The sequence below is a fragment of the Castanea sativa genome, chromosome 10 (genome assembly GCF_040712315.1).
Source record: "Castanea sativa cultivar Marrone di Chiusa Pesio chromosome 10, ASM4071231v1".
Classification (NCBI taxonomy): domain Eukaryota; kingdom Viridiplantae; phylum Streptophyta; class Magnoliopsida; order Fagales; family Fagaceae; genus Castanea; species Castanea sativa.
Genome location: NC_134022.1, coordinates 20,115,921 through 20,188,009, shown reverse-complemented (window position 1 = coordinate 20,188,009; position 72,089 = coordinate 20,115,921). Strand labels below are relative to the sequence as shown.

At 38.3% G+C, this 72,089-nt stretch overlaps 5 protein-coding genes across 7 annotated transcripts; 3 read left to right on the top strand and 2 right to left on the bottom strand.

Moving 5' to 3' along the window:
* The first annotated feature begins 4,867 nt into the window (after positions 1–4,867).
* On the top strand, positions 4,868–8,199 carry LOC142613895 (cyclin-P3-1). 2 transcript variants are annotated; one of them, XM_075786415.1, is made up of 4 exons: positions 4,943–5,163; positions 6,746–6,767; positions 6,866–7,273; positions 7,626–8,199. In XM_075786415.1, exons 3-4 carry the CDS (start codon positions 6,873–6,875, stop codon positions 7,885–7,887), a joined length of 663 nt encoding a protein of 220 aa, XP_075642530.1. In that variant the 5' UTR covers positions 4,943–5,163; positions 6,746–6,767; positions 6,866–6,872; the 3' UTR covers positions 7,888–8,199. The 2 variants fall into 2 exon arrangements, with proteins under 2 accessions (XP_075642529.1, XP_075642530.1); XM_075786414.1 differs by lacking the exon at positions 6,746–6,767 and having other exon boundaries at positions 4,868–5,163.
* A 25,397-nt stretch (positions 8,200–33,596) lies between these two features.
* Positions 33,597–38,846, bottom strand: LOC142611677 (DAR GTPase 3, chloroplastic). Its single transcript, XM_075783778.1, has 9 exons — positions 38,579–38,846; positions 37,888–38,031; positions 37,651–37,767; positions 37,127–37,270; positions 36,957–37,043; positions 36,298–36,413; positions 35,586–35,767; positions 34,455–34,512; positions 33,597–34,140 (listed from the first exon to the last, which is right to left on the bottom strand). Exons 1-9 carry the CDS (start codon positions 38,720–38,722, stop codon positions 34,017–34,019), a joined length of 1,116 nt encoding a protein of 371 aa, XP_075639893.1. The 5' UTR covers positions 38,723–38,846; the 3' UTR covers positions 33,597–34,016.
* Positions 38,847–40,218: 1,372 nt separating this feature from the next.
* Positions 40,219–46,938, bottom strand: LOC142612730 (ARM REPEAT PROTEIN INTERACTING WITH ABF2-like). Of its 2 annotated transcripts, XM_075784872.1 has the most exons (19): positions 46,613–46,938; positions 45,759–45,919; positions 44,899–45,071; positions 44,699–44,819; positions 44,544–44,618; positions 44,353–44,447; positions 44,001–44,076; positions 43,775–43,882; positions 43,528–43,656; positions 43,350–43,418; positions 43,127–43,186; positions 42,857–42,980; positions 42,595–42,734; positions 42,148–42,211; positions 41,932–42,011; positions 41,539–41,603; positions 41,216–41,333; positions 41,008–41,132; positions 40,219–40,745 (listed from the first exon to the last, which is right to left on the bottom strand). In XM_075784872.1, exons 1-19 carry the CDS (start codon positions 46,857–46,859, stop codon positions 40,649–40,651), a joined length of 2,127 nt encoding a protein of 708 aa, XP_075640987.1. In that variant the 5' UTR covers positions 46,860–46,938; the 3' UTR covers positions 40,219–40,648. The 2 variants fall into 2 exon arrangements, 1 of the variants encoding a protein (XP_075640987.1); XR_012840180.1 differs by lacking the exon at positions 41,539–41,603.
* A 759-nt stretch (positions 46,939–47,697) lies between these two features.
* Positions 47,698–48,324, top strand: LOC142612185 (uncharacterized). Its single transcript, XM_075784301.1, has one exon. It carries the CDS (start codon positions 47,698–47,700, stop codon positions 48,322–48,324), a length of 627 nt encoding a protein of 208 aa, XP_075640416.1.
* Positions 48,325–59,983: 11,659 nt separating this feature from the next.
* On the top strand, positions 59,984–60,442 carry LOC142612184 (putative mitochondrial protein AtMg00310). The gene has a single exon (XM_075784300.1). It carries the CDS (start codon positions 59,984–59,986, stop codon positions 60,440–60,442), a length of 459 nt encoding a protein of 152 aa, XP_075640415.1.
* Positions 60,443–72,089: the final 11,647 nt, after the last annotated feature.

The following is a 72,089-nucleotide window of genomic DNA, read 5'->3' as shown; positions in this document are numbered from 1 at the left end:
GTGCGACGGGACTCGGCAATTAAAAAATTATTAAAAATATTTTTATTTTTATTTTTATTTTCTATATATTTTTACTATTAAAATATTCTTAAAAAACATATTACTAATTTACTATGCCTTGATTCACAAAACAAAGAAAGAAAAAAGCAAGAAACACAAAACACAACACAAAACCAAAAAGAAAACACAAAAGAAGCAACAAATATTCAAAATAAAATTAAGGAATGATAGATTTAGGGTTTTTGGGTCTCATTTAGAGCCAATTTCGGCTGTTGCAGCCTGTTTCAAGGCCTGTTTCGGCCGTTTCGGGCCTGTTTCGGCCGTTTCGGCCGTTTCGGTCGCCGGCCGATACGGCCGAAACAGCCCGATTCTGGCCGATTCTGGCCGAATCGGCCCGAATCTGCTCGAATCGGCGCCGCGTCGGCGCGATTCAAGCCGCGTCGGCGCGAGTCGGCGGGAAAAATAAGATGCCACGTGGCCGACTCGGCCGGACGCCGCACCGACGCGCGAGCAGCGGCGTCCCTCGCGCGTCGGCGAGTCCCGCCGCGTCGGACACGGGTGCGGCACCTCTGGTGCCGCGTCCGTGCATCCCAGCTCGAAGGTTGGTTGATGAATTTTGGAACGTGAATTCTCAGGAGCATGGTAAGTCTATCCCTCGTCCTGTGGTTCGCTAGTCCCCTCCGCCTGATGATTGCTTCAAAGTAAATTTTGATGCCGCTTATTTTGAGGAATCAGCTTTAGCAGGTATTGGTGTGGTTTGTCAAGATCATGCCAGGCAAGCTATTGCGACACTATGTCAGAATCTAGGTAAGGTGTAGTCAGCTGAGATGGTTGAAGCTTTGGCGGCTCGAAGGGCTATGGTCTTTGCAAGGGAGATGAGTTTGTTTAACATTATTGTTGAAGGCAACTGTCTCTCTGTTGTTCAAGCCTTGCTGCGTAATAGTCCCAGTTCTCTGTTGTTTGGCCATATTATTGATGAGACTAAAAGACTTGGAAATGTATTAATAAATTGTATGTTCCAACATGTTAGGCGGGATGGGAATAGATTGTGTGCAGATCTTGAGATTTGGGTAGAAGATTTACCTGAGGATGTGGATGCTGTTTTCCAGTCAGATCTTCCTTGAGTTTGGTTGTTGTTTTGGTTTGTAGTTTGTTTTTTTTTTTTTTTTTCTTAAATAAAATATGGCTTACCTTTTTCTCAACAAAAAAAAAAAGCAAAGTATTTTGGATTCTTAAAAAAATAATAATAATAATAATAATAATAAAAACTAATGAGTGTAGTTCTAAAAACTTAAGGGATGTTTGATACTAATGTTTAAACAATAATTTTTAATATTTAAACAATAATAACATTTTTGACACATATTTCTATAACACTCAAATACGTATTTTTACAATACTGAAAACTGAACAAAAATACTATAAATCTCCAACCAAATGAGTCATTATACATTTTTATACAATAGATAAGACAGTAAATAATATTTTCTTAAAAAGTTAAAATTTTAAAATAGAACATACAAGTTGGAACAAAAGAAGTATATATAAGTGATAATTGGTATATTTTAATCTAATAATAATAATAATATAAGGTTTCCATATCACCGTCACATATTGTTTTGATTTTAGAACCATTTAAAAATCGTACAAGGCCCTTCTTTTCATTTATTAATTTAAACTTGCAATATAATTAGGTAGGCTAGCTTGTTGGTTTCAAGTTGATAATTAACCTTCTCAAAAAAACAAAAAACAAAAAGTTGATAATTAAATTTCGTAACATTAATATTATAATTGGGATATGTTAATATCAGTTTATAGCCTAAATTGACTTTGTCAGAACCGACACTTTGCCAACTGTATCTTCGAGGACACAGTGTAACATGCCAAGAATTATATTAAACTCGTGGGTTCACTTGGCCCCTCCTCAGTTCAATTCACTTAGAATTTTTTTTTTTTTTTTTTTTTTTTTTGTTTAAGAGAGTTTCAACCTTTCAGCCTACGGGATCCGCTCTAATAGTTCTTTATTATCAGACGAAGACACTAATCAATTTTTTGTGTAGACAGAAATTGAAGCTCAGATCTCTTATACAACTATCAGAAACTTTACCGGTTGAGCTAACTGAAACTCACCACTTAGAATGTTTTTACATAATTATACATGATAAATTGTAAGGTAATACAGCTCTCTTCCATAAAATAAAATAATACAGCAAGAATCAAGCATTTAATTATGCCACATGCCATTTTGTTTTTTAGCAAATAAAATTAAGTTCAATTCAAAATTGATAATGCACTCCTTAATGATTTTTTTTTTTTTTGAAAGGATAATGTTAATTCCTAAGATTCTCCTTGAAATGGCAGGATATATAGAAGTGGGTACTGTAATATTAATTTTTTATTATTCATAATCTATTGTTTATTCCTATATTTTCGGTTCCAAATTATATCTAGTGAAATGTTGATAAAAATTATAGCATTAAATGATTTTACTACAAACTAACATTATCTCAACCCAACCAATAGAAATTTTTCTAAGTTTATAATGTATATTCAATTTGAAAACTATACTTGTTGTAAAATGTTGTGAAATTTGTTTGGGCTTATAAAATTACTTTTTCTTTTTTTTATGGGATAAAACTGCTCTATTTTTTAAAACTATAACCAGCTTAATTAGTTTTTATATTTTTGTTTATAAATGATAATTAATTTTTTCTTATCAGTGGTCTCCTGCTCACAGTAATTAGCAAACACGTTACATTGTCGCTATCATTTTAGTTGAGTGGACTGCACTGCACATTTTTAGTCCCTTATTTTTTTTGTGGTGGCCGGTAGCAAAGATGAGACATGGGATCTAACTCGTGAGCAAAATTTGGATAGGAGGCTTGATATTATTTGTTGAATTAGTGTCATTTTTATTTTTATTTTTATTTTTTAACTTACATCTTACAGTTCTACTTTACAGGCGTATAATTCTCGTACCTCATATCAAAAAATTAATAAATTCTTATACCAAATCTTGCCTCAATTTTACGAAAAAAAGAAGAAGAAAAAATCGACGTGTAAAGCAACTTTCACTATTTTCCAATCTAGCCACCTGTAAGTTGAGAGATCTTAACCCGAGAATGAAAAAGTTTCAATTGATATGATAATTTTAGTGTTAAGCTTTAATGAAATCACATGTAAACTGTGGAACATGACTGTATATCTTATTTCTTCTATTAAAAAAAATTCTTTTTATGGGGAGCCATTTTTTATTTATGTGAAGTAGCCATTTAATATAGGTGTGGTGGTTAAAGAATTTTTTTTTTAAGGAAAATACTAACAAATGCTTTTAGGATAATTATTAATAATTCATTTTTAAAAAGTTTTTATAGAAAAAAAAAAACAATTAATGTTTTAACAGCTCTTTTCATTTCTCATAAAAGTGGTATCAAAACTTTATTCAAATGGATTGTTATCCATTGCCCTGAAAGCACCCATTAGTATAACTTTTTTTTTTCATATTGCCTCTTTTAATCTTCTCAACAAAAAAAAAAATTGCCTCTTTTAACTTGTTATTTTAAAGCACTCATATCTTGAGTGAGAAAAGTAAGTTATAAAGACTTTAATCTTAAAAATAAAAATAAAACTAAAAATTTTGAGAATAGTTGGTGAATAGTGAGATCCAATTAAACTGTAGTGGTGAAAGCAAAGGAGTCACCACACTTATAATTATCTAGCATAAAAATAAGGCAATTGGAGACTAATCTTAATTGGGATTACACAATAGATCCACCAAAAGGGAGTGAGAACCATTAATCATAGTCAGGTTCTCAATCATTGTTATCACTATTAATGACATCCTCTAATGGTGGCCTACCTTGCGGCATAATTAATTGGTTATAATTGGAGAAGCCTTTACATGCACCAAAATGCTCAAAGCCCCATGGACATTTAAATAAGTTGTCGTGCTGGAAGCTCTTTATTTTGCACGCGTTTGGGTTAGCCTTTTCAACAAATTTTTATTTATTTATTTGCTAAAAATTGACCAAAGTCACCAAACTATAATTATACTATTATATTTATAAAATCCGAAAAAAGACTATACATAATTAAATAAACTAATGTTTCTCAACCAAAAAAAAAAAACTAGTAATTTGTGGGTTTTATGGTCTATTTTTTTTAAATAAAATTTCTAATTACAATAAAGGAGAAGAAAATTTAAACTCTAAACATTTTTGTTAAAAATACTAAAAAGTGTTAGATAAACTACAAGCTCTTGTTGATAAATTATAATTAGTAATTAAATTAATGAATAAAACTTCATCTCTTAAAATTACTATAACTTTGAATTGCACCTATACGGAAAAAAAAAATCATTGATATGCTAATTTGATAATATTTTAACTTGAAGATAAAGAAAAATTATTTATCATTATCATGAATTAAATCCTAACATTTATTATTAAAAAAAATATAATAATCTATAAAGTATAAATCCCCTTCCAAAAAAAATAATAATGGCACATCTTCCAAAAAAAATATAATCACATGTAGGTTTTCGTTAGTTTAACTGATAAAGTTTTTTATTATTGTACAAAAGATCTAGGTTCAATCACCATCTATAACAAAAATTAATTAGTATCTTAATTTAATAATAAAAAATAATTATCAAAAATAAACGCCATAAGTTGAAACTTTCTTGACAAATTACAATAACCTTAATATCATTTTGTGCATGTCAATATGCAAATGCAAATGCAAATGCAAAGAAGAAGCGGAAAAAAAGGAGAGAGAGAGTTATCAGTGGATCCCACTTCACCGCATAGAAGACAAGAATATTTTTGCGTTCCCTACTCAACAAAACAGCGGTGGAGTGCACTGCCGACACAATCTTTCATCTAAAGTTTCTGTTTATGAGGTGTGAGAGAAGAGAGAGAGAGTTGCAAAAAAAGATAACACAATTAACAATTTAGCTTCCATGTGAGAGAGAGGTCCTTGTTGGAATAAATAAAGAAGCAACCTTTGCTCTTCTTTATATTATTTCTGAGGCAAAAGTGAGCAGAAAAGAGACATGGCAGAGAGAAGGAATTGTAAACTCCATGAGACAAGCTGATCCCTCTATGTTCAGTGTATCTTCTTCGTACCACACGCTTAGGTAGAAGAAGGTGCCACATAGTACAGGTCTGTTGAGACTCTTCCTTTGGATCTGTAAGCTTTATTTATATAGGCATCATTTCCTTCCCAGATTTGGGCTTGACATTGTGTTTACTGAATTGGGATTTGATGGAACAATGTTTGTTGTTCCTGTTGTTTTGATTGAGAATGGTGGGCTTTGCTTATTTTCTTGATTTGCTTTGTTTCTCATCTGGGTTTTGCCTGTTTTGTACTTTGTGTGTTTGTGTGTGTTATGACTTGGAATTATTAGAAATGCTTGCTGGATACACTTATTTGGGAGAGCTATTGATTAGTAGAGTCAATTTTCGGTACTTGGTCAGTTTATTTAGTTGAAAGTTGACATCTTTATTAGGATGTTTGTTGTTAATCTTTCATGGTTTGGATAGAAGTGAAGTAGGTCATTCAGATCTGGGTTTGAATGCTAGGGAGAGGTTAATGTGGTGTGAAACAGTAAAACTAGGCTTGGTTTCCATATGGAAATTGGTTCTGTGAAAGTTTTTGTAAAGAGGGGGTTTGTTCCATGGCTTTCCTCCTAACAAGCTGGTGAGAGTTGATTTATAGATTATAATTAGATTGAAGTACAATGAATTAATTGACTAGAAATTTCATAGATATGATAAAAACTTAGAATCAGTTTGCTATAGAATGACATTAATAGAAAGGCGACCCTGAATAGGAGAGAATTAGATAAAATGTTTGAGCCATAAACATGGAACCAAGTCTAAGATTTGAATGTTTCTCAGTAGCTGATTTACTTTCATTGAGGGAGAAAAGTAGTTGTTGAAACTTGAAATCAAGGAACAATGATAGAAAGGACCTTGAGAAAGACAAAGAATTTGAGTGAAAGCAATGCATATCAGGACAAGTGGAACGTGAAGCGGTAGGATGAATGTTATTCTGGATTAGTTTTGAAAATTTGTGTACATTTTGGGACTATATGATGTTTGATATGCATTGTCCTATTATTGATGACAATAATATCGAGCTCTTTCCTAAAATAATGCATTTTGAGAAACATGTTTTCCACAATGATGTTGGTTGAAACTAATGCAGTCTGTGCCCTGTAGAACCACTCTCCATCTCATCCAATTGATGTTTTGATCACCCTCTTTGTACATGTTGGTTGCCTATTGTCTTTAAGCATATTGTTTTCAGAGCTTTAAAAGCAATACTTTTTATGATGAGTTTACAAAATTTTTTAAGCATTCAAAGTAAACTTCGTTCATAAGAGTGTCAATAGCGTTATTTAAAACAGCACCTTGGGTCTGTTTAGAATTTTTAAATGAAATGAATGAAATTTCTTGGAATATTAGAGCCAACATTCATCAAATTATCCATCGGTGCCTTGGAACCTGGACAGGACTGGGCATTTATATGGTTTGAAATGGTTGTGGCCCTTCTCTACTGAGTTGATGGCCAGTCTTGGGACCAAAACTGGCTTATATATAACATATTAACATCACAATTTATTTCATTCCTTTATAGCATCATGATAGAGCTAATTAGTTTTTGCTGATATTATTACGACAATATACTGAATTACATTGCTTTATGATAACTTTTTTTTTTTTTTCAATATGTTCTACAGGACAAATCTTATCACTGCTCAGGATAGTTCTTTTTTAGTCTTACATTTTCCAGCAAGATGGTTGCATTGAGTGCTTTTTGGCTATGATTTGGCTTATTGATATCCATCTTTGCTGTGCAGTTTGGAGATGGGAACGTTGGCACTTAATGCTGAGAATGTAGACTCAGATATTTACCTCTCGCTGGGGCTTAAAGAGTTGAGAAAAGGAGTTCCAACAATTCCTCGGGTTTTGTCACTTCTCTCATCACTACTTGAGAGATCTGTTCAGAAGAATGAGGTGCTTTTGGAGGAAACACAAATTAAAGATGTTATCACAATATTCCATGGTTTGAGAGAACCCACTCTCAGTATTCGGCAGTATATTGATCGAATCTTCAAGTACTCTGGCTGCAGCCCATCCTGCTTTGTTGTTGCACACATTTATGTGGATAGATTCCTTCAGAGTACGGAGGTTCATTTAACTTCACTTAATGTTCACCGGCTTCTGATAACAAGTATAATGCTTGCAGCAAAATTTATTGATGATGCGTAAGTACTGACCCATATAGATGGTTGTACATTTGATTTGACTCGCATGTCTTAAGTCGGTGATAAAATCATCAAGACTGAATGTTTGAGTAGAAGTTCATCAACTAGGGAAGTAATTATTATAGGCTGGCAAAAAGATGGTGTTCATGCTTCCCATTAAGGGAATCCAAGTATAATGAATCTTTGTCAGAAATATAAGCCATATAAGTCAGAAATAGCTCAATAAGTCAATCAGAAAATGAACTAGAGGAAGATTTTGTGCCTTTATATTGTGTTTATTTTTTCTCTGCATCCTCTGTCAGCTTACTTTTGGTTCAAACTTATGAAATAAATCTTTTACATTATTCTGCAGATTCTTCAATAATGCATATTATGCAAAAGTGGGAGGAGTAAGCACGGCAGAGTTGAATAGGTTGGAGATGAAGTTTTTGTTTAGTATAGACTTCAGACTTCAGGTAAGTGTAGAAATGTTTGGAAAGTATTGTTCACAATTGGAAAAGGAAAGCTCAGAAGGGCTCCAGATTGAGCGGCCATTCAAAGCCTGTGGTATTAAAGAGGGTTGGTCAAAAACAAACAAAGATGATTCAACTTGTGCTCCCACAGTTGCAAGATGAAAATGTGGAATCATCAATCATCTTAATGTATCATTACAAACCCACGAATTGCTGAAGTACAACCATCTTAGAAAACATTGATTGTTGAATATGAACAATTGAGTCAGTGACAGCATTGCTTGTTTGCTTACTTCTTTCAAATGTTTTAGTTGGGTAGAGATTTGCAATAGGTTTTTACCTTGTTTCTATTCATTCCGTGCTTATTCTCAAAGCACCCAATATCCTAGCAGTTTTACTACCGGTTTGTTGTGAAGTGTAAACACAGGTTAAGCAATTTTATGGTGAAGAGAAGAGATTGCATGAGTTTCACAATTTCAGCTGCTAGCAACTATGGGTCATATCACCAAAAATATGATGCGCTCTTCAATTCTTTTATTGATACTTAGTTACAATAATGGAGTGTGGGGATCTGTACCACGAATGCCTCCATTGAAAACACCATGAGTTGTCACGAGTTATAATTCTTGTAATTGGTTCAAAGCTACAGAAAATATTTTTGCCAATAAACAGAATATCCAAATGAACCGAGTATAGGTGCACTGCAATGACATTTAAGATTATATTTTATTGTTGATTCTTGGTAAGACCTCCTATTCAACGATAGAAGCATCTTGGTCCCAGTAGTACGTTTCTTACATCACTTATTTGACAAATCGTAAGTACTTTTTCTTTTTATGGGTCTAAATATCTCTTAAGCACTGAGCGTTGAAAAATCTGGTTTAAACATGAATTTACTTTATTCATGATTGATAACATGTATTATGTAAATTTCAGAATTCGCTCGGTTTGTTTCTCTGAAAAACTTTTTATAAAGATAGTTTTTCACATTTTTCTGTGTTTGGTAGCACAAAAAAAAACTAGTCAACGGAAAACTGTCTTTAGTCAATAGAAAATCCTAATAAAAATAATGCTTGTTTTCTATAGATTGTTTTTCAAAAAAAAAATTTTGGAAAACAATCTCTCTCACAATACACTCTCTTACTCTTTCTCTCTTCCCTTTTTTTTTTTTTCTTTCCTCACACCCTCACTATCACTAACTCTGGTCTCCCCTCTTCTATAGATCTCTCTCTCTCTCTCTCTCTCTCTCTCTCTCTCTCTCCATGTTTCTATTCCTCTTTATAACACAATTCTCTGATTAGATTTTTTTTTCCCCTCATTACTCAGTAATTATTTCATTCCTCTCTACCAACTTGCAAAGGAGAACATATTTACAGCGGTAATTATTTTATTCCTCTCTACCAAAATCTCAATTCTTTATTTGGATTTCAAACTTGATTTTATTTTTTTCTCTAAGAAATTTTTGGTTTGATGGATTTTAGGTAGTTCTTTTTTGCACATAAAAGTGCTAAAAAATATATAAAATAAAATAAAATAAAAAAGAGAAGAATGAATGAATGAAGTAAAAGACGAAAACCAAATTCATTCTTGGTTACTTTATTTTATTTTATTTATATTGATTACATTAGTTGGTTTCCATAATACACATGTTTTAAATTACATAAAAAATAAAAATAAAAATTTGCATACCAAACACCAGAAAACATTCTCAAGTTCATTTTCGAGATCGTTACCAAACACTGAAAAATGATACAGTTTTCTAGAAAATGTTCTTTGAAAAATAAACCATTTTCTAAAAAATATTTATGCTGAAACAAACATAGCGTTAAGAACAAGATAGCATATCTTGGTGTAGTGAAATTCAAAACAAAATATTAGAAGTACTTGGGAACACTTTTAGAGAACACTTTTAATCTTCACTCTAATTTCACTTTACGCCCAAAAAGTGTGGTGTCTCAGTCAGTTTTCAAGAGAAAATAATCGACTGGCTTCACTCACACATACACACCATTTCACAATGATATTTTTTCTTCTTTTTTTTTCTTATAAAAAATTATGTATGTTTCTCCTTTTATAACTAACTGATTATCTAATTGAGCTGACCTATTGGGCCTTTCCAATTGGGCTTTATTGTGTGGCTTGGAGTGGGACCAAAAGAGACTAATAAGACATAAGCTCCAATGGGTCTTAGGTTTTTCTGTCAACTCTTGACTAATCCAAAGTTACCATTAATTATATTTAATACCACTATATAAATATAATTACACTCTAGGGCTTATTAATAAATTATATCCAAAGACTTTATTATACATGCAACTTCTTCATAAAATATTTGTATTAATACAAAGTCGTGAATGTAGACTGCTACTTTGAAGATTACTACATCTTAATCCTTGAGTACCCAGTTTAATCCTTTAAGTTATTCATCATATATTTATAAAATCCAATTTCATAAATATATACTTTAGTATCTCCTTACTAAAGCGGTTAGGCCTAACACTCTGAATAACCAAACCTATTAAACTTATCTCAAGAGAATATTTTATGTCTCCGTTGAGAGATTATGAATTCCATCTTGAGAATATATATTCCATCAATACTAAATATGGCTACCCCAACATACTGAGGTTTTGATCGTGACTTTAGATCTCACTCCTAATATATCAAAGCAACTTATACATCATGATCAGGTCAATTATTCTCTCAAGATATAGAGTTCATGCAAATAGAAGTCGTGAAATTTATTATTTATTTGACAGTTGTTAGGAAAATAATAAATCTCACATCGGTCCAGTTCAATATGTCTTAACTCTTAAAACATATCAACTAGAAGTCTACACTTCCATGATCAAGACAAATCATCTTAGTTGATACGTTATAGTCTTCGCAGATGAAATTCCCAATTTCATCACCGACTACGAACGATAATTCTGAGTTTACAAAGAACTTGTAATTTATATCTTATGTGATTTTTCACATAAATCACATACTATGCATCTTATGGACTATATAATAATGTCCAAATATTCATGTTACCATTATTTTAAATAATAATAAAACAATTTTATTTATTATAACATTAAGTCATACATAATGTCATACATAGCATCATACAATAAGATTTAACATCACGCATCCTATCACTAAGTAGACCCTCTTTGGAGATCAGTGCAATAAGTATTTGTCCCCATCCATGATCCACCACAAAACCATATGTATGCTATAGGACTCAAATCATTAAAGTAAAACATGATCCTTTTAGCTTCAACCACCATTCTACATAACCCCTTTTTAGACTATCTGTGACATTCATCTATTTAATATTTAAAAGCTAAAACATCGTATTTATTATTGTTACTCTCTGGTTGAGCTATATTAACATAGCATTTCAGTCCTCTTCAGTCCATTTTGGTCCACTCAGTCCATTCAGTCCACCTCAGGCCATTTCAATCTATTTCAATCCATTTCAATCCACTTTAATCCATTTCGGTGCATTTACTTAATAATGTGAAATAATAGATTTGGGTTGAAAGTACCTATTCTAAATCCAAATTCATTAAAAAAAATATAGATCTCAAACTCGCTCTAAATTCTATTAAAATTTAGCAATTTAATCTCAAATTTGTTCCATATATATTTAATGAATCCAAACTCATTTTAAACCCATCTATTTATTTTTCTTAAAAAGAGACAGCTTAACCTTATTTATTGTTTAGTTCTAAAACACAATTGGATCACATTTAAACCTTAGAGCCACTATATTTAGTCTTTGAGTCTAGCACTTATTAAGTAATATTAATCTATAAATATTTGTTGAACATTATGTTATTATGTTTAGAAATTACTATTACCATTTGTAATATTTAAACTATATGATAATATTAATAATCCAAAAAAAATACATTCAGATTATACCGAAAGACCGAAAGAGATAAAGAAGTATTAAATGAAGTTTATCCTAAAGAAATTATGATAAAGTGAAATGACTAATAAGATGTTATAATCAACCCTTAAATAATTGAATACATACAATAAAATAAAATAAAAATTTGCAATACTTGTACGTATTTGCTAAGTATTAGTCAAAACTAAGATCATTTTACAAGCTTGATGTATATGGCGTTTCAATTTTTCACCAAATTAATAGTTTGTCCTAAGATTATCAATGTAAAATCAATGAAAACACAATGTTTTTAAAAATCAAATTCCATAATTTTATTGGCATGATATATTTGAACTTAAGAATAATAATATGAGCAGTTTTGACTTGGTAGGCACTTTAATTATTCAAGTAAAATAATTTTTACTAATTGAGCTAATTGGAACAATAATCCAAATTTAAGATGTAAAAATAAGATTATTTTTTCCCTCCCTTTTGGTCCACTAAAAGCTGATTTTATTATTGTTATTATTATTATTATTATTATTATAAAACCAAAGCCTCTAATTTTTGGTTGACCTCTCCACAATTTTACACATCAGCATTAGTTAAATAAATATTATAATTACAAAATAACCAAATCAATATAAACATTCCGCTCCTCTTTCTATAATAAAAAAAAAATAAAAAAATAAAAAAAATCGCTCCTCCTCTACCAGCTCCCCTAAACCACACAAAATCCGATCTTCGCCTCCTTCCTCAGATCCACAATCAAACCTTCTTTGTTGTCCAAAACACACCCCACGGCCAAACCTCTTCCCCATCGTCTCCAACAAAATTCAATTCCATTCCCCTTCTCCGTCGCACCACCGATCTCCACCTCCTTCCTCAGACCCACAACTAAAGCCGCTCCCCAAACTACCGCTCACCATAAATTCAATGTTCAGTTTCTCGCCAAATGACAACCTAGGCCTACAAATTCTTCTTCATCACTTAAATGGAAACCATTTTTTCCAATGGTTTCAGGCCAAACCTTCTTTGTCGTCCAAAACACACCCCACAGCCAAACCCCTTCTCCATCATCTCCAACAAACAATATCCCGTTGTAGACACCGCATTTTGTACCCCTTACAACTCAAGCCCCCGTTCCTTAATGATGCTCAAACTCTAAGGCCAAGCCCAACCAGATGTTAAATTGACTTTAGAAGTGCTAAAATGGAAAATATAACCTTTTAAATAAGCAAAAATCTATTTTTAGAAATAAAATGACCAAAGTGGCCATCAACTTGCATACGTGGGTCACAGCCTACGTACATGGGCCCAAGCATGCATACGCAAGCACATTCCTGCGTACGCAGCTAGGATTTCAAAAGCATAAGAAATGCAAGTTTTCTGCAATAATGGTTGAGGTTTGAAATGAATCTCACATCGTCTAGAAGTCATTCCAAACCCCATTTTTTCAACTATAAAAAGCCTTACATGGTACATTTTCAAAACACGCAAAAATCTCACGGGAAAAACCTAAAATTCACTAGAAAATAGTGAATCAAAAGTAAGTTTATCACAAAGCACCCTCAAGTCATTTTTATTTGATTAGGACCTTTTCTGGTCCCAATCCTTTGAGTTTAAAGCTTTTAATCAATGTTTTATTGAATTGTGATAGATTTGACTGAGGGGGACGGTCAAGAATCAAGCCTAGGAGCTTTTGTTTTAAAGTATTCTTTCTTTCTTCCTTTTTTTCATTTTCTATCTTTCTTTTTAGTTTTAATCTTGCTTCTTGGTGTAGTTTAGGTTTTTATATGTTTGCTTAGGTTAGTTTTATATTTTTGTTGTGTTCTGAGCATGCTATATAGTTAGAATTAGGTTTTTCGTTTATGCTATGCTTTCTATATCAAGTTTCTGGGTTAGGGTTCTTGAACAAGTCCCACACACGCATGTCATGAGCATGCGTACATAGGTTAAATCTTGTGTATGCGAGCCTCTGGTTGCGTATGCAAGCACTTGTCTGGAAATCCTAATCCAAATTCCTCATGTTGTTTGCTTGGGTTGTTTGTATGATAGGTTTTTCACATGTTAAATGAATCCTAGGGTTTCTTTTGTATGTTTGGCTCTCTTTTGTTTGGTGGATAGATAAGTAGACTTGTTTGGACGAAAGATGCCACGTTGTATGTTAGATGCATACTAGTGCGTGTGTAAGTTTAGGATACAAGTGTTAAGATTGTTTTTAATAAGGTTAAGGTATAAGACACAATGATGGGAGACCAATTTTAGGGTTGGGCGATCTTGGGTGCCTAACACCTTTCCAAGAGCGTACCTAAACTTTGAACGTATACTCTGGTAGTAAAATCAAAGTTCCTTACTCGAAGGGACGCTATATATATGGTTCCTAAACCATTGCAAAAACTAGGTGGAGACTCCAAAACAACCCCTTGTGTCCACACCTATTCCCCTTCTCTGTCATCCAAAATGCCTCCGAAGTCACTCATTCCAATCGTAGATATAGGTCAACCAAACCCCTTCTTCGTCATCTAAAACCTAAACCCATCCAAACCAGCACACATATAGAGCCCAAACCCCATATGGAGCCCAATCCAACCCATCAAAACTAGCCCATCATACTCCTACTATTTTCAAGTATGTCGATTAGCCAAGGTAACCAAATTTGATTAGGAATCCATAATCCTAACCAAATTTGATTAGGAATCCATAACCCTATATTATATTATAAATAGTTTTTTTGGGGACTATTTATTACAATTTCAACTCGGCTTTTAATTCCTCTCTTTAGAAATTTTTATTCCTCTATTTTCTGTCTTCACCACTAAACGTGAGTAATATTAATAAAAAGGGTAATTCTGAATTTGTTTACTCTGTTTTTTATTCTAGAGTTGATTGTATTGTAGTTTTATAATTCTGAATTTGGTTGATTGTATATGTAATTGAGTTTGTGCAGTTGATTGTATTGTAGCTTTATAATCCTGAATTTGGTTGATTGTATCTGTGTAATTTTGAAATATATAATTAATAATTATGTACTCTCTTTATAATTCTGATTTTCTATTCAATTTTTTCTAATGCAATCTCTTAATTTTGTGAATTGTGGTTTAAAATATGTTTTGAAACCCATATGGGGATTGCTTCTTGGTATGTCTGAGTTTCTTTTTGGATTGAATTGTTGATTCTTTCTTCTTATGTTGGTGGTTCATATGGGTGTTTATATTTTGTTTGGAAATAGTCAGCTAGATGAGTAAAATGTTGCCAAGTCAATGTTTTGATGTATTTGTGCTAATATTGAAAGCAATCCCATACGGGAATTGTTCTTGGTGTGACTAAGTTCTTATTTATTTTTCATTTTCAATTTTTTGTCCAAATCTCTTTAATTAGCTCATTTGAATCTCTCTATTTCTCTTGTGGTGCCTAGGGGTGTCCAAGCAAAACCGGAGCCCGACCCACCCGAAGAATCCATCCGACCTGACAAGAAAACCATCCAACCCGACGTCGATGATGGTCTGCGGCGAGTCTTCATCCCCAAAACCTGATACCAGCAAGTCGAATGACAAGTTTGACCATAAAAACCGAATATCAACCAATCCAACCATATGTACACCAGAAAATTAGTTTTTCTCCTCCGATGGGTGTGTTTCGCCAGTCATTTTGTCAGATTAGTCGAGTTCCAGCCTTATCTCTTCTAGATCCACCAAGATCTCATTGAGATCCGGTGAGATCTCATCGAGATCCAGCCTATTCCCTTCGAGATCCACCAAGATCTCGCTGAGATCCGGTGAGTTCTCGTCGAGATTCGGCCAAATCTCTTCGAGATCCGCCGAGATCTCTTCAAGATCCGGCTAGATCTTGGCGATTCGGCCCAATCTCAACCAAATTTGGTTGTTTCCGGTGAAATTTGGCATAGTTTCGAAATTTTCAAATCCGACCAAGGACCGACTAGTATTCGAGGAGGTCCGACCACTCGATCCAATTCCATTCACCGGTCGGCGACGGGTCCAGAAATTAGAGACCGAACTTATCAGGTCGGTTTCGGGTTAGGCACACACCTGACCTGGACCGACCCGTGGACAGGCCTAGTGGTGCCTATGGATTTAGCGCGTGTGTTAGTACTTAGTACTCATATTGAACTTTGAGATTTGTATTTATGTGTTTTAGGGAGAGTAAGAGAGAGGTTCTGTAATAGATTCTTGAGTATAAATGCACATAAATAGAAGTTTCGTATATTTTCTCTGTCTCACTTTTTCTTTTCTAGCCAAGAGGTGCTTCTTTGTCAGTTTCATTTTGCTTGAATTGTATGTAAGTAGCCCCTAGATACATATAACAGAAATATGATTACACGTTTGAATTGGAATTACATTCACATATGGGATAACTATTATCAATTGGACTCGATGAAGTGACTTTTTGCTTTTGTCCACTGATTTAGCACTCCATTTTTTACCCCAAGAATAAAGAATTTTTTGAACCCCGTTCCGCAAAAATCTTAAATGATCACATATGTAATGGCATTGCCTGATTGAGCATCAATGCACTATTTCTCTTCTATAAATGATTCTTGAATGTTGGATGAAAATTGGTTTCTTATCGCCTAAAATTCATGCAGATTGTCAAATTGCTCACTAATCAATTGCGCGGTTTAGTCCGCCCCTTCAATCTTTGCCTTTTATCAACGCCACCACCAAGGTTTGCTACTTTCCTCTAATTTTTTATTTTTCTAGCCTAGTTATGAATAAAAAATATGATAGTTCACCATCACAAACCCTTCTTGAAGGTTGTCCATAGTCAATACCATGAACAATATAACTATATTTAATTTCTATTTTACCAACCAATCAAAAGGAAATAATAATAATAATAGTAATAATAATAATAATAGTATTGAAGTATACCTTCTCTATTGAAATTTTTTGAATTGTAGTTTTAGCTGTGTTTCTCTTTGTATCTGTAATTGAGTTTAGATGATTTTGAAATTTTTGATGATGGACAAGAATCTCATAAACAATTTTACACCTTTGGGACATTCAATTGATTTGAACTATTTTGAAGTTGATAATTAGACTAGGTGAGCCAATGATTTAATCAATTGCGATTGCTTAAGTTGTATGTAAAAAAAATGAGATTAGTTGCTGATTTTTATCTTGAAATATATAATTAATAATTATGTACTCATAAGAATTGGACCTTAACATTCCCTGATTGAGAATCAATGCACTATTTCTCTTCTATTAATGATTCTTGAATGTTGGATGAAAATTGGATTCTTATTGTTAGATTACTTAATAAATATATTGCTTGAAATTCATATAAAGTTACTGAAGCAAGCCATAGATCTCCATATTGGCTGAAAATTGGATTCTTACTGTTTAGGTAGGGATTTGGCATTTCATTATCTAGGTTATTTGGTAATACAATTATAAGATGAGGACAGTCAGGTATTTACCAATCATTCCTTTATTCTATATTGTTTCTTGCATATTTATTGGTAATATGTTTCTAGAAAGAATTTGAAATTAGAATGTGATTGCATATTTAAGTTTTTTGGTTATCTCAAACTTGATTTTACGATTGGTTCAATTGTTTCACCTCAATATTTCCATTGTTTAATTATGAAGAGGATAAAAATAGAAGACGGATCCAATAAAGTAAACATGACGGTATAGTATTGACGGATGGACGTTCGACGGGTTGATATTACACGGACGCATAGTGGACGGATGTATGTGACGAGGCATCCATCTGTTTTGATTAGGTTCCACGTATTCCTAAATAGAATCAACTTGCGCCTCACGATAATCTTCGATGAAACCCAATATAAGAAGAATTCTGATTAGCAACAGATTCGATAAAATACTTTCATCGAGGAGGATCTTCCTTAGAAGGAAACATCTTGATGCGCAAGAAACGGAGACCAACTGTACTATAACCCAAAACCCCCAACCAAAGCTACGCATTATCCACTCAACTCTGGCACTCTAGGGTTGCGATAAAAGGTTCTAACTTGACCTTCAGAGGGTTTTTAGCCGGCACCACACCGATGCTCTCTGTTAGGTTTTTTCTTTTGTTATGTAGGTGTCGTTTCGGCTTGGTGAGTAAAGTGTGGCTTACTGGTGGTTTTTCGGCATCATCAGTTGGCGCCGTCTGTGGGAAATCGAGTAATCAGTTGTTGCTTTATCCCTAGAGATAAAAAGTTGCATGGTACTCACTCATTCGATGGCAACAACCAACAATCAGGGCAACGAACCACGCACTACGGCCTTAGAGAGACAAGTCCAGACACTCGCAGTAGCGGTCGAACGTCTAACCAAGCAGAATCATGATTTGGAGGAGCAGTTGCGGCAAAAGAATGCACACCTTGGCACACAGGAGGAAGACCAAGAAGGGACAAGCGCTGAGAGGAGGAATCGGGAAGGACCTGAGGGTAGCAATGCTCAGAGTAGACCGGAGAGGCAGGACACCAACCGGCCATTAATCTCAGACACCCTACCGCCTCACGTAGCCGCTGAGATGCAAATGATGAGGAACGGATGGATGTAAGGATGAACACCCTCAAAGGTAAGGTATCCAACGACCTCGACGACTTGGTCCAACGAACCGACTCGACTTTCACAGCGCCTGTCAATTCATGCCCCCTTCCCCCAAAGTTTCGCATGCCTTAGGTGGAGAGTTATGACGGGTCCAAGGACCCCTTAGACCACTTAGAATCTTTCATGACCATCATGCACCTTCAGGGTGTGCCGGATGAGATCATGTGTAGAGCTTTCCCCACTACGCTGAAAGGACCCGCGAGGATATGGTATAGCAGACTGACACCCAACTCCATTAGCACTTTCAAGAAGTTAGGCACTCAATTCGTGTCGCACTTTATCGGGGGACATTGATACAAGAAATCCATCGCGTGTTTGATGAGCATTAAGAAAAGGGAGGACAAGATGCTAAGGTTGTACATTGCTCGCTTTAACAAAGAAGCTCTCTCAATCGATGAAGCAGAAGACAAGATACTCGTAGCAGCGTTCACAAATGGGCTGCAGAAGGGTAAGTTCTTATTCTCCCTATATAAGAATGACCCGAAGACAATGTCAGATGTGCTTTACAGGGCGACGAAGTACATGAACGCAGAAGATGCACTGCTGACCTGAGAAGAAAAGCCCAGAAAAAGGGAAAGGCAGGAAGACGCACGATTGGATAGAAGGCAGAAGATGGCTAGAACTGGAGAGCAACGGGAGGATCGACGATTCAAAACACCCACAGGAAGATTCACAAACTTCACCCCTCTTACTGCCCCAATGGACCAAGTATTGATGTAGATTAAAGATGAAGGAGCCCTGACGTTTCCCGGCAAGCTGAAGGGAGATCCTAACAAGAGGCCAAGGGACAAATACTGCCGTTTTCATCGTGATCATGGCCATGATACAGCGGATTGATATGACTTAAAACAGCAAATCGAAGCTCTTATTAGGCAAGGAAGGTTGCAGAGGTTCATAAAGAAGGAAAGAACGGATCAACCCTAGGAACAAACCCCCCGACAGGAGAACGAACGTCCCAGACCACCGGTAGGAGACATAAAGATGATTGGAAGGGGCACCGCTTCTGCAAGGTCGTCTAAAAAGGCCCGTAAAATGTATTTACGGAGGGTTCAAAGCATCTAGTTAACGGGTTCCTTACCAAAAATGACACGAATTGATAACCCCAGCATTGGGTTTTCGGAAGAGGATGCAAGATGCCTTCACCACCCATATGACGACGTGATTGTTGTCAGCATACGGGCAGGAGACTACAACATACATCGAGTTTTGGTTGATAACGGAAGCTCGGCTGATATCCTCTACTACCCTGCATTCCAGCAAATGGGGATTGGTAGAGAGCAACTGGTCCCAACAAATGCACCACTCGTTGGCTTCGGAAGGACAAGGGTCTACCCTTTAGGCGTCGTCACGTTGTCTGTGACGGTGGGAGATTACCCCTAGCAAATTACTAAGGATGTGGTCTTTCTTGTGGTCGACTACTCATCTGCCTACAACGCCATCCTCGGACGGCCCACTCTCAATGCGTGGAAGGCTGTAACCTCAACCTACCATTTGATGGTTAAGTTCCCTACCGAATATGGAGTTGGAGAGTTGCACGAAAATTAGGTGGCTGCACGAGAATGCTACGTGGCCATGATGGAAATGGATGACCACCTGCAAGCAATGAACATCGAGGAACAGTAAACGGTAGCAGAACCGGTGGAAGAGTTAGAAGAAATATCCCTCGATGACTCAAGGCCCGAACGGACCACGAGGATTGGAACTCTCGCTAGCTAGTTAACACGGCAAGCACTCACAACATTCCTGAGAAAAAATAAGGACGTGTTTGCATGGAGTCATGAAGACATGCCGGGGATCGATCCGTCGGTAATTGTCCACAGGTTAAATGTGTCACCTTCACTCTCTCCCATCCGACAAAAGAAGCGAGTGTTTGCCCCCGAACGAGACAGAGCTATAGCCGAGGAAGTCCAGAAGTTATAGGAAGCAGACTTCATACGTGAAGTATACTACCCAGATTGGTTGGCAACCATGGTAATGGTCAAGAAGGCCAATGGGAAGTGGAGAATGTGTGTCGATTTCATGGATCTGAATAGGGCTTGCCCTAAGGATAGTTACCCACTCCCGCGTATTGATACCTTGGTGGATTCCACCGCAAGACATGAACTCTTGAGTTTCATGGATGCCTTCTCCGGCTACAACCAAATCAAATTGGATGAAGTTGATCAAGAGAAAACCTCGTTCATAACGAGTCAAGGGCATTTCTGCTACAAATTAATGCCCTTCGGGCTTAAGAATGCAGGAGCCACATATCAAAGATTGATGAACAAGATGTTCACGCACCAGATTGGGAGAAACGTGCAGGTTTACGTAGATGATATGCTAGTGAAAAGCATTTGGGAGTCCAATCACATGAACGACCTCCAAGAGACTTTCGACACTCTTTGGTCATACCAAATGAAGTTGAATCTGAGCAAGTGCGCGTTCGGGGTAACCGCAGAAAAATTCTTGGGATTTTTGGTATCCCAAAAGGGCATCGAGGTCAACCCAGAGAAGGTGAAGGCGATAATGGAACTGGCTCCTCCAAGGAAGGTAAAGGAAGTACAAAGTTTGAACGACAAGATAGTAGCCTTGAATAGATTCGTATCAAGGGCAATAGACAAATGTCTCCCTTTCTTTCGCACGCTGAGAAGATCATTTGAATGGACGGATGAGTGCCAAAAGGCATTTGAAGATTTAAAGATGTATCTCTCCGCTCTGCCGTTACTCAGCCCATCTATGCCGGGGGAAGAATTGTTCCTATACTTTGTCGTCTCCTCAGCAGCCGTCAGTGCGGCTCTTATTAGAGAAGAAGATAAGGTACAAAGGCCCATGTATTTCATAAGCCGGGCACTAAGAGGAGTAGAAGAGAGGTACCCTCAGATGGAAAAGCTTGCCTTCGCATTAGTGACCACGACACGGAAACTCAAACCATACTTTCAAGCACATACCATAAATGTCCTGACAGATAAACCCTTATGAAGAGCAATGAGTAGCCCCGAAGCTGCCGGACGGATGGCATTGTGGGTGGTCAAGCTGAGTGAGTTCGATATTCAGTACCAACCACAAGCGGCTGTGAAGGGACAGATATTAGCGGACTTCGTCGTTGAGTTCACTATCATAAAAGACTAGGGGCAGAGGAGACTCCCGTATGGAGAATCCATACAGATGGATCTTCCTATAGACATGCTGGAGGGGCCGGAGTTGTACTCCACACCCCGAAAGGAGATAAGATCGAATGCATGATCTGTCTGGACTTCTCTACCACCAATAACGAAGCTGAATACAAAGCCTTAATAGCAGGACTGGACCTCGCAATAGCTGCAGGAGCTAAGAGTATGGTCGTATTCTCCGATTCTCAAGTCGTGACCAGTCAGGTTAATGGAAGCTACGAGTGCAAGAATGAAAGGATGAAGAGGTATCTCGAGGAAGTGAAGGGTCAAACAAGTAACCTCCAGATCAAGTTAGTTCAAATCCCAAGGGAAGAGAACCAAGATGCCGACCAATTAGCAAAAGTAGCTTTCGCAGAACCAATGATCGTCCCCGACCAGGTATTGTCCTTCGTTCAACTCTCATCTTTGATAGATGGTACGGGCGTAAAAGAGGTAAGTAGTAAGCACTGTTGGATGACTCCAATAGTCGCATATCTTAAAGACGGAAAACTGCCAGATGGCAAAGAGGCCGCAAGAAAATTGAAGGTTAAAACTACCCGATTCATTTTCATTAAAGATGTCCTATACAAAAGAGGATTCTCCTGACCTTACCTGAGATGCCTCGACCACGAAGAAGCGGACTACGTCATGAGGGAGGTCCATGAAGGAGTTTGCGGTAACCATTTTGGATCTAGGTCTTTGGTGCACAAACTACTCCGTACAGGATACTACTAGCCAACAATGCAGAAGGATGTCGACACATATGTCAGAGCCTGCGACAAGTGCCAACAATTTGGCAATTTCATAAGGCAACCAACGGAAGAGCTGACCCCTATGACGGCCCCATGGCCATTCGCATAATGGGGATTAGACATCATGGGCCCGTTCTCAACAGCCGTAAGGCAGTTAAAGTTCTTAGTTGTTGGCATAGACTACTTCACTAAATGGGTGGAAGCAAAGGCTTTGGCCACTATCACGTAAAAGAATATCCGAAGTTTTGTGTGGAGGAATATTGTTTGCAGGTATGGTATTCCGAGGGTGCTAGTTTCAGACAACGGAAAACAATTCGACAACGACGCATTCAAAGATTTTTGTTCCCAACTAGGGATCAAGAACCACTACTCGTCACCAACCCACCCGCAGGCCAATGGACAGGTTGAAGTCACGAACCGGTCCTTGCTGAAGATTATCAAGACCCAGCTCGAGGGGACAAAGGGCATATGTCCGGATGAATTGTCAAGTGTTTTATGGGCGTACAGGACAACGATAAGAACACCGACAGGAGAAACACCGTTCCAATTGGCGTATGGTAGTGAGGCTGTCATACCAATAGAAGTGGGGCTAACAAGCTACCGAGTTGGGAACTACGACGAGAGCAAAAATGACGAAGCCATGCGTTTGCAGCTTGACCTTATGGACCAAGTCAGGGCGATAGCAGAGCAAAGACTAGTGCGATACCAGGACCTGATGGCGAAGCATTACAACTCTAAGGTCAAGCGCAGGGACTTCCAGGTTGGAGACCTTGTCTTGAGGAGAGTACTCGACGCTATGAAAGATGCCTCCTAGGGGAAGCTAGGACCTAACTAGGAAGAACCATACAGGATCACTTCATGGCATAGGAAGGGAACGTACTACCTAGAGACGCTGGACAGGAAAAAGTTGAGTCGTCCATGAAACACGGAGCACCTAAAGAAGTACTACCAATAGATGAAGAACGAATACGACAACGACATCACCCTCCTCATTTGCAGTTTACCTTTTTCAGCAGATAGTTATAGTCTTTATTTTCTACAAGTACTTTTAAGAGCCTAAAAGGCAATTTTCTTATTTTCTATGAACAATATTCTACTTATTCATTATAATAAGAGGAGTTTATTCAGAGCATATGGAATGTATTTTGCTCAAGTTCCACAAAGTGGACAGATCATCCCAAGTAGGATGAAATTTATTTTAAGCCCACAAAGTGGACGGACCATCCAATGAAGGATGAAATTCATTTAAAGTCCACAAAGTGGACGGATCATCTCAAATAAGATGAGAATCTATCAAGTCCACAAAGTGGACGGATCATCCTATGAAGGATGAAATTCATTTAAAGTCCATAAAGTGAACGGATCATCTCAAATATGATGAAAATCTATCAAGCCCACAAAGTGGATGGACCATCCTATGAAGGATGAAATTCATTTAAAGTCCACGGAGGGGACGACGGATCATCTCAAATAAGATGAAAATCTATCAAGTCCACAAAGTGGATGGATCATCCTATAAAGGATGAAATTCATTTAAAGTCCACAAAGTGGACAGATCATCTTAAATAAGATGAAAATCTATCAAGTCCTCAAAGTGGATGGACCATCCTATGAAGGATGAAATTCATTTAAAGTCCACGGAGTGGACGGATTGTTCTATAAAAGATGAATTTTATTTAAAGTCCAATAAGTAGACGGTCATCCTACAAAGAATGAAATTTTCATAGTGCATAAAGTGGACAGATTATCCTATTCAGGTTAAACTTTACCCGTCCAAAAAGTGAACAGGTCATCCGCAAGGACGAAATTTATTTCGTTCGAAAAGTAGACGGCGGTTCAGAACCGTGTGTGGACGAGCCACATAACCTAATCAGAATATCTATGCGACGGGCTTTAGATTATGGATTCCATGTCGAACAAAAGCATAAAAGAAGCAAACGACAAGTAGACAGTTAAAAAACCAACAACTGAAATACTTGAGCCCGTTAAAAGGGGACATGTCCATATACAAAAAACACGACGGCTAAAAAAAAAAAGAATAATAAACTACTACGGTTGGGGAGTACTTTTGAGAATCTCTTCATTTTCTGGATGATGGGCATCACCTTCTACAAGCTTCACTTGACTGTCGATGGGAATCTGGCCTTCATTCAGAGGAACATTGACGGCAAACAAGTCTTCGGTGTTCTCTAATTGGACGGATTGGGATAATTTCTACCCCTGACCGTCAATAGAGACATGGGACACGTCCAGGTCAGGATAGGAAGCTTTGACCAAACGGAGGGCATCATCGAAACCGTCAGAGTCACGATACTCCCGTATTGCCTCCTCTTTGGCTTGACGAAGCTGGTCCTTGGCATCCGTGACCTCTTTTTCTTTATCTTTTAAGATAAGCGTTAACTGCTCCGTCTGCTTCTCTAGCTCTCCCCTGACCTGCTCGGAGCAGGAAAATTTTTTCTCCATGTTCACTTTCCAAGCCTTCAAATCGTGTAGCTCGTCTTCCATCAACTTAGATTCTTTCCTAAGACGGTCCAAGGTCGTCTCATGGTTCAGGCAACGACCCATCAACCCCTTCATCATCAACATGGCCTGAAAGCAAAATTCGTTATAAGTACAATAAAAATCATAAATAAGGAAAGACAGGAATATAAGATACCTGAGCATTAGTAAAAAGACCCGTCTCTCCCATCGTCTCGATAGCGTGGTTGCTAAGATCCTCATAGTCATCAACAGTGATGATGGACGAAAGCCGCTCCAATGCATACTCAAAATCTTCTCACAGAAGGACGGGTGGCTTCTCACCGACGAAAGCAGGACCCTTCGTCAAGCCTTTACCCTTTCCTGACCCTGCCAGAGTGACAGTCCTCTTGGTCTTAGCTTCCAGCGCTACGACGGGCTCGGGGGTGGTTTCTGGCTTCTTGAGGTGACGATTAGGTTTCTCCGGCTGCTTCCGCTTAGGTGGAACGGACAAGCCCGTCCCCTTGGTGGGTTGATTAGCCTCCTGTTTCTTTTTAGCCTCTTGTTGTTTGATGAAGGCTCTCCTTTTAGCATCGTCCATTTCTATGAGAAATAGACATATGTGTGGCGTTAGAAAATATGAAACAGAAAGTTAAATTAAAAAGCATTATGTGACGGGCTTTCGTTTGCGAACTCTAATGTTGTAACGACGGGCGGCTAAACTTGGCTCAGGACCTTCACAATACCAGTAGAGTGTGTCAAGGGTAACCAATTTAGCCCACGTCCTCTCTTCAAGCTTGATCTTGTTAAAAAAAATTTCCAAGAAGCTCAACTACTCCAGTGATACTTGTGGACGGTCTCAAGCTGCAAAAGGAGACGGTTGGGGTAACTTTGCAAAAATAAAGTAAGGTTTTAGCTTATACAGGAAAACTACGCTAGTGCATACCCGGCGGAGGCATTATGCCCCATGTTGTATCGACGGGCATATATTCGTTATCACCTGGACGACACATCCACTCATCCCCCTCCATGAAAAAATACCTACTCTTCCAGTCCCTATTAAAGTCAGGTGTATCGTGCACGAGCCTCAACAACGGGCTCCTGGCCACAAAGATATACATGCCCTTTGACTTTAAAATTTCAGTTGGACAGTAACAATGAATGAATTCTTCCAATGTCAGCCTTCGTGCACCGTTGGACATGGCTTCGTACAGGACCTCCACGCCTATAAATACCTTCCAGGCGTTTGGGGAGATTTATGAGACGGAAAATCCGAGATATTGAAGGAGGTGACAATGGAGAGAACGTAGGGGAAATCTGAGCCCTGCCTTTAGCATTTGCTCGTAAATCCCAACGCCTTCGACACCCTTATAATAACATTTCTCAGATTTGTGGGGCAGACGGAGATGGATGCTGTCAGGAAGTTGGTATTTGGCTCTAATAGTTTTGAAATGAGACTCTTTGACCGAGGACCTAAAGTCATTAACCGTCCACAGTGGAAGAAGTACGAACTCCCTAAAGCCGTCGGGACCAATTACAAATTGGATTGGAGGATCAACACCGTCTAGGCTGTCACTAGAGACCTCTAGCTCATCCAACTCCAAGCCTTCGTCATCTGAGGAAGGGGAAGTAGCGGACGGATTCCTTTCTTCACTTGAAGCGTCAGGGTCTTTTTGACCTGATGGGAATCCTTCATCGTAGCCCGCACCATCGCAGACAAACGAATGATTACTCGACGCACTAGACATTACCTACATGTGACGATAAATCCTAAGACACTGACGGATCTACAAAAGTACAGAGGTTCAAAAGAAAAAGTTCGGTGAGAGTACATACCGGTTAAAATCGAGCAATATAAGACGACGGAGAGATTGGTTGGACGGAATAGCTCCCTTCAAACAACGACGGTGACGCTCCAATTGCAAGATTTCTATAAGAAGTCATAAATGAAAGAAGGGAAGGCAGGTTTATATAGAGCAAACGGCACGGAATACGAAGGGGCACTTCATTTAGGGCGACCAGCTAATAAATAAAGGCCACGTTTCCCTTGTCATAAATAACCCTACCAGGCTGTCACGATAAATTTTCAATGAAGAAGAAGACCGTCACTCCATGAGTCCATCCAATGAAGGACTCATGGCGTGAAGGGGTAGCTAAAGAGGATAAAAATAGAAGACAGATCCAATAAAGTAAACATGACAGTATAGTATTGACGGATGGACGTTCGACGGGTTGATATTGCACGAACGCATAGTGGACGGATGTATGTGACGTGGCATCCATCTGTTTTGATTAGGTTCCACGTATTCCTAAATAGAATCAACTTGTGCCTCACGATAATCTTCGATGAAACCCAATACAAGAAGAATTCTGATTAGCAACAGATTTGGTAATATAAGTTCATCGAGGAGGATCTTTCTTAGAAGGAAACATCTTGATGCGCAAGAAACGGAGACCGACTCTACTATAAATACCCTAAAATCCCTAGCCAAAGGTACGCATTATTCACTCAACTCTGGCACTCTAGGGTTGCGATAAAAGGTTCTAACTTGACCTTCGGAGGGTTTTTGGTCGGCACCACACCGGTGCTCTCTGTTAGGTTTTTTCTTTTGTTGTGTAGGTGTCGTTTCGGCTTGGTGAGTAACGTGTGGCTTACTAGTGGTTTTTCAGCATCATCAAATTACTTCTATGTACAATACGTATTTTATCAAAGCATCATGTTTTTATGTTTTTTTATTCTGAAGTTAGTACACGAATGCTATATTTTTCTTCTATTTTTTTCCCCTTTCTATAACATATAAATGTTAATTTGTAATATATGTTTTTGCTATATAGTTTTATTTATTAGTTAAATTTTTGTGAATGTTTTGCTTTTAGTTTATTCCCGAAGCATGGAGTCTGCTTTCTATGCAAGATTGTGACGAAGATTAATTTTATCACAAAAGAGAAACAGAGGTTGAAGCGTGGAGTCTGCTCTAGATAATTCTGGTTGGTACTTTATCTCTTGCGAAGTATGTCATAAAAAGGTAAAGTCAAGAGATGAATTTTTATGGTACGACAATTGCAACAAAAAGGCATGCTTCCCTATCCCAAGGTACACAAAATTAAAATGTTTACTTTAATATTAAAATACACAATAATTAATATGATATTAACATTATATATGTCATTTCTCTTATCAGGTACAAAATTTAATTAAAGGTTGAAGATAGCTCAGGAATGGCCATGTCCATTTTATTTGATTCAAAAGCAGAAAAATTACTCAACATATCAGCGAAAGACCTTTTGAACAAATGTTTAGAGGTGAGAATACGGAGGATAAAATTAGTGTTTTGTATTTACTAAACTTTACTTGAATGTACAATTTGCAAAATATTACTTTTGTTAGGTGCCCAAAGAAGTCGTCCTTCCTGTGTGTAGACACTCGATTTTGCACCCATGATTTAATCAAGGAAGATGACTAGAATGACCATCCATGTACCCAAAAAAAATTATTTTTGCATTACATGTATCATTTTGTTCTTGCACTATATGCATCAATTTATTCTTGCATTGCATGCATCTATGTATTCATTGCATATCATAACAATGATCTTGAGATTCTAACGGTCGCAACGATGTGTCCGGTTCCTAAATCGAACCATCAAATCGAAAGATATCACATGATCAAGTTTGCATGATCCATATGCATTGTGTCTAGGAAGAGTCAACCACACACGATTAATTTAAATTAATTCTGATTGGCTGAACAATTAAAATTAATTAAATAATTTTGTGATTGATTTATATATAGTGTTTAAAGTAGGGTTGTTTGCTTGCATAGGAATAAAAGGGATGATTGGATAACAATAAAATTGTGGATAATCTGAACTTTATCAAAATTTATTTTAAGGGATTTATCCACAAGATAATTATTCAAGATAATTGTTCTTAAAAAGCCTGAATTATCTAGAAAAGAGATTAAAAAAAAATCATGGACGGAGGATGAAAACACATCTAGATATAAGGACCAGTCAAAAAACCCTAGAAGGAGAGTCCAATGGCACCCAAACATAAAAGTACATTCGGCATCCAAGAGCCAATTCGGCACTTTTGGAGTGCCGAACGGCACTTTGAAAGTGCTGACTTGCCCCCTTGTTGGGCTTCGGCCCAACGGCCTTCGGGTGACGATAAGACACACCATTTTCGACCTTTTCGCAAAAGGATGAGTCCGGATTCACATCCTAATCGTCCGTGCCTACTTTTTAGAGATTTATGGCCTCTATAAATAGAGTTTGGGTCTCATAATTCAGCACCTTTTTTTTTTACGCTCCGAGAGGAATACGTTTTGAGACTCACAAATTGCTGATCCTCTCAAAGATTTGCTGCTTAAATTAGGGTTTTTAGGCTTCAAAGATAGCTGAATAAGTTTCTTTGAACCCTAAAACATACTCTCAAGAACAAAGAGTGCTCATGCAAGAGGTTGTTTCTATCACCCTATCCTTGTTATGCTTCTTTTATTGATGAATGTTTTTATCCATAGTATGAATGATTCACCATTGTTTGGTTCAAAGCATGATTAATTTTCTATGTGATTGTTATAATCTCTTTCTTGAATGTCAATAATCGGCATATGAACAACTCTTTTTCTTAAAAGAAAACGGATCTACATCTTCATTAGATGTAGATCTGAATTTTTCTTTGAAATAAAACAGATCTACATCTTCCTTAGATGTAGATCTGAATTTTTCTTTAAAATAAAACGGATCTACATCTTCCTGAGATGTAGATCTGAATTTTTCTTTAAACAAAGATGGATCTGTATCTTCATTATATGTAGATCTAGACTTTTCTTAAAACAAAAACGGATTTGTATCTTCTTTAGATACCGATCTGATTTTTTTTAATGTATGCAAATTTTTGAAATAAAGAAAGAGATCATGTATCGTTGTTTTTGTTGTTTGTTTTGTTTGAGTCATATACCATGAAATTATTTTTTGAATGAGATCATGTCCATAAAAAAAAATCTTTTTCAAATAAAAAAACAGATCTGAATTATTTAAAACAACCAAAAGACTTTGTTTTATAAAAACAAATCTAAATTTTCATCTCCAAAAACCACTTTTCTTACATACTACAAAATAGATTTGATATTTTTCAAATCAAAATCCTTTTTTTTACCAACTAAAACAGATCTGATTCTTTTCAAAAGGAGAGATTTCATTCATAAAATAGACTCATGTAATTATTTTTTTCACATGTTCAACATATCATTCATGACATGCATAAAAATGGTACATTGGTCACTAGAGTTTAGAAGACTAGATTCTGTCTGAGCGGAATGGGTGCCTAACACCTTCCCATTCCATAACCTAGCCTTTGAATTTAGGTCTTTGGTTAAGTAGTTCTAGCTTTATCTTTGTTTTTATTTTGGGTAGATTGTAACTAGGATAAAAAGCCATGTATATTTGGTAGATTGTAACTAGGACCCAAAGCCATATAATGTTCATATTTTCAAGCATGTATCTTTTGTATTCAATCAATGAAATGAAGCAATTTAGTCATGTATTTGTATATTAGTTTTTCTTATTTTTTGTACATAAAAAAATAAGTGGCGACTCCACACCACTTACCCAAAAAGAAAGGTGCCTTAAAAAGCACGCCACAAAATCTCTCTTTTTTGAGGAGCACTTTGGCGAGGTCTCTCACACTGTGCAAATAGAAAATCTAAATTGAAAAGAATTTGTTTACCAAGTACAACTAAATGACTAGAATCTCAAGTATGGATGGGAATTCTAAACTGTCAAGAAAGTTTTTGAATCTTTTGAAGAAATTGACAAAGCAATTCAGCTTGATAAAATGACAAAAGTACATATTCTTTAAGATAGCAAAATTACAAATATGATATTTAACTTGTATAGGTTGTGATACATTCTCCAACCTATTTTATTGTCAGGCTTACATCAGTGATGCTTCAAATGAATGTAGCAACAACTTATCAAATGAACAATGTGGTGATTCTACAAAATTTCAAAAAGTTGATGTTCAAAGCAATGCACAACTCACACCAATCTATACTAAAGGAAAACAAAAGGACACATTCAATGACTACTATGAAGTAACAAAGAAAGAAGATACAAAAAACACTTTAAAGTTGTCTTTCAATTTATTTGAAATATTGATTAATTAGTTCTTTAAATTTGTGTTTCATACATTTTATGGATAATTGAAGATGTTAAAGATTGTAGATGCTCATTTTTTTTTGGAATCCCAGCAAGAGGAAGAAGCCCAACAACGTGAGCAGGAGAAAGTTGGATAGAAAAACCATTAAGCCCAAGCGGCAGGAATAATGGATCATGGGTCCATAAAGTAAACAAATGGACCTTGAAGAAGTAAATGGGCCTTAAAAGGCCCAGAAAGAGAGAAATAGCAAACCCATGGGCAGTATGGATGTAGAAAAGTGAGAATGGGTCACAGCTGCCACAGCAGGCCCAAAGCAATGTAAGTAAAGAAAGCAAGGGGCAATGGAGAATCCATAAGCCCCAAGGATGAAGTATAAAATACTTGGGCCAAAGAAGCCCAAGGAGTTAGTAAAAGCCCATGGGAAGCACAGAATTAGAAAGGGCCAAAAATGCCCCAAGAAAGTAAACGGGCCAAGCATGCTCAAAAGGAAGTAAGCAGGACGCGGGAGAACGCAAGTGATGTAGTAAAAGGCCCAATGAGTTTATTAGGCCATCAGTAAAGGGATGAACAACAAGCCTAAAGTGGCCTAGCAGTCTTGGGTCAAGTAAATATCACGGCAGGCATGACAGAATGATGTGGCAGGAACTAATAGCAAGGCTAAGAATAGAACACGAAGAATGGCACGAAGGAGGGGAAGCCCACAATCGGGCAAAGCCCAGCAAGCCATAAAGAATGAGAAATCAATAAAGCAGCCCACGCCGTAAGAAATCAAGAATAAACGGCCAAACAGGCAGACGGACCTTTAGACCGCGACAAGCACATGAGCAGCAGGCAAATTTTGGACGAGCATGGAAGTAAGGCACGCGCAAAGCCCAGACACCACCAGCCTGTACCCAGCCAATACAAGAAGTGGTGGGTCATGGGTCAGAGGTAAGAGGGCATGGTCTGGCGGTGGGGAGGGGGGAAAACCTATTTTTGTGTTTCCGGCTCAGGCTCTTTTCGAGGCAGTGTCTTGCTTGGATGACATACCGCCCAAAAGAAGCAAAACTGAGTTAGAACCACTAGGTGCATGCCATGAGGGACGGAGAGGAAGATAGTACTTACACCGTGGCGGGTAAGAATGCCACTGCAAGCAAACAAACAAAATAGTTTTCTTTGTCGGGTGAGGTGGAGTGGCGCGGCCAGCACAGTTAAGTGGCGCTGGCTGGGCGACTTACCAATCAATAATGGTCGGCAAGGACACCCACACCAGACAAAGACGGTTAAGAGCTAAAATGGTACAAGCCAACCGCAGCAGGCATTATATAAGGAACCCCTACTGTGCACAAGGGGGGGCGGCAACAATAATCTAAAAAAAGAGAACCACAACGACTAAGTAAAACAGGAAGAGATAAAAAAAAAAAAGAAAGGGAAAAGAAAGAAAGAATCGGAGAGAAAAGGAAAAATAAGAAAGGAGAAAATAGCACAACAAGCATGCACCGAATAGGATGATTTCCCCCTCTCCCTCTTAAACCACGCTCTCTGCTAAAAGCAAGATGCTCATCTGGGCACAAGTCATTTAGGGCCCGTTCCCTCAAAGCAGTTAATTTCTTCACCGAAGAGATTATCCGCATTGAGAAAATGGTTTTTCCCTTCTCTACTTAGACTCGCTACATAACTCTGCACGGCAGACTAATATTTCTTTGTGATTCAATAAGCTTATTATCACCTGTTCCAATTTATTTGTATTGCCCTCTCATAAAACATGTGTTTCTTGTAATGACCCACTATTTGTTTTGTCCAAGTGGTGAATGAATCTTTGCTATTATCTTTATTGTATCTGTCTGTCGTAATTGTCATAACAGCTTTACCTGCTAGAGATATGTGATCAAAAACCTGGGCTAAACCAGGCATAGTTTGCGCACAAGCCGAACCAAGGTGGGTTGCAATTGGACCGGTCCCAACTCCCTGATCCAAAACACCTTGGGCCTAGTACGGCAAGAACCAGTCCAGCCCAATACCACACAAAAGGCCTACTACAAAGATCTAATTCTTCATTTTATTTTAAACTTATGTTTGATTTCTATTTTTCATTACATAAATTAATGTTTCATATCAAGGTTAATATTTCATATCAAGGATAGGAAACTATAAGATTGAAATACTAATGTACAATAAAAGAGGAAAAGAAAGAAAAAAAATAGTTTACAACTTTATATACAATAGCTTTCCTGTGCACTGCACAGATTAGCAACTAGTTATTATTATTATTATTATTAAGAGAGAGGGAGGATTTGAACCCTAAATTTTTCCATTAAAACCGCTAAGAAATACCGACCAGTGAATCTAATTATCAAGACATTCATGAATCTGGACAGTCGTTGGAAACCTGAAATTCAATTCAAAAATCACTTTCATAAAAGCAGCCCTCCCTAAAATGTGTGCTTTTTGACCTGAGAGAGCAATTCTTTTCCCTATGAAACACCTCAATCAGCGTTTTCTTAAAGCCAAAAATTATTAATAAAATAACAACACTTTTAGCAATTAGTTTGTTTTTCCAAAAAAAAAAAATCCGACCAAGCAGACAATGTTAATGGAATTGATTAGAAAAAAAAGTTCAAACCACGCTTGTTAATCAAGTTTAGCGTATTTGGATATAGTTGCTGATTACTTACTTACCAAAAGTATTGTTGAAGAAACAAAACAAAAAAGCTAGATTTATTTGGGCTTGCCAAACACACATTTAAGTTATAATCTATAAAATTGCCTATAGCAATGATTGAGAAAATTCTCACAGTATTTTGCAAAATTCTGGGATACCTGTTGCCAAAGGAATTCTTTTCAAAATACCATTTAATCGTAAATGAAAGCCAGTTTTCTTTACAGAAAAACTCAGTTCAATTGACAAGAAAAGGAAAGAAAATAGACAACAAAATTGCTTTGCTGCATTTTAGAGATTGAAGTATATACAAAGACCTATAGGTTTATTTCTACCAACATTAGCTATACATAATTCATACAAAAAGTATGTACTGCCAGAGGCTGTAACATTAAGGTCACTGATTACAAGACCAGCTGAAAAATAGGTAACTAACTATATTGCCTACATTAACTTCTGAAATTCCAATTGCTCTTTCTTTCCTGACTTCTATTGTAATATGATGGAACATTTTTCTTCCATTTTTCCCTGTACAAACCAAGATTTATGTTCTCTTACCTTCATGACATCTCTAAGTAGTGTTCCTGATGGCAAGAAGAATGTTCACCTACCCGGCCTTGCCATCATGGCTTTCCCTGAGTTTTCAATAAGGGGCATGTTAGAAGTCATCATCGTCAAAGGAAATTACATGGGAGGCCTCTCCAATGCAATCCAACCAAACTTCCCTTTCCGAAAATCACTCAGAATACGGAATGCTGCTTGATGAATGTCACCATTGAACAAGTGAATTGCAAGCTTCTGAACAAATCTGCATTCAAAAGAATTTGTAGGAATGGATTTAATTTGTAATTTTGTTGGAATCTAAGGGTGATTATACATCCTGAAATAAGGTTCTCAAATATCTACTGTACACCAACCAAAGCTCATATTTCATTTTTGGCATACTTGGTTTTCCTTTGTAGGCTGTCTGTATAAGCATATCATTTGCAAAGTTCTTATCCCCACCTCCCAACCCCAATCTTCCCCCACCTCACCTCTTAAAGTATTTTTAAGGGAAAAATGAACACACACACACACATTGCAAGTCCAAGTGAGAAAAGAAATCACCAAGCTGAGACATACATTTTACCGCATTGACCATCCACATCAATCTTGTAGCGGCTCTGAAGAGCTTTGATACCTGAAATAAGCAGAATACTGAGAATTACAACAGGCTATTTGCAATAAGAAAAATAAATCTTGAATTGGATTCATCATGTCACTACAAGCATTGAATAAACACCAATTGAAGTTTGAACATAAGCTGTAACGTCTAGAAGGATATGCAAAATGGAGATTTAGACCAGGCTATTACTAAGAATGATGCAATTTCTTGTTATGTGTCTCTCCAGTCTTCACCTACCAATGACTACAAGATGTCAAGTCATGGTATCAAGGACACTACTTGTCAATCATCTTCATATCAAGCTCCTAAACTTGGACATTATATGAAAGCAGCATCAGGCTATGGAATACACACACAAAAGTTCAGGCTATGAAAATTTAAAAACAACATGAACCCATTGTATCTCAACCACAACCCCCCCCCCCCCCTTTCCCCCCAACCCAACAAAAAAAAAATGAAGAGAAAACAGCATACAGGTTAATAGGAGCACATTCTTACACAGTTTTAAAAGCTTTGTATCCTTTTATCATGTGATTACTAAAGCAACTCGACAGCATTTTGTACCAATTATCTGTTTACTGTCTCTCCATCTTCCTACAGTTCTCGAAATTTCATACAGTGAATAAATTGATCCAGTCCAAAAGACAGGATCACAAGTCAAAACTACTGAAGTAATCAAATCCCAAGAGCCCCACACCCCAACCCTGCCCCAACCATGATTGAGATCTTCCTTCTTAGATTAATACACAATTCGTTGCTCAATAACTCAAAAGAATTAGTGATTTGAAAAGTCTCTAGACTTATAACAGAGTCCACTTTGCTCATCTGCAATATTGTTCCCTTTGAGCCAGGATAACACCAGAGCCAAACTTGAACTTTTAGAAATTATATTTCCTAAAAAGCTTAGATAGTTTCTTTAGATCCCAACAAAAGGCAACACAAGGAATTGAATGGCATCCACTAGTTAAGCAATGTTTTGCTGATTGCAACTTATTGACATGTGCAACCAGAAACCTAACCTTATTCAACAAGTATCCTTAACAATCCAGAGAGAGCAGATACAGTCAATGGATAGACACAATGCTTACCAACCGATGGAATCCTCGTCAACATCTGTACAAGAATTGCAGCAACATCAGCAACATCATAGGATCTCTCTCCAATGTCATCACATATAGCAAGCTTTATAGCTGCTGTCTGATCACTAATCCGCATTGGAATTATTCCAGGAGAATCTAGTAACTCAAGGTCACTCCCAAAACGAACCCACCTTTTGATATGAACACAAAGTATAAGTTCTAAATGAAAGGACATAGTGAAAGAGAAAGAGCCAGAATTTCTGCTCCACATTGATGTCATGGATGACAAACAGAACATGATACTCTTTGTAAACATTTTTAGAGAGTGCAGTATTTCCAGAAGTCTTTGGTTTTGAAATTTGACTATTTAGGTTAATTGGCTTCAAGCTTTGGTGTTTTTCATAATTTTAAGTCTCCATTATATTAACAAGCCAATCTAAACTCTTAAGATTCTCTCTCTTATTTTCTTTCTTTCTTTCTCCTTTTTTTTGGGGGGGGGGGGGGGGGGAGGATTGTTTGACATCCTTGGCATTTTAATGTTTCACCAAATTCCAAGCTTATCCTTTATTTCAATACATTTGAATCTCTTGATCCTTCTAGGAGTGCAATCAATGCAAGAATTATGAATTTGAACCTAGCACTGAAAGCTTCTTCCATTTCTCCTGTACCACCAATCTCATATCTACCAACATACAAAAAGGAAAAAGATGAAAATATATACTTCAATACTCTTGTAACACCCGGTCTAGGAGCTGCTGGACACATTCGCCGCTTCAGCAAACGGTTGATTAAAGAAGATTTTCCAACATTTGGATATCCAACTATACCAGCTCGAACCTGTTCAATGATAACGAACTTAAGAATCACTTTTTTGAGCATAATATGTGAAAATTTATCATTTTTATGAAGAAAAGGACAATTCAATTTGCATTAATACTCATTTGTTTCTTATCCAAAGATTAGACAGAGAAAGAGAGATAGATTAGCAAGAGAAAAGAATATCTTAGAAAAATAACCATCTGCAACCATCTTAAAAGTTCTCTTCAAAGTACATACATGAACCAACAACTTTCTAAAAACTTCAAACACTACTTAAAAATTGTTCAAAAGTTTAATTTCAGCAACTTCTAAAGATTATCTCAAGGACTAATTGGAAAATAATATTCTGCTCCAAAAATCAACTAAGTTTGGTTGTTCTTATGGAGAATAAACTGTCTAGTAAGTAGGCAGATAAAAATTTATCAATGCAAAAATGCGCTTAAAATTTTTCAACAGGACAAGACAAATGTATGACAATAAAGTCGCAGGTAAGTAGGAGACTGAAAAGAAAGTAAATAAACAAGGTTTCACATTGGTTTTCACTTGATGTGAGGAACCCACCGGACGTGAAAGTAGCCCTTTAGCTCTGCGTTTGACATTTACATCTGCCGCTAATACCTTTGCTAACCGCCCTAACTTCATAGTGCCCTGTACTTGTCACATAAGAATAATTATACTCTGTTTGATGTCCAGACTAAGAAAATTTGAAAGAGGATCCCTTGTTTAGGTACCATTCCAAGTTGTCCATTGGAAAAGACAACCTTTGTTCCCTGCCTTGCAAAATAAGTCGCCCAAGCATTCCGGTCTGTCGTGGATATCATGTCTTCTCTATTCAAAACCAAAATTCTTTTCTTATTGCCAAGCCATGAATCCATCTGCTCAAGAACAAGTAATAGACAGGATGAGACCTATGATTTTTGTTTCAACTCTTCCGTCCAAAGAGAGTTTTTCCATTGCAGCTAGGAAGCATAAAACTTTTAACAGTTGTAGGTAACAATAAACATTAATGCACAAATGAAAGAAGTAATCAACCTCCTTTAAATTATGCATACACATGAATATCTTGTTCCAACCAGGCAACATTTAGAAAAAAGAAAAGTCTTAGATCTCAAGTACAAAGAGAAAAGAGAAGACATTATGAACAACTACAACTACAACAATTTTCAGATGAAGTAGTACACATTATACATACATAACATGTTATAAATGATTCACATTACATTTAAGGAGCGAAAATCCATTACAAAACTCTAACCTGAGGATGACTTGTGGACAAGGGAATTCTTGCATCCCTTATCTCTATCACGACATCCATTAACTTCAGCTGCTCTTTAAGCTCCTTTTCTGTTTTTGCAATATGACCAGGATACCACTGTCCAGTTGCCAGCACCCAATAAGCATATTGAACTAGAAAGCCTCAATCCCAATTATTGTAATCTAATCCAAAACCACCTTGAATATTCAATTGGGATAGACCTCCCCTAATTCATACCTGAACAGGACGCAGTGCCTTCGTCCAGTAATAAAGATCGGCATCAAGATCAACCCAATCGCTCTCGATTTGGGAGCCATCTAATGTGCTATTGGGATTGCCATTCCCATTCTCATACCAACTGGGAGTTTTCCCACCAACAATCTGAAATATTCTCATCCACAATTATGTTAACCCATTCAATCTACATGTAGAGGATATACAGGTATGCCAGACTAAAAAATCTCAGCCTACAATTCATAGTATACTATATCATGAATTCAACATGTCCTTCCTCAAAAAAAAAAAAAAATCAACATGCATTTACTTAAGCTCCATATGAAAATATTTAAATGGGGAAAAAATCAAGATGCAGCAGCAAATTTAAACCCACCACCCGTTTGCAGAAAGCAACTCAATTCTAACAAAAACTAAATAAAACCCACACAAAAATCAAAACTTTGAAAGGATGCTATGAAAACGCAATGAACAACAGAAAAAGAATCATTTTCTACATTATCAGCTAAAAAGAAATTGTGAATACCGAACACCCTCCACTCAAATATTTGTAATTCCCATACCCCAAACCCCACATAAAAGAAAAGACTAAAGTTCTATTTTCCTACATATTCTTCAGTTTTCTAAGCAATTAAAAAAGAACAGCAATGAAAATTGTTTTCATATAACAAGAGGGGTTTGGTAATTGACATGCCTGGATGGTGGGTGGTGGGGATGAGAGAGAAGCTGTAGCAGTGAGAGCCGTTGAAGATAACTTGGGTTTGGTTCTTGGGCATTGAAGAAAGTTTCCTGGGAGTTGAGAGTTTGGCAGCCATAGACCTGAGAGCTGAACTGCCATTAGCTACTGCAGTGGTAGTAGCACCTAGTCTGTGCGAGTCTTTGTGGTTCAGATAAACCCAATAAAAGTTGTGAATTGAAATCAAGGATTTTTAGTTTTTTGCCCCCCATAGGCCATAAATGAATGTATGATACTAAATAGACATTTATCAGCAATTTAAAAATAAAAACAATTGGACTTTTTTTTCTTGTTTTTTCTGGCATGGATACACTCACGACTCGTACACTTGGAAGGGATGTATGGGTTATGTTAATTTTTATTTTAGTTTTTAGTTTTTAAGTGGTATTTTTACCGAACTAAATAAAAAGTTACCGGATGCCCTAAATCCATTGTTTTAGAAAATGTTTTTAAAATTTTTTAATGAAAAGAGAGGCAATTTTTTTTATGCAGTTTTTTATATTTCTTCTAAAAGTAATATTAAAAATTTCTTAAAAAAATAAATTAGCAAATATTCTAAGAGGATCTGTTATCATAACTAAAAAAAACCAACAAAGGAACAACATAAAATGTAAAATAATTGGAAAATGGTATGGTTACAATTTTTTTTTTTTTAAATGTGGTGAGTTATGAACTAAGATGAGAATGAGTCAAACTTTACCATAAAAATATTATAAAATAATTTGTAACAGTAATATCACTCAAAATAAATAAAAAAGACTCCACGGTAAATAATAATATTTCTATTTTCTCAATAACAAAAAAATAACAATGTTCCTGTGTATGAGTTTAGGCCACACATTCAAGTGTTTGGCCCTTTTAACTATATACCGTATTGTAACTCTTTCAAAAATCCTCTTCCCTCTCTGCCATGTGTGTGTGACCGTGTGAGTTAAAATAACAATGTTTCTACAGATCTACATCTACTTCATGCCCAAAACCAAAAGAAAACTAAAACGTACCAATATGCCTTTTTGTGTAAAACACAAATCTACCGTGACAATATTTTGTAAAAATATTATAAAATAATTTGTAATGATAATATCACTCAAAATAAATAAATAAAAACTCCACGGTAAATAACAATGTCTATTTTCTCAACAACAAAAAAAATAACAATGTTCCTGTGTGAGTTTAGGCCACACATTCAAGCGTTTGGCCCTTTTAACTATATACTGTATTGTAACTCTTTCAAAAATCCTCTTCCCTCTCTGCCATGTGTGTGTGACCGTGTGAGTTAATATACCATTGTTTCTACAGATCTACATCTACTTCATGCCCAAAACCAAAAGAAAACTAAAACGTAACAATGCCTTTGTGTAAAACAAAAATCCACGAAGCTTTTCCATGGGCTGATCCGGGCTTTTTGGGTTTGGTTTGAGATGACAATGGACTGGTTTTTTATGGCAGTGCGTCGCAGGGTTTAAGAAATAACGGTGCTCATTGGCACGAAACTGACACTGTTTGGGCTGAGTTGGATAAATTGGCCATGTGTAGCGCCTAAAATACTGTACCCCAAATGAAATGAACAAAACTAAATAGTAAATACAAAAACAAACTTGAACCATTATTAACTAATCAACCCTGCTTTTCATAAGATGAAGTATGATCAATTCAACAGCTAAAATGATCAGAATTGAGTGAAATTTATCAGGACATATTATGAGACAAAACATGGTACATTCTAGTTCTACAAAACGAAAAGACAGCCTGTGCCTACAATTTTACAATACTACTGTTGATCTCCTGCTCTTCAGTTACTGCCTACCATGCTCTTCCATGAATCTAATGGAGTATAAGCCTAACAATGTGGCAAACAAGAAAGTGACTACTTCAAGATGAGTGGCTTCCAAAAAAATGACAAAATACATGAGATATTACACTACAAAAAATTTACTCCTGCTTGCTCAATTTCCAAAGATCTTTCTATACATCCGTTGTCTTCCACCTTGATTGTTAGTCAAAAGATTAAAACTTGGGCTGAACCATTTATAATTGCTGCAAGTCAGCTTGAATAGGCTTTGTAAGTATATTAGTGAAGAATTTGCGTATCTCTGGTACAATGCACTTGATCAGGTGAGAGTACCTGCATATTTGCATCAAAAGATTTAAAACATTTTAATAATTTAATTTGAAATATGCAGACTTATAAAGGTAAACCTAGTCATTTAACTCCAGTCAAAAACTCAAAATTCTACTTATTTTGAGAAACAAATTTTAACCTCATATACATTCATCTCCCTGGTCCAAGCCCAAAGATAAAAATATAAACCAAACAGCCTTACTTCATAATAGAAGCACTACTCAAAAGTATAGAGAGAAAGAAAATTCAGCCAAATATAGCATACCATGGTTTGGCACTCAACTTGTCAAACTGCTCCAAAATAAACAGTATGCATGCTTTCCTTAATGACATAGCATTAAAGGCTTCTGATAACTCGTACATTAGGGAAACATTTTCCACACAAATATCCTTCAAAAGATAATGAGAATCCATCAGATGAACTGGTAATACAGAAATGAAAAGTCAGTTATTGAACTAATTCCATAACCAACCTGAGCAATAGCATACTCGCAGAGATTCTTAAGACCATCCAAAAGGTACTGATCAGCAGCTCTGAGGAGATCCTGTGCAATATCCAGACTGACTTCTACTGATCCTGTGTATATGAATCTAAAAGCACAAGAAAGATTAGAAAGTATCAGCACATAGTAGGGTCCATTTACTTCCATTCATAGCAATGTGGAGGTAACTATTGCAACAAGAGGGAACAAGCCAAGCAATAACAGGGTAACATTGCAGCCTTTACCATAAATGGTAATAATTACAGGAAACAAGTAGAATATAAAAATAGGTAAAATAGAACCCAAACTCGCACCTCATCATCAACTCAAACACGTCCCATCTAATATTTGGAATCTCTATGTCCTTAGCATCCCTCTCCTGCAAGACATAGCTTTAAGATTTTATGACACAATAAAATAACCCCCAGGGCCATTTAATCCTTTCTGCTACAGAAAAACAACTTTAACTGGACTATATTTGATAGGCAAAAATGTAAGACACAAATCAGATGGGCCAGCTTGACATACTAATTGATGAGCTAGCTTATCAGCATTAAGCTTTTGTCATTGCTTCTAATGAAAGTTTGAACTCTTAAGTTCTCTAAAGTCATGTTTAAGAGAAAAGCTAGTGACTGAACAAAGAGGTAATGATATCATCAAATTATAATGAACACAAACAGAGAGCTTTAATTTAAACCGGCACTCACTCTGTAACCACCATCAAACATTGCACGGAAAGCATCCGAAGAAGCAAGCAGACAAATTCTGTGAGCATAGAACCGTTTACCTGATAAAAGAAAGGAGTATACACAAGTATAGCATGTTATGCTAATTGAAATTCATAACTCACCAGCTGGCATAAACATAACCAAATCATTGTTCTCAATAAACTAGTAGAAACATATGCAAGAAAATTTTCCAACCTTCAACTAAGAAGGTCACATCAGAAAGCGTAGGATTGTTCACATATTGCTCACCCAGATACACCTGCAACAAGAAATTATAAAAGACAAGAACCAAAAAGAAAATATTAAATGTAGTTATTCTGAATGTTAGTGAAGAAAACTATTTACACTCAAACACCAAAAATCATAACTTTCAATACAGTTATTATTCAAATGGCCTTCGATTTTTAAGACAAACAAATGATATTCATCGTAAGAATAGATCCACCCTACACAACCTTCCCTTTCTTTTTCTTTGTTACCGGGGGGGAAGAAAGTGGTGGAGGAAGTGGGGTGTAGTAAATTAATGAGATCGTTCAAGCACATGACAAACCCTACTTTGTCACACCCCTAAGTCCTAACAGATTCAAACTAAAGATGATGCAACAATAGGCATGTTAACCAATAAGTTATCAATGAAATAACCTGTGGATTCGGTGATGGAGGAGCAGCATCCACAGGAGAGAGTGAAGTTGCCTTGGTAGCCAACTTGTACAGGGCCCCTGAACCATCTTGTTTCTGCTTCAGGCTTGTAGACTGTAAAAGCTCAAGCATCAACTCTAAACCTGCAGAAAAATTGTACGTGCGGCAAGAAGTTAGCACTTGAAAATCCCATAAGAATAGGACCAGTGAAGTAAACCTAAATGCCAAAAATAACACTGCTTGAAAATATGTGAAACATTATTACCATTGCTATCAATAAAAATAGCTTTTCGATCATCAGGTGCACAAAGATGAGCAAGAGCCAAGGCAACCTGAATTTGAACTGCCTTTTCTGAAACCCGCATCAGATATAGCAAATGGTTTAGTACCTGTAAAGAGAAAGCATAATAGGAATTGGTACCCAGGTCACACAAAATATGTCTATACAAATAATATTGAGCAAGACCTTAACTAGATAAACATAATGGCTAAAATGATTCAAGCCAAAAAGACAGTATTATAAAAGAGAACTCACACGTCCATGAATCTTCTCCTCTAATCTTTTGAATGTCTTTGCCACACAATCTTTAGTTGGCTGCAAGCATCAAATATCAATTATAAGACAGGAACAAGACAATCAAGAGGATATGAGAGAGAGAAATCAGAGTCTTAGTATAAGACAAAGCCACAAAGAAAAAAAGTAATTCTAGAAATAGTTGCTACAAATTAAATTTAGAATTCTTTAAAAGAAAGCATACTTGAACAGTAAATTCTCCTTCTTGAAGTTTCTGGACACCACCAACCTTGATAAGATCTACAACATTATCCTTCAGAAGAAGCTTAAAATTAGTTATAGTATTTACCAGCATCGGATGATTGACAAGGGACAGATTGTTCAAGAAAATTTAAATTAAACAATAAACAAATAAGCTCTACCTCATTATCTGCAAGACCATATATAGCAAATGCAGAATTATGCTGCAAAGCTCCATTTCTTGAGTCAATAAGTTTGAGTAGAGGCACTATACCTCCACTATGAGCAATGCCAGCTTGGTTGTGCTTGTCCTAAAATCAAAATTATTTTATCAGGCCAGGGAAATATACATCCCTTGCATAATATGCAACCAAGTATCAATAAATAATAATATTGATAATTGCACAAGTGAAAAGGAAAGACACTAACCTGTGCCAACCTCCCTAGTGCAAAAGCTGACATCTCTCTAAGCTGTGCATCTGGGGACTTAAGCATCTCAATTAAAGGCTGGACAGCACCCCTCTGAACAATGTGCACCTGCATGTACACCATCCGTATAACAGTCAATAACCAAATAATAAAATATAACTCCAGAAGAGGATTCAGAATACAGAAGCAGTAGATTCTAAACAAAGAAGCAAAAATTTTAATCCACCTTAGTGTCAGAATCGGCCCCAGCAAATTGACCAAGTAACAGAGCCGCTTCTCTTTGGCTCTCCGGACAAGAGGAACTGTCATCAAAGTGACAAACTTAATGGTGACCTTTTGTTTTAATAACTAAATAAACTGACCCAGTAAAAACATCATAACGCATGCATCAGTAAACAGGTTTTTTTTTTTTTGTTCTCTTAGAAAATAGGAAAGATTCAACAAGCAAATATCATGTAGTTACCACAAAAAAGTTATAGCTCTAAAAATTAACAAAACTACCTGAAATCAGCTAATCCCCTAATCAAAAGCAAATTTGACTAGATCAACAGAAGGCAGCACTCAGAGATTAGTAATACCTAAGCAATCTGATAACAGGTTGTAAAGCTCCAGCAAGGAGAACTTCTTTTTTAATTTTTGGGGATGAGTGGACCAGATTACCTATTACACCAACCTGAAATATTCCAGAAAAGTCAAAGATTGCTCAAAATACAGTAACAAATCCCAAAGATACACAGAATGAAATAGGATATTATGGATAGGTGCCAACCGCTTCATAATGTATAGTGGCATCTTCAGACCAGAGCATTAGTATAAGGGTTGGTAGAGCATTACATTCTACAATCTGCAAATTTGCAATTCATATCAATAGCTGTACTAAGAGAAGGATAAAAAGTAATGTGTAGCAGAGAAAAACCCATCTACCTGAGTTTTGTTTTCATCATTTTTAAAAGCAAGGGTACGCAGGGCCCCTGCAGCTGCTCTTTGTACCTTTGCATCAGTGGAGTCAAGCAGTTCAACAAGAGGAGGAATGCCACCTTCAAACCTGGCATGTACAGTCAACTATATCAAATAGACAATAGAAGAAAAGGGAGATTCAGGAGCAAGCAAGGAAACAAGAATACCTGACAAAGGTTTTAATAACACTATTTTCATGAGCAAGGTTAGTTATTGCATCAGCAGCTCTCCTAATAACACCATTGACCGCTCGGGGGTTACAACCATTCTTGTTTCTCTTTAACAAATCCACAAGATGGGGTACAGCTCCAGCATCAACAATGAGCTGTTGATGCTCTGGCTGTTTGAGGCAAATAAAGACAACACAAATGAGTTAAATATTACCATGAGCTAAAACATGAGCAGTGAATTCAAACCAAAACAATGTCCATAAAGAGGCAGAAATATTTGAAACTACAGCCATGTTTAATTATGATGTGCAACAACCCAACCAACAAAAGGAAAATATTCCCCAGTTAATTCTATTTACATTACCATACTGATGATAATTCTCCACTTGCACACTGGTTTCCTCTTTATAAGTAAAAACATACCATTAAATGTTGATTACCAAATAAGGCATATAAGATGTGACAGACTATTTAATAATTTGGCATGTTGCCAGCCCAGGTAAACATACAAAGTAACTAGTCTTATCAGCAGAACCATTATCATACAATTGCCAATCTCTTACATAAATAAACAGTGATTCCTTGAATTTTCCCTAGCAATTAGTTATCAGGACATGATTACAACATCTGGTATTAGAAACCTCACAGATAGATCAACACAACTTAATTCACAGTTGATAAGAATCACAATTCCAAAACAGTTCCACAACAAACAGACAAAAATCACAAAAATAAGACAACCACCACAACAAAAGATTAATATCAAAAAAATTAATGTCACAAGACAAGAACATATTCAAATTCCTATTCACCCAAAAGGCACAAACTAAAAGAATAAGGCAATAAACTCTAATTACTTTGACAGCGAGAAGTCCAAGTGCAAAAGCACTCCCTTTCTCCACCTCATGCTCATACGGCCTCAGATCACTGTCACCCTCTCTTACAACTGCTGGCACCTGGAGATGCTTCACTAAAGCCGGAACCGCACCACACTCCACTATTATATCCACAATATCCTCTGCACACGCACAAATAAACCACCAAAAACCCTTAAATCCCAAAAAAACCTCAACAACCATAAATCCAATATATCACATAACAAACCTATCAGTTATCAACAAGAACAAACCGAAATCATTATTCTTCATAAATTACTCAATTGTTACACACAAATGTACTACCAAAGAAATCATCAATAGTTTCTCAAAAAAAAAAAATCATCAATAAAATTACATAAATTCAAGGAATCACATAAAACCAAAGAGATTACACATAAATTCAATAACTCTTCTTCTCTTTGCTTGATGTATGATTTCAATAATTAACACAAACTCAATAAATCACAAATACAGAATAATAAATAAATAAATAATAACAAATTAGCAAGTATTTGAAAACTGAACCTCATCAAACCGCTAATTTAACTCTTTGAATCACCATTTCCTGTCTAATCCAGTCATAACATACACAAAATATATACAAACAATATGCATGTAAAATTCAAGAAATTATATGAATTCAATAAATCATAAACCAAAGAGATCACATATATACAGTATATTTGACAACTCCACGTCATGAACCGAGTAATTTAACTCTTTGAACCACCATTTCTGGCTAATCTAGCCATAACACACACACACGAACACAACGTTACGCATACACATACTTTAAAAAACTCTATATCAATCTGATGCGACGAAAACGGTACCGTTTTTCGCGAGTTCGGCGATGGAAGCGGCAGCGCTCTTGGCAGCAGCGCGGTCGGCTTCGGAGGAAGAGAGAGCGGAGTTGAGAACACTGATCTGAGCGAGAATATCAGGGACGAGATCACGATCAGAGGCATCGCGTGGCTCGGAAACGAAAACCTTGCGATCGTCTTCGCCTCGGTCTTCGAATTCCGGCTCGAGCTTCCGCTTCAAGCTTCGCTTCGCGGTGGTGACTTTGCTCAGAACCATGGTGGAGAGAGAGAGAGAGAGGGTAGTTTGGGAAGAAATGGGAAATGTGGTGGTTATTTGGGAGAGAAAGTGAGAAATGTGAGTGTGAGGGTTTTTATAGTGGGAAACCAATTCCAGTTTTGGTGATAAATAAGAGCGCCCGCGCTATCGTACGCTCCCGCGCTTGGGAATTTTATGAATTCCTAATTTCCGCGTTCTCCGAATTTTAAGTTCAACTTTTTTCTTTTTTCTTTTTCTTTTTTCTTTTTTCTTTTTTTGCAACAATACCATAATATTTATTTTATACTGGTCGCTAACCCGTGCGATATACAGAAAAACTATTGACTCTGAAAAAAAATCCAACAATGAATAAAGAGACATTTCACTAGTATTTTTTTTTTTTAATATTTAACTTCTATACTTTTTCTTAGTTTAGAAATGTTGTCTAAAATTGAACATTATTGAGTTGCAAATGTATATTTACTGAAACCTACAAAGTAATTTACAATTCTTAAATTAATAAAGTAAAACTCTCAATAGTTATATATACACACACACTTAAAACTAATATAAAGTGCAAATATATAAACAAAGATCGTATGGAGTTTGTCAAAATTTTTATCAAGTTCGAAAATAAATTTGTTGTGGAAGCTAAGGGTCGTGCAGGAGGGCTGTGTTTGATGTGGAAGAATGGAGTGATCATAAAGGAGGTGGAAGTTAACAAGAATCTTATTGCTGTCAAAGTGTCGGACCCCAAACTTGACTAGCTACTAGTTGGGTTCCATGGTCCACCTTACTACACTAAGAAAAAGAAGGCGTGGGGAAATTTGTTCGCACTTTTAGATGCTCACCAAGGTCCATGGGTATGGGAGATTTCAACTGTATTTTGAATGAAGATGTGCAAATTGGGAGTTGTAAAGGTAGTACATCGACCACAAATTACCTCAAGGAGCTGATGTTCAATCTCAGTTTTATCGATCTTGGATACTCTGGGAATAAGTTCACTTGTGCCAAAGGTAAATGGGGTAATGCCTCGATTAAAAGAAGACTGGATAAAGGAGTGGCCAGCATTTCTTGGAGGTTGGCATATCCAAAGGCAACCATCTCGCACCTTAGTGATATCAATTCTAACCATGCCCCAATCCTATTGGATACTTGCCCAACTGATAGCTTTGCTCATAGACCATTTCATTTTGAGGCAGTATGGCTAAGAGATAAGGGTTGTAGACTTGTGATTGAAGATGCATTTAGTAGGGAAGTTTTTGGGTCAGACTTTGTAAAGTTGTATAAAAAACAAGCTGCTACAAGGGAGGCACTACACAAGTGGAATAAAGAGGTATTCAGACGCTGCCAGGACAGAATAAATAAGCTACTTCAAAAAATCAAAGAAATACAGAGTAGGCAGCCAACTCAGGCAAATGAAGTAGCAAAGCAATCCATGCAAACAGAACTATCTGAGTGGTTGATAAGAAGCGAAGTCCTTTAGAGACAAAAATCAAGGGAATTATGGCTCAAGCTTGGAAATAAAAATTCCAAATTTTTCCATATGTCCACAATCATTCGCAGAAGGAAAAACAATGTTTATGCTATCAAAAATGAAGACAAAGCTTGGATTCATGGAATTGAACAGATAATAAGGTTATTCAGAAAAGAAAAAAAATCATTGAACTGTTCGAAGAAGAGGAAACTGATTTTCCAGAGCGCCTCATCCTCTCATGTATCACCGAAGAAGAGAATGAGATATTGGAAAGAATTCCAACCATAGAGGAAATTAAAGTTACATTGTTCCAGATGCAAGATTTAAAGGCCCCAGGACCGGATGGTTGCCCAACGCTAATCAAATCCTTCTTCATTATGGAATCTATGCCAAAAGAGGTAAACAATTCCTTAATTGTACTTATCCCCAAAATTTCTAACCCAACATTTGTGAACCATTTCAAGCCGATCAGTTTGTGTAACGTAGTTTATAAAATCATCTCTAAACTTTTGGTTTCAAAGCTTTGGCCTCTCCTGGATAAACTGATCTCACCTACTCAATCGACATTCATCCTAGATAGATGGATAGTAGAGAATCAAATTATTGTACAAGAAATGTTGCATAGCTTCTAATGAGGGATAAAGACGCTCAGACCGTCCCCGGACGGTCATCGCCTCGGCAGCCGTCCAGGAGTTATCATCAAGACGAGGATAACACACAAGGCCATCTTTGGGTGATAGCGAAGCTACATCCCTCGTCCAAAGGATGCGCACAGCCCATCCCGAGAGGACTCGTCCACGTAAAGACTCATGGACGAGGCTTTTACACTTAGAATTATTAAGCACATTTTACCATTCCATAATACACGCATAACTTCCGATGACCGTTGTGTGAGAAAATGCAACTGTCAGGTGGTTATGGGAGTTATCCAAGAACCCCGGACCTCCAGAAATTCAGGGGAGGTTACAATTTCAATAATTGCCCCCAGGACACTATATAAACAGCCATTCAGACCAATGGAAGGTACATTGCACATTTTCCCAAGAAATTGGAACTCCAAAGATATAGAGAGAAAACTGACTTTACCATCGGAGGGTTCTTGGCCGGCGATCTCGGTCACCTTTGATCGTTTTCCTTTGTTTTTCAGGCCATTAGAGAGCAAGTGGTCCTTTCAAATCCGAAGCATCCAGCCTACTGATTTTCCTTGCATCATCAGTTAGCGCCGTTTGTGGGAAATAAGATAAAGAAAAAAAAAAAAAACAAACGAGCATTGTTCACTGTTCTTTTCATTCGACTGTGTTTTCGTTGTCAAGGATTAGTCTTTTCCAGACAAAAGGCTGAATGGTTCGAACAAGATCAAGGGCTACAAGCCCAGGCCACCAGGAGAGTAGGGATGCTTCTAGCAACCCCCTTCGCGATCGCAGGTCAGCGCCTGTCATGCAACCGCCTTCCATTCAACATATACAATCCATGGCCGCCGCTATGGCAGAACTAACACGTCAAAACCAGGAGTTGAATAAGGAGATCAACCTCAGGAGGCAGCGCCAAGATGGGCACGCGGATAGACAGGCACCGAGTCAGGAAGGTGGAGGAGAAAACGTCGAGTCCGAGGATTAAACAAGGGGTACCGCTTCAATAAGGGTGCCACACTTGGAAAAAGAGATGGACCAGATAAGAAAAGCCATGGATGAAATGAGGGAAAACATGAGGCGAGCGAACCCAGTGGATGATATGGTTCACCGAACGGACTCCCCTTTCACGGCTTCCATTAGCAGTCACCCCCTACCTCCAAAATTCAAAATGCCTTCTTTGGACTCGTATGATGGAAATCGCAACCCTTGCGATCATATTGCAACTTTCAAGAAGACCATGCACCTACAAGGAGTCCCGGACGAGATTATGTGCAGAACTTTCCCACCACACTTAAGGGACTAGCGCGAGTGTGGTTCGGTAAGATACCCCCAAACTCGGTGGGATCATTTGAAGAGTTGAGTAAGTTGTTTGTCAACAATTTCATTGGAGGACAGCGTCACAAGCGTTCCTCCTCTAGTCTACTGACCATAGAGCAAGGGGAAAATGAGAGTTTGCGATCCTTTATCACCCGGTTTAATAGGGAGGCCTTGACGGTGGATGAGATGGATGACAAGTTATTACTGGCCGCTTTCCACATTAGGGTCAATTCTGACTTGTTCATTCATAAGCTCTATGAGCAGGAACCACAAACCAGGGCCGATCTCGTCCATTCGGCCCAGAATTTTATGAATGCTGAGGACGCTATCATAGCCAAGAAAAGAAAAAGGGCAGAACACTCAGAAGCGGGTCACCATTGTTATTCGGATCAAGGACCTCGTCCAAAGAAAGCTCGGGCAGACGAGAGGAAAGATAAGGATGGTAAGAAAGCCAGTTCCTCCGCGAGGAATCAGCAATACACGCCCCTGACTATGCCACTAGAGCAGGTTCTTATGCAGATCAAGGATGATCTGTCCTTGAAGTGGCCGGATAAAATGAAGAGAGACCCCAACAAGCGTAATAGGAGCAAGTACTGCCGCTTTCACAGGGACCATGGGCATGATACGGACTAGTGTTTTGACTTGAAGCAGCAGATAGAAAATCTCATTAGACAAGGAAAACCGAGGAACTTCCTTGGAAGAGACCAAAGAGATGAGAAAATGAAGGCCAAGGTGGAAGAATCATCACGTCCCCTACTAGGAGAAATAAGGGTAATTATAGGAGGAAACTCGACAGCGCAGTCATCCAAGTCAAGGAAGACATACCTGAAGGTGGTGCAGAACATCCAACTGTCTGGACGACCTCCTAGAACGAGGGAAGTAGACCAGCAGGCTGTTACGTCCACGGACGAGGAAGCAAGACGACTTTACCACCCACACGATGACGCGATAGTCATCACCCTACTCATCTCTGACTACATGACCAGGAGGGTGTTGATAGACAATGGCAGCTCTGCAGACATTCTCTACTACCCCGCATTCCAGCAAATGAGGCTAGGACGAGATCAACTTCAACTAGTGAACTCGTCGTTGGTAGGATTCGGAGGAATAAAGGTGCAACCTATGGGCACCATCACATTACCAGTGGTCGTTGGAACATATCCACAGCAGATAACCAAGGAGGTAAGTTTCCTCGTTGTTGATTGTGCATCGTCATATAATGCAATTATTGGAAGGCCAACTTTGAATAGTTGGAAGGCAGTAACCTCTACCTACCACTTGTCCATCAAATTTCCAACCGAGCACGGAGTAGGCCAAGTACAAGGAGATCAGCTGGCCGCCAGAAAATGCTACTTAGCTATGCTGGCCATGGACGAGCACATGCAAGCAATGAGTATAGACGGGAGAAGGATTGCGGCGGAGCCCACTGAAGCATTAGAAGACGTCTTTTTAGACGATAACCAACCTGAGAAGTCTACTAGAATTGGGGCGAGCATGGAAGAGGGGGCAAAGCACGCTTTGATTCGGTTTCTGAAGAAAAGCCTCGATGTCTTTACATGGAGTCATGAGGACATGCCTGGCATTGATCCGAGCATCATTACCCATAGCCTGAACATGTGTCCCTACTCAAAACCAGTGCGTCAGAAGAAAAGGATTTTCGCTCCTGAGTGAGACAATGCCATTAAGGAAGAAGTATAGAAGTTGGTCGCCGCGGAGTTCATCCGAGAGGTTTATTATCCAGATTGGTTGGCGAACGTGATCATGGTCAAGAAAGCTAACAGTAAGTGGCGAATGTGCGTGGACTTCACTGATTTAAACAAAGCTTGCCCCAAAGATAGTTACCCATTGCCACGCATTGACCAGTTGGTTGACTCGACGGCAGGTCACAGAGTGCTTAGCTTCATGGACGCTTTCTCAGGTTACAACCAGATACGGATGGATGAAGCGGATTAGGAGAAGACCTCATTCATTACGAGTCAAGGGTTGTATTGTTACAAGGTAATGCCCTTTGGTTTCAAGAACGCAGGGGCAACTTACCAAAGGCTGGTTAACCATATGTTCCGTCCTCAAATCGGGCGAAATGTAGAGATTTATGTAGACGACATGCTGGTAAAGAGCCAGTACAAGGGCAAGCAAACATCTAGATGACCTTCAAGAGACTTCCGATACATTGCGACGGTACAACATGAAATTAAATCCAAGCAAGTGCGCTTTCAGAGTTTCGTCAGGAAAATTTTTGGGGTTCATGGTGTCGCATAGAGGAATTGAAGCAAATCCGGACAAAATTCAGGTGATACTGAACATGGAACCACCAAAAAATATCAAGGAAGTCCAGTCTCTTACCGGACGGGTCGCTGCCTTTAACAGGTTTGTCTCGAAAGCTACTGATAAGTGCTTGCCTTTCTTTAAAGTCCTGAGGAAGGCATTTGAATGGACAGACAAGTGTCAAAGGGCCTTCCAAGACTTGAAGACGTATCTCATGACAGCGCTGTTATTGAGTCCGTCTGTACTTGGGGAAGTGTTGTATTTGTACTTGGCAGTTTCCCCACACGCAATAAGTTCAGCGTTGGTCAGAGAAGAAGGGAGAATCCAGAAACCGGTTTATTATACGAGTCGTGCAATGAGAGGAGCAGAAGGACGATACCCAATGATGGAGAAGCTAGCCTTTGCACTGATCACGGCTTCCAGGAAGCTGAGGCATTACTTTCAGGCTCACATCATCAACGTCCTAACAAACAATCCCATAAAGAAGGCAATGAGCAAGTTGGAATCTGCTGGACGGCTAGTACAATGAGCTGTTGAGTTTAGCGAGTTTGATATCAGATACCTCCCGAGGAGTGCGATAAAGGCGCAGGCATTGGCAGATTTCATCGCAGAGTTCACCCCCAGCCAGGATAAGCTGGACAAGGGCGAAAGTGTTGAGAAATGGGTGATCAATGTCGATGGGTCGTCCACACTGTATGCAGGAGGAATTGGGGTTATACTGAAGTCCCCTGAGGGTGACAGGCTGGAGTATGCAGCCCGTCTGCAGTATCAAACTACCAACAACGAGGCTGAGTACGAGGCTCTACTCAAGGGATCGGAATTGGCTAAGTCTTTAGGGGCAGAGTCGGTAACAATCAGAGGAGATTCTCAGCTGGTCATTAACCAAGTAAATGGAATGTGTGATACTAAGGAAGATCGAATGAAGAAATACCTCAACAAAGTGAAACGACTTGCACGAAAATTTTCGGCTGTAAGTTTTGTTCAACTACCCAGGGAGGAAAATACGGAAGCGGACGCCTTGGCAAAAGCAGCTTCGGCAGGGGTTACAGACGAGTACAACAACATCCAATATATGCCGAGCATAGACATCCCTGACATACAGCAGATAGAAGGAGGAGAAAATTGGATGAGTCCAATAATGATTTATCTCAAAGATGGAAGGCTTCCCGAAGACAAGGATGAAGTGAGAAAGTTAAGGGTCAGGGCAACCAAGTACGTCCTCATAAATGAAGTATTGTACAAGCGAGGTTTTTCCCAACCTTACTTAAGGTGCTTGGCTCTTGACGAGTCAAACTATGTTCTAAGGGAAGTTCATGAAGGAGCATGTGGAAATCATTCAGGAGTGAGGTCGCTGGTCCATAAGATCGTCCGTGCCGGCTACTACTGGCCTACAATGCAGGCAGATGCTAAAGCCTATGTCAAGGTATGTGACCAGTATCAGCGCTACAGCAATGTAACTAGACAGCCGTCAGAGTACCAGACCCCAATGATGGCCCCATGGCCCTTCGCACAGTGGAGACTGAATATCTTAGGCCCTTTTCCCATAGGAAACCGACAAATGAAGTTTTTGGTGGTAGGAATCGATTACTTTACCAAGTGGATAGAAGCCGAACCTTTTGCAGCAATCACTCAACAAAACGTGAAAAATTTTGTATAGAAGAATATTCTATGTAGGTTCGAAGTACCCAGGGCATTAGTATCGGACAACGGACGTCAATTCGACAACGCGCCCTTTAGGGACTTTTGCAATCATTTTGGGATCAAGAATCACTATTCCTCACCCTTCCATCAGCAGGCAAATGGACAAGCAGAAGTAGCAAACCAATCCCTGCTGAAAATCATCAAGACTCGGCTCGAGGGGGCAAAAGGGATATGGCCAGACGAGCTACCAGGTGTTCTTTGGGCCTATAGGACGACTGTACGAACTCTGACGAGAGAGACCCCCTTTAAACTAGCCTACGGAAGTGAAGCTGTCATACCGACGGAAGTTCATATGGCTAGTCACCGAGTGATGGAGTACCAGGAGAAAGAGAATGGGGAACAACTTCGTCTTGACCTTGATCTTATTGACGAGGTAAGAATGGATGCGGAGCAAAGGACAGCAAGGTACAAAAAACCTTATGGCCAAACAGCATGATGCCATGGTGAAACCCAAATGGTTAAGTGTGGGGGACCTTGTCCCTCAAAAGAGTCTCCTTGGCGACCAGGAACCCAGCTCATGAAAAATTGGGACCTAATTGGAAAGGACCCTACAGGGTAATCAATTGCAAGAGGCAGGGGTCTTACTACCTGGAAGCTCTGGACGGGCGGAAGTTAGAGCATCCCTGGAACGTGGAACATCTGAGGAGGTACTATCAATGATAAGCAGGGACGAGGGAAGTCAATGGCAAAGTTACAGCTATGATTTGTGTGTTCGCTTATATTTGCTATTGTGTTCTTACTACTATTATGGTGTGTTGTGAATAAAAAGTGCACTAGTTCTCAAACTTTTGCACCGCTTACAGACTAGCTTATGAAAGACGAGGTTATGTATTTTTCTTAAGTATTTTAATAAGGCACTAGCTTATAAGCATGTGCCACGCTTGTGAACAATGTTCATGTAATAATATGGTTTGGATTTCTTATGTATTTGATGCATAGATCTAGTTTCCATAATAATACCCACAGAAGGGGCAAAAACTTAAGATGAATAGAAATCTTCGGACGCAGAAACACTTGTCCAAGGCTTTCCTTTAAATAAGGATAAAGCAAAGAAAAATAAGCTAAGGCATACTCGTCCAAGGCTTTCCTTTAAATAAGAATAAAGCAAAGAAAAATAAGTTAAGGCATACTCGTCCAAGGCTTTCCTTTAAATAAGGATAAAGCAAAAAGAAATAAGCTAAGGCATACTCATTCAAGGCTTTCCTTTAAATAAGGATAGAGCAAAGAGAAATAAGCTAAGGCATACTTGTCCAAGCATTCCTTGAGACAAGGATAAAGCAAAGAGAAAAAGCTAAGGCATGCTCGTCCAAGATTTCCTTTTATTGAGTATAAAGCAAAAAGAAAAGGGCAAGGCGCACTCGTCTAAGAAAGAAAGTGGGCATTAAGGCATAACATTCTAAAGACGAGTAGCTAGTCAAGACGAGTAAAACAAACGTTATGAACTCCTTGTGAGAAGACGAGTCATAATGCCTAAAGGACGAGCAAAAGTAATGTAGTCGTCATTATCGGCCTAAGTTGGTCGTCCATAAAAAAATCGTGTAGACGGTCATCCAACACTTGGAACATTGTTTAAAAGACAATTGCATAAATGACAACAAATGTATAAGCTCGTCCATACAATAGGTAACAGATAAAGAAAATATTCTTTGCTCCAAAGAAGGTAGATGACCACCGTCCAAAAACCCTTATAAATTAAGCATTAAAAAGCAATTGTTAATAAACTCATCCCGAACACTCTAGACGAGGTAATTGTACTTGAATACATTTTAAATAAAAATAAAAAATAAAAAAAAAGCCAAACAACAATAACACTAGTTAAAAAGATTTTTTCTTCAAGAGGGGGGGCATCAATGTTGGGGTCGTCCTGAGCTGGTTTGGTGGAAGCGTCGTCCTCGATGTTGACATCGTCTGAGCCTGTGTGAACGAGAGAACTTGTAGCAGCTCCAAGGTTGAGTTTAATGGCGCTAAAGTCAACTTCGGGAAAGTTGTTTATAGCGTCCATCCTAAAATCCTCAAACCCTGCTGCGTAGTTCGTGTCCAGCAGGTCAGTGAACTCTTTGGACGCTTTGAATTCCTCCACTGCCTTGTCCTTAGCTTTCTTAAGAAGAAGACTCAGCTTGTCATTCTTCTTTTGGAGAAGGTCGAGACAGTCGTCCTTCCTGGCAGCGTCGGACTTCAGCTTCCCCACCAAAGCCTTCAACTCCTCAACCTTGTCCTTGGCCTTGTTCGCCACCTCGGCCCACGTCCTACAGTCGTTCTTGATCTCTTCTATTCTTTTCTCTAGAAGGATCCTCGTCCTGTCCATCTCTGTGGCCTGCCTGGACGCAGCTATGAACTTCGACATTGCCTACATGGAAGAACAGAAAGTTCAAAAGATAGAAATAACATTGGGTAACATGGTTAAACCAAGACGAGGCCAAGATGGTCACCTTAAAGAGATCGTGGATGCCAGAGTGCTTGAACTCCTTCAAAGACATGTCATAGCACGCAGCCACGTCTTCGCCTTTCACAGCCTCTTGGAATCGTTCCCAAGCCAGATCCTCATTCTCCAACAAATTAGTAGAAATCCTTCGAGGAGGCTGGGACGAATCAGGAGTTGGGGACTTGGACGGAATGACGCTGACAGGCGTGGACAAGTCTATATCAACAACCGAGACGAGCGGCTGGGAAGGAGGATCAGGCCTAGCAGTCTCGGGCCTGGACGACCCAGACTTGGCCTTCTTCCCCCGACGACTGGGCAAGCTAGCCAAGTCCACATGCTTGGACAAGCTTTTTCTCTTATCTCTAGCAGCAGGATGAGCTTCAGGTCTGGCCACTTCCTCGACCACCTCTTTCCCCTTGTTTTCCTTCATGGTTGCCATTCCTAAAAATAAAAACAAATAAATGAATTATAGTAACAAAATAATAATTAATATATATATATATATATATATATATATATATATATATAATACACACGTTTTAAAGAATAAAAACACTCACGTCTATAGACGGTTAGTTCGTGCGCGAGGGCTTTGACGGACGGGTCAGGACCAAGTCCCCACCTATGTAGACGTTGAAGGGTCACCAACGAGTGAAAATCTCTCTCGTGGTATAGACGAGCCCTATGGATGCGATCACGGTGGAATTTACTCAGAGAAGGACATCTAACAGCTGCAAAAAGAAGAGGAAAATTAAGGTTAGACCACTGTTTAAAAATAAAACACAACAAAATCAATAAAAAAAAGGAGTGAAGGAAAAACACATCATACCTTCTTGATGAAGGTTCCCTAATTCTCCGGTATAAGGAGGGAATGTATCTCTACCAACCTCGATAGGAGACCCCGCCCAGAAACTAGAGACAAAGAAAAATTATGTCTTCCAGTTTTTGTCAGACGAGGGTAAGGACTTAATCAGCCTACAGTCATTGCCCCTGGCTGTAAACTGATAAAAGCCTTGAGATTGGCTTATCTCGGAGGGTTTATAACAATACAAGAACTCGTCTACGGTGATAGGACGGTTCCCATCAAACACCTCCCTCCACAAGACTTGCATAGAGATAATAAGTCTCCACGCATTGGGGTTAAACTGACAAACCCCCAAGCCCAGTCTGGTAAGCAACTCCCTCATAAAGGCATTTAAAGGAAATCTAAGTCCCCCTAACAGGTAGGCTTCGTACACACCTATCCCAAAATGGGGTTGACAACACCACTCCCCTCTGACGGCTAACCTAGGGTTCAGATCATCTAGAATCTGGAACCAACTCCTAAGAGCGTCTAACCTCTTCTCGTCCATCTTTGAAGGAATTTCTATGGCACAACTATATACTATTTTTTCTTCGTCTAAAGGAGAGGACGATGGGACGCTTGTCGAGGTATCAGCCCCCGAGGCTGTCCTCGTCCTAATACTCTCTTGGAAGGTTTCTACAGGAACTCCAGGAACACCATATGTGTATTCCTCGGTTGTGTGGCCACTACTACTACTACCATCACTGGAGGTGCTATAACTAGAGGAGTCGTGATACTCATCTATGGCCTTAACCACACTGTCGCTAGATGAACAGGAGGCCATTGAAAACGTCCTAACACTTAAAAAGGAAAGCTGGAGTAAGGGTAGAGAGATTACCTGGCTCTAGATGAGGGACACTAAGGATGCTAAGGATACTCTTAGACGAAGCAACGAACGAGAGTGTCAAAGCAGAAAATTTGAAAAAGTGAAAGGGGCATGAGAGGAAAACCACTATTTATAGGTAAAAAAGTCTCGATAATCGCAATGACGGAACCGATCAGAAGGCGACACGTGGCATATGCCTTGAAGAAGTAAACTTACATGACCAACCCCTTATGGATGTGTGACACGTGGAACGTTTCTAAAAAAAAAAAAAAAAGAGAAAAAAGAAAAGAAGAGACTCGTCCTAAAGTCTGTCAATACACTGCATAACCCCTAGACGAGGGGGCAACTGATGAGGGATAAAGATGCTCAGACCGTCCCTGGACGGTTATCGCCTCAGTAGCCGCCTAGGAGTTATCATCAAGACGAGGATAACGCACAAGGCCGTCCTTGGGTGATAGCGAAGCTACATCCCTCATCCAAAGGATGCACACAGCCCATCCCGAGAGGACTCGTCCACGTAAAGACTCATGGACGAGGCTTTTACACTTAGAATTATTAAGCACATTTTACCATTCCATAATACACGCATAACTTCCGATGACCGTTGTGTGAGAAAATGCAACTGTCAGGTGGTTATGGGAGTTATCCAAGAACCCCGAACCTCCAGAAATTCAGGGGAGGTTACAATTTCAATAACTGCCCCCAGGACACTATATAAACAGCCATTCAGACCAATGGAAGGTACGTTGCACATTTTCCCAAGAAATTGGAACTCCAAAGATATAGAGAGAAAACTGACTTTACCATCGGAGGGTTCTTGGCCGGCGATCCCGGTCGCCTTTGATCATTTTCCTTTGTTTTCAGGCCATTAGAGAGCGAGTGGTTCTTTCAAATCCGGAGTATCCAGCCTACTGATTTTCCTTGCATCATCAGCTTCAAATCCCGGAAAACAAAGTATGGGTTGATGGCTATCAAACTAGACCTCCAAAAGGCAAATGATAGGGTTAACTGGAAGTTCATCCAAACTGTCTTGCTGCACTTTGGCTTCAATAAAGTGTTTACCAAATGGATTCTGGCATGTATTTCCTCGGTCTCTTTTGAGGTCTTGGTAAATGGGGGTAAATCCAAATCCTTTAAGCCAAGCAGAGGCTTGAGGCAAGGAGACCCGCTATCTCCATAGTTGTTCATCTTGGGCCAAGAAATTCTATCAAGGCTGCTGGATCATGAACTGAACCTGAAAAATGTCTATGGCATCAAAACAAGCATTAGTGGACCAACTATTACTCATGTCATGTATGCCGATGACATCGTTTTGTTCTCAAAGGCTTCTAGGAGAGATGCATTTGATGAAAACTCTGGAAAAATATTGCAAATGGTCGGGTCAAGCTATTAATATGAGCAAGTCTAGGGTTTATTTCTCCAAGCACACACAATCCCAAACCCGAAGAAATGTAAAGAGCATATTCCAAGTGAAAAACTTAAAAAAAGATGCAGTATATTTGGGAGTACCATTGTTACTATCCAGATCCCCGTGTAAGGATTTTACTTTCCTTGAAGATAAACTTGAGGCTAAATTGATGGGATGGAGAAGCAAGTGCCTATCTTGGGCAGGGAGGAGGACCCTTATCAACTTAGTAGCACAAACATTACCCAATTACACTATGTCCACCTTTAGTATCCCCAACAAAGTTTGTGACAAGCTAGATTCTTTAACTAGAAGGTTCTTGTGGAAACCAAGGCAGCGTGAGGGCGGATTTATGGCATGGAGCGCATGGGATAAACTCTGTTACCCAAGAAGTCTTGGCGGCCTAGGCTTCAAAATAGCCAATGAGGTAAATAGTGCATTGTTGGCCAAATTGGCCAGGACGATGGTGTCTAAAAGGGAAAGTATATGCATGAGGATTCTCATATCAAAGTACAAGGCTAGAGATGATTGGCTACAAGCTAATGTACCAGAGAACACATCCCCTATCTGGAAAGCAATTGAGAAGGCAAAGTCCATTGTCTCAAAAGGTGCTTGCTATCTTATTGGAGATGGAAACTCGTTGATATTTGGCTTGATTCGTGGGTGCCATGGATTCAGGGGTTCATTCCAACTCCAAAATCTGCATCCATACTGAGAAAAGCTACCAAGGTCTCTCAATTAATCGACCCTGATATTCGTAGGTGGAAAGCACCACAAATTCTTGAGCTATTTAAGCCAGTCTCTGCCAAAGCTATTCTCTTTATTCATATACAGTTTAGATCCCAGCCAGACAAGCTCATTTGGTTACCAGATCCCAAAGGATGCTTTTTAGTAAAATCAGCATATAAAGAAATATCCCATCACCCACCCCAACCATCAAATCCAATTGTGGAGTGGAAAAAGCTATGGAAGATGAAAGGAACCTACGTATCCAAGATCAATATCATGGTTGCAGACATTACCTTTCGTCAAGATCAAGCATATTGGTTGCAGACACTCCTTTCGTCAAGATCAAGCCTGCTAGTCATAGACACTCCTTTCATCAAGATCACGCCTATTAGTTGCGGACACTTCCTTCGTCAAGATCAAGCTTGAACTTTATCAAGATTTATTTTAGGTTATTTATCTACAAAATAATTGTTCTTAAAAAGCTTGAATTATCTAGAAAAGAGACAAAAGCTTAGACGGAGGATGAAAACACATCTAGGTGCAAGGACCGATAAAAAAAAACCCTAGAAGAGGAGTCCAAATGGCACCTGAACATGAAAGTGCATTCGGCATCCAAGAGCCAATTCAGCACTTTTGGAGTGCCAAATTCCCATCTTTGGGCTTTGGCCCAACGGCCTTCGGGTGATGATAAGGCACATCATTTTCGACCTTTTTGCAAAATAATGCATCCTGATTCGCATTTTAAGCGTCATTGCTTATTTTTTAAGCACTCCAATCCCTATAAATAGGGGCTAGGTCTCATAATTTAGCACATTTTTTTTACACTCAGAGAGGCATACATTTTGAGACTCTCAAATTGCTGATATTAGCTAATCCTCTCTGAGATTTGCAACAAGAATTAGAGTTTTTAGGTTTCAAAGATAACTAAATAAGTTTCTTTGAACCCTAAAACATCCTCTTAAGTAGAAGAGTGCTCATGCAAAAGGTTGTTTTCTAACCTTTTTGTTTTTATGTTTCTCTTATCATAATGATGCATGTTTCATTATTTATATCCTGACTAGTTAATTCAGATTGTGAAAATAAGCTCTTGATTTTTTTATTGTTACTGTAATCTGTTTCTTAGTTTTTGTTGGGACATATGTGATTCATGTTAGGAGCATATGTCAACATTTTATGTAATGGGCTAATCCTTTGACAAAATGCACTTTACTTGTAATTGGGTAGATCTAGGATGTGTTTAATACTTCAAGGAATAAGGTTTCAAGTTCAAATTTTAAAGCCGTGCAAGTCTGTCCAAGAATCAAGTAAGAAAGTGTTAGATTTTAAATCTCGACAGCTAATATCTATCGAGGTTTAAAAGCTGCTAAAGCCCGTGGCTCGACAGCTATCTCGATAGATGGCTATCTATCGAGGTTTATGAAACTCAAATTTTCATCCAATGCGTGAGTATGTGTTTAGGTTTTTTTTTCTCACAAATCTAAACATATATAAGGATTATTTTAAGGGCCGTCAAATGTGACACAAGTTGCACGAGTGTAGAGCAAAGTTTTGTTCATGCAAATTGTGACTGAAGACAAAGTTTGCCCTAGTTCATCTTTCTTTTGAAGGAGCTGCTATGTTTGTACACCGTAGGGTTTTGTAACCAAGCAACTTCGTGATCTTCATCGTGTGATGAATAAAAGAACTTTGTAGCCAACATCCTTCTTAAGTTGGTGATCAAGTTGCGTACTGGGATCCGCGCATCTTTTGATTAGTCACGTACTAGGAGCAGTGCAATACAAGGAGAGATTGTCACTACAGAACAAGTCCAATTGGGTATTGAGGTAAGGGTTCAACTGTAGGTTGGTATAAGGTATTAGGATTCCTTTACTTGTAACTGCTTGTTATGATAATAGTGAATTCTCGAGAGTGGTGACCTTAAAATCACCCGGTGGGGTTTTTGTCATGTAGGTTTTTCCCATTTGTAAACAAATCACCGTGTCATTTAATTTTCGCTGCATATTTAGTTATTAGGTGATTTGTTTGTGCTGCCACGTACATTGCATGTTAATCTGATCAATTAATAAACTTGGGTAATTAATCAATTAATATTTCACAAGAGGTAAATACATTCTTGGCCTATCAGTTTTAAAGATTTGCATGTACTTAACTCTTTTTCTTCAAAAAAAAAAGGATCTACATCTTCCTTAGATGTAGATCTGAATTTTTCCTTAAACAAAAACAGATCTGCATCTTCATTAGATGTAGATCTGAATTTTTCTCAAAACAAAAATGGATTTTGTATCTTCATTAGATACAGATCTGATTTTTTTAATGCATGCAGATTTTTAAAATAAAGAAAGAGATCATGTATTGTTGTGATTGTTGTTTGTTTTGTTTGGTCCATGTAGCATAAAATTATTTTGTGAATGAGATCCTCTCCATAAAAATTTAAAAAAAAAAAATCTTTTTCAAATATAAAAACAAATCTGATTGTTCTGTTATATAAAAAACCATTTTTTTATCATCACAAAACAGATCTGATCTTTTACAAAACTCAAAACCATTTTTTTTTTATCTCTAAAAAAATAGATTTGATTTTTTATAAGTCAAAATCAATTTTTCTAACCTTCAAAACATATTGGAATTTTTAAACAAAAAGAGAATACATTCATAAATAAATTTGTGCGGTTTAGTGTATTTTACTTATGCAACATATCATTCATAACATGCAAAAAAATGGTACATTGGTCACAAGAGTCTAGAAGACCAGACTCTGTCTGGGCGGAATGGGTGCCTAACACCTTCCCATTCTGTAACCCAGCCTCCAAATTTAGGTCTTTGGCTAAGTAGATCTAGTCTTGTCTTTATTTATTTTTGGGTAGATTGTAACTAGGACAAAAAGCCATGTAATTATGTGGTAGATTGTAACTAGGACCCAAAGCCATGTAATGTTCAAATTTTCAAACATCTATCTTCTTTATTCAATCAATGATAGAGGAACAATTTAGTCATGTATTTGGTCTTTAGTTTTTCTTATTTTTTGTACATAAAAAATAAGTGGCAACTCCATATCACTTACCCAAAAAGAGAGATGCCCTTAAAAGCACTACAAAAGTCTCTCTTTTTGAGAGTCACTTTACGAGGTCTCTCACAATGTGTATTAATTGATAAGAAGAATTTTTATTAAAAATATAAAAACAATTAAAGTAGTATGTGTAGCAATTTAACAACAGAAACAAATAAACAACTAAAAGAATGGAACGTGACCAAGTTTTTAATACCTTTGGAAATATCTCCTGTAATTTGTAAACTGACTTGAAACCCATCTCTAATAACTTGTTATCTGCACATAAATTTAAACCAAAAACAAAAAAGATACAATCTTTTTACTTTTTTCCTGCAATTTAATGATTAATATAGAGATACACATGACTAATTTCAGCCCAACAATCATACCAAGCATTCCCTAACTAAAGTAAAAACCCTAGCTTTCATATACCTAAAACTTGGTGCCAAACCAATCCTCTTGCTCTTCTTGCTTTGCTCTTTGCTTTGCTCACCATGTTGAAAGTAAAAACTCTAAGAAATCATCATAGGGTTAAGAGTGAGCTTGAGGTGCGGGGGATTAGAGGATTTTTATATGTTGATGTGAGTATCTCTTTCTCCAAAAAAATAGATGATATATCAACTTAAAAGAGGTTTAACTAATGTAGAACTTTAAATTATAATGAGATTAATATTTTTAATTAATTTAAAATTAATGAAATAAAGAGAAGGTATGTAAATAAAGAATTTGGAAGTGAAGAGAAACCTAAGGCTAGAAAAAGAAGTGTATTAATCAGTATGAAGAATTTTCATTAAAAAAAAAGAAGAAGATAAGAAGACTTAAAGTAGTACCTGTAGCAGTTTTTTTTTATCAATTAAGATTTTTTATCAACTTTTAAATTCATCTTAAAAATCTTATTTCCAACGTATTTTAATTATATCTTTCCCAATTCTAAAATCTCTCCCAACTTTACGTTAAAAAAAATTACATGAATAATAAAAGAAGTATTTGATATGAGGTAAAAGAAGTTTACGTAAAAATTAAATACGAAAACACAAATTGCTACTTTATCCCAAAAAAAATTTTGATAAGAACAAAATTTAGGATATATTTTATCAATTTAGAAATTATAGAAGATGAAAAATTATATATTTTTTTAAAATCTAAAAATCTAAAAAAAATTCTGCAATATGGTGAAGCCACTTAACGCAACCACGGCTTCTAAGCCCAACTTTTATTATATAGTATATGATATGATATAATATATATATAGATTAATTATAAAACTAAATAAATAAACCTAAACTATATCTATATTTTGGAAACAAAAAAATAAAAAGATATAGTTTATGTTCTATTAAATATGTGATTTATGGTTTTCAAAAAAAAAAAAATGTAATTTATGAATTTCAAATACTAATTTGTGCGTACTATGAATTCAACTTCAATTTTTTATTTTTTTTGTTTGCAACAATATCATTTTTTGAATTCTTAAAATATAAAAAATTAAATAAAAAACATTTCCGTCTTTAAATTTTAGAAATGCTACAATTTCATCCATCGGTACAATTCTATTATAATTTTTTTTTCAGTACTGTATATCTAATAAAATACATATTTTATGAACTAAAATGTAACGAAGATTATATTTTAAAGCCAAACAACATATCATCGAGATCATATTTTGTTTGTTGTTATAGTTTTGAGTTTTTAAACTCAACTAAAAATCTCATAAGCCCTTTAATTTTGTTCATCGATCGAGTTTTACATAATCTTAAGCCTACTCTTGGTAAAGGCGCAATATACATTATCACATACCTCTTGCACCCATCTTGTGAGTTGTGACTACTGTGTTTTTCTTAGGGGAAACCATGTTTTGGAAGAGCAAGAAGCAAAATACTTGTTTTTTCACTCATCTGTCAAAGTTGAATGTTGTGTTATATGGGCTTCATCACATTCACGTGTGGGCTCATCTGGCTTCTCAATTTAAAGGCTATGACATTGTCACAACTATCAATGACCCCAATACCATACAACAAATTAGCACTCCACATTGTTACAAATCCCATGTTCCACAAGTTCACAAAACATATTGAGTTAATTTGAGACTTTATCATGAAAATTGAAGATGATAAAATTAAAATAGATGGACTTGTTCAATAAAACCTGCTATAGGTGATGGTACTAGGATAATGGATGATCAAAACATAAGGAGAAGACGATGGATTAATGCACTAGACGGGGAATATATAAGACGGATTAATCCTTCATAGTGGACAAATTCTAGCTAAATGGATACAAGGGGGACGGATATCAAGGCCATGTGGCATCTATTTGGCTTAAGTGTTCTCCAAGGAAACCTAAATGGAAATGCCTTGCACCCTACAATTAACCCTAGTCAATGGAATCCCAATATGGGAAGAATCCTGCAAAATACATACATTTATGAGGATTTTCCCCACAAGGAAACATCTTCTTAGCCAAGAAACAAAAGTCGGTTGTACACTACTATAAAAACCCAAAACTCTTAGAAAATAAGGTACGCATAATTTACCCCAGTTTTGACACTCTCGAGTTGTGAAAGTTCTCTAACTTAACCTTCAGAGGATATTTGGCAGGTACCACACCGATACTCTCTGTAGGGTCTTCTTCTTGTTCTTTGTTGTGCAGGTCTTGTCTAAAAGCATGCAAGAACCATGCAGCTTACTGACGATTTTCGGCATCATCAGTTAGCGCCGTCTATAGGAAGAAGTAAGTCATACTACTGCTTCCTAGACAATGAACTACGCACCACCGCCCTCGAGAGACAAGTTCAGACTCTTGCCGCGACAATAGAACGCCTTACCAAGCAAAACCATGACCTAGAGAAACAATTGCACCAAAAGAAAGTAGGGCTTAACACTCAAGAGGAGGACCAAGAAGGCAACAACGCTGAAAGAAGGGACTAAGAAGGGCCGGATGGCAGCAATGCCTTAAGTAGACAAGAGTGATAGGATACAAGCCATCCATCCCCTGCAAATACGACTCTACCATACATGGTCGCCGAGATGTCGATGATGAAAGAATAGATGGACTTCATGATGAACGCCCCCAGAGGACGGGTGTCGAGTGACCTTGACGAGTTGGTCCATCGAACGGATTCACCCTTCACTGCATTCGTCACATCATTCCCCCTTCCACCGAAGTTCCGTATGCCGTAGGTAGAAGCCTACGACGGATTTAGGGATCCCTTAGATCACCTAGAGTCTTTCAAAACCCTGATGCACCTGCAAGGCGTAGCAGATGAGATCATGTACAAGGCCTTTCCCACTACACTAAAGGGCCCCGCAAGGGTATAGTTCAGCAAGTTGACGCCAAATTCCATCAGTACCTTCAAGGAGTTGAGCGCCCAGTTTGCCTCACACTTTATCGGGGGGCATAAGTATAAGAAGTCCACTGCATGCCTGATGAACATCAAGCAATGGGAGGATGAGACACTGAGGTCTTACATCACCCGCTTTAACAAGAAAGCCCTCTCAATTGATGAAGCTGATGACAAGATACTCGTGGCTGCATTCACCAATGGTCTATGGAAGGGGAAGTTTTTGTTTTCCTTATACAAAAACGACCTGAAAACCATGTCGAATGTACTTTACAGGGCTACTAAGTACATGAACGCAAAAGACGCGTTGCTTGCCCGATAAGAGAAGCCCAAGAAGAAGGAAAGACAAGAAGAAGCATGACTAAACAGGGGACAAAAGACTGGAGACAAATGTGAGGATAGGTGCTTTAAACCCTCCACTAGAAGGTTCGCGAGCTTCACCCCACTAAGTCCTGATGCAGATCAAGGATGAAGGAGCCTTGACATTTGTTGGCAAGCTGAAGGGAGACCCTAGTAAGAGGTCCAAAGACAAGTACTTTCATTTTCACCATGATCACGGTCACGAGACATTCAATTGCTACGACTTGAAGCAGCAGATAGAAGCCCTTATCAGACAAGGAATATTGCAAAGATTCATTAGTAAGGAAAGGACGGACCAACCACAAAAGCAAGCTGCCCGAAGGGAAAACGAGTGTTCTAGGCTACCCCTAGGAGATAAGGATGATTGTATTGGGCACCACAACCTCCGGTTCAACCAAGAAGGCACGCAATTCCTACCTTAGGATGGTCCAGAACGTCCAGTTAACAGGTTTAGTCCCAAAGATGGCACGCATCGACAACCTTGTAATTGGGTTCACGGAGGAGGATGCTCGATGTCTCCACCACCCACACAACGATGCGCTTGTAGTTAGCATATGGGTTAGGGACTACAACACTCACCGGGTCCTTATGGACAATGGAAGCTCTACTGATATCCTCTACTACTCGGCATTCTAGCAGATGAGGATTGAGAGAGAACGGCTAGTTCCAATTAATAAGCCACTCGTTGGATTCGGAGGAACAAAAGTATACCCCCTTGGTGCAGTCACTTTGCCCGTAATAGTCGGTGATTACCCTCAACAGATTACCAAGGATGTCACATTCCTGGTTGTTGACTATTCGTCCACTTACAATGCCATCTTGGGCTATCCTACCCTTAACTCACGGAAGGCCGTAACTTCAACTTACCACCTGATGATCAAGTTCCCCACTAAGTACGGAGTGGTAAAGTTATGAGGAGATCAAGTAGCAGCGCGTGAGTGCTACATTGCCATGTTGGAGATGGATGATCATTTACAAACCATGTGTATAGAAGAACAGCGGACGGTGGCATAGCCCGTGGAGGGGTTGGAAGAGGTACTTCTTGATGATTCTAGGCCTGAGCGAACGGCCAGGATCGACACTCTCGCTAGCCTACCAGTTCGTCAAGCACTCATAGCATTTCTAAGGAGAACTAGGACGTCTTCGCCTAGAGCCATGAGGACATGCCTGGAATTGATCCTTCGGTCATAGTCCACAAATTGAATGTATCGCCCTCTTTTAGTCCCATCTGTTAGAAAAAACGGGTGTTCGCGCAGGAGTGGGACAAAGCCATAGCAGAAGAGGTTCTCAAATTACAAGAAGTAGAGTTCATACGAGAAGTATACTACCCTGACTGGCTGGCCAACATCGTGATGGTCAAAAAGGCCAACGGGAAGTGAAGGATGTGTGTGGACTTCACGGACTTAAACAAGGCATGCCCCAAGAACAGCTACCCACTTCCGTGAATTGACATCTTGGTGGATTCGACAGCAAGACACTAGTTGCTGAGCTTCATGGATGCATTTTTTTGTTACAACCAGATCAGGCTGGATGAAGCTGATCAGGAGAAGACTTCATTCATCACCAGCCAAGGTCTCTTCTACTATAAATTAATGTCATTTGGACTTAAGAACGTGGGTGCCACGTATCAAAGGCTGATGAACAGGATGTTTGCACATCAGATTGGGAGGAACGTTCAAGTCTACATGGACGACATGTTGGTAAAAAGCCAACAGGAAGACAACCATTTGGATGACCTCAAGGAAACCTTTAATACCCTTCACTTTTACAACATGAAGCTGAATCTGAACAAATTTACATTTCGGGTGACGGTCGAAAAATTCTTGGGGTTAATGGTATCCCAGAGAGGTATTGATGTCAACTCGGACAAGATACGAGCAATAATGGAGATGACGCTGCCAATAAACATCAAGGAAGTACAAAGCCTCAACGACAAAGTAGCCACACAAAACAGGTTCGTCTCAAGAGCAACGAACAAATGTCTGCCCTTCTTCTGCACAATGAAGAAGTTATTTGAGTGGACGGCTGAATGTTAGCAGGCATTCAAAGACCTGAAAGCATTCCTGTCCTCCCCACCGTTACTGAGTCCCTCCAAACCAGGGGAAGAATTGTTCTTCTATCTAGTCGTCTCCTCGACTACTGTCAGCGTAGCCTTAGTTAGAGAAGAGGATAGGGTATAGAAGCCTATATACTACACTAGTCGTAGAAGAAAGGTACCCCCCAATGGAGAAGTTGGCCTTTGCGTTAGTGATTGCGGCTCTTAAACTCAAGCCATACTTCTAGATCCACACTGTGGTCATCTTAACAGACAAGCCTCTACGGAGAGCCATGAGCAGCCCTAAAGCCACTGGATGGATGGAGCTATGGGCAATTGAGTTGAGTGAATTCAACATACAGTATTGCCTACGTACGGCCATGAAGGGGTAGGTTGTCATTGACTTCATCGCGGAATTCACCAACATGGAAGGCTAGGGGGCAGGAGCGCAGCCTCAATGGAGTATCCACACGGACGAGTCGTCCAATAGACGGGTAGACAAAGTTGGTATAGTACTCCATTCCTTAGAAGGGAACGAGATCGAATGCATGGTCTGACTCGATTTCCCTACAACCAATAATGAAGCGGAATACGAAGCATTAGTAGCAAGGATGGATCTCGCCAAAGCAGCAGGAGCCACAAATGTGGTTGTATACTGCGACTCTCAGGTAGTCACGAGTCAAGTACACGGCAACTATGAGTGCAAGGGTGAATGGATGAAGAAGTACTTAGAGTAAGTAAAGAAACCAACGAACAACCTTCGAGCGAAGTTTGTTCAAATCCCAAGGGAGGAGAACGAGCAACCGACCATCTTGCCAAGGCTGCATCAGCAGAGCATCTGCTTAACCCCAGTTAGGTACTATCCTTTGTTCAGATCCCACCATTAATAGACGGTGCCAGTGTGCAGGAGATAGGTTCCGAGAACAACTTGACCACACCATTAATCTCCAACCTGAAAAACGGCATGCTACGGGTTTAGGCAGCATGGTTCGTGCTAATCAAAGACATCTTGTACAAAAGAGGCTTCTCTCGCCTGTACCTAAGGTGTCTTAGTTCCGAGGAGGTAGACTATGTCATGAGAGAAGTCTACGAAGGAATCTACGGGAACCATTCCGGATCACGGTCTTTAGTGCACAAGCTAGTACAAGCCGGATATTATTGGCCCACCATACAGAAGGATGCCCATGCATATGTCAAAACTGCGACAAGTGTTAGAGGTATGACAACCTCATCAGACAACCAACAGAGGAGTTCACTTCAATGATGGCCCCATGGCCTTTCACTCAATAGGGGTTGGATATCATAGGCTCATTCCCAACAGCAATCAGATAGTTGAAGTTTCTAGTAGTCGACATAGATTACTTCACCAAATGGGAGGAGGTCGAAGCCTTGGCCACCATCACGAAGAAGAACGTACGAAACTTTGTATGGAGGAACATTATTTGCAGGTACGGTAAACCTAGAGTGCTGGTCTCAAACAATAGGAAGCAGTTTGACAACGACTCGTTTAGAGATTTTTGCTCGCAGTTAGGGATCAAGAATCACTACTCCTCACCCACCCACTCACCCTCAGGCCAACGGATAAGTTGAGGTCACGAACTGATCCTTGCTCAAAATCATCAAGACTCGGCTTGAAGGGGCCAAGGGTATATGGCCGGAAGAACTGCCAAGCGTCCTATGGGCATACAGGACAACGGCAAAAACACTTATTGGAGAGACACCGTTTCGACTAGCGTACGGATGTGAGGTCGTTATCCTAGTTGAAGTTGAACTCACAAGCTACAGGGTAGAGAACCATGATGAAAGCAGGAACGATGAAGTTATGTGCCTACAGCTTGATTTGGTAGATGAGGTCAAAGTAACGACTGAACAAAGGTTAGCGCGGTACTAGGATCTCATGGCCAAACATTATAACTCTAGGGTCAGACACAGAGATTTCCAAGTTAGAGATCTTGTTTTGAGAAAGGTGACAGGCACCACAAGAGACCCTTCCTAGGGAAAGCTAGGACCTAACTGGGAAGGACCCTACAGGATCGCTTAATGGCAGAGGAAAGGAACTTGCCAACTGAAGGCGCTAGATGGGCAAAAGTTACACCACCCATGGAACACGGAGCACCTGAAGAAATACTATTAGTAGACAAGGGCACGGACAACGACACTCCTCATTTCTAATTTATTTCCTTTTAGTTAATTTTTACTATCTACAGTACTTTTTAAGCCCGAAGGGCAATTTTTCATTCTTTAAGAACAATTTCTACACACGTATTTATCACAATAAGAGAAGTTATTCAAATTTCTCGTGTATGTCTACAAAACTATGTCTATAATTATTAATCCATAAGTGGACGGGTTCAGCCCCAGGGATGATTCAAATTTATGAAGTCCACAAGTGGACGGGTTCATCCTTAGAGATGGTTTAAATTTATTAAGTCCACAAGTGGACGGGTTCATCCCAAGGGATGATTCAAATTTATGAAGTCCACAAGTGGATGGGTTCATCCCAAGGGATGATTCAAACTTATTAATGTCCACAAGTGAACGAGTTCATTCCAAAGGATGGTTTAAATTTATTAAGTCCACAAGTGGACGGGTTCATCCCAAAGGATGGTTCAAACTTATTAAGTCCATAAATGGACGGGTTCATCCCAAGGGATGTTTTATGAAGTCCACAAGTGGACGGGTTCATCCCAAGGGATGATTTGAATTTATTAAGTCTTCAAGTGGATGGGTACGTTATCAAACCTACAAATGGGTAAGTTTCATTCTTTAAGAGCGCTAAGTCCACGAATGGATGGGTTCATCCCAAAAATATTCAAATTGCAGGTCCTCAAGGGGATATGTGCATCCCA

Excerpts from the sequence above, each read along its gene's own strand:
- LOC142613895 (XM_075786414.1), top strand. The coding sequence starts at position 6,873 with ATGGGAACGTTGGCACTTAATGCTGAGAATGTAGACTCAGATATTTAC. Across the intron at positions 7,274-7,625 it reads GCAAAATTTATTGATGATGC|ATTCTTCAATAATGCATATT; the intron begins GTAAGTACTGAC and ends ATTATTCTGCAG.
- LOC142611677 (XM_075783778.1), bottom strand. The coding sequence starts at position 38,722 with ATGGCAGTTCAGCTCTCAGGTCTATGGCTGCCAAACTCTCAACTCCCA. Across the intron at positions 34,513-35,585 it reads GACGAGGATTCCATCGGTTG|GTATCAAAGCTCTTCAGAGC; the intron begins GTAAGCATTGTG and ends TGCTTATTTCAG. Across the intron at positions 34,141-34,454 it reads GATGGTCAATGCGGTAAAAT|ATTTGTTCAGAAGCTTGCAA; the intron begins GTATGTCTCAGC and ends TTTTGAATGCAG.
- LOC142612730 (XM_075784872.1), bottom strand. The coding sequence starts at position 46,859 with ATGGTTCTGAGCAAAGTCACCACCGCGAAGCGAAGCTTGAAGCGGAAG. Across the intron at positions 44,448-44,543 it reads CCACTATACATTATGAAGCG|GTTGGTGTAATAGGTAATCT; the intron begins GTTGGCACCTAT and ends GGAATATTTCAG. Across the intron at positions 40,746-41,007 it reads AAGTTGAGTGCCAAACCATG|GTACTCTCACCTGATCAAGT; the intron begins GTATGCTATATT and ends GCAAATATGCAG.
- LOC142612185 (XM_075784301.1), top strand. The coding sequence starts at position 47,698 with ATGGGTATGGGAGATTTCAACTGTATTTTGAATGAAGATGTGCAAATT.
- LOC142612184 (XM_075784300.1), top strand. The coding sequence starts at position 59,984 with ATGTCCACCTTTAGTATCCCCAACAAAGTTTGTGACAAGCTAGATTCT.